Source organism: Narcine bancroftii (assembly GCF_036971445.1).
Source record: "Narcine bancroftii isolate sNarBan1 chromosome 12 unlocalized genomic scaffold, sNarBan1.hap1 SUPER_12_unloc_2, whole genome shotgun sequence".
NCBI lineage: Eukaryota > Metazoa > Chordata > Chondrichthyes > Torpediniformes > Narcinidae > Narcine > Narcine bancroftii.
Genome location: NW_027211808.1, coordinates 5,379,916 through 5,452,004, shown reverse-complemented (window position 1 = coordinate 5,452,004; position 72,089 = coordinate 5,379,916).

Here is a 72,089-nt window from a genome sequence, read left to right as displayed (position 1 = left end):
GCATTAGAAGAGAAGCACGAAATAATATTCAAACATCATGAAATTAACATTAGAAAAGAAGCGGGAAATAACATTCAAAAATCAGGAAAATAACATTAGAAGATAAGCGGAAAACAACATTCAAACATCAGGAAAATAACATTAGAAAAGAAGCGGGAAATAACATTCAAACATCAGGAAAATAACTTTAGAAAAGAAATGGGAGATAACATTCAAACATCAGGAAAATTACATTAGAAAAGAAGCAGGAAATAACATTCAAACATCTTTAAGAAAACATTAGAAAAGAAGCGGGAAATAACATTAAAACATGAGGAAATAACATTAGAAAGGAAGCGCGTAATAACATTCAAACATCATGAAAATATCATTAGAAAATAAGAGAGAAATAACATTCAAACATCAGTAAAATTACATTACAAAAGAAGCAGCAAATAACATTTAAACATCAGGAAAATTACAATAGAAAGAAAGTGGGAAGTAACATTCAAACATCAGGAAAATAACGTCAGAAATGAAGCGGGAAATAACATTCAAACATCAGGAAAATCATATTAGAAAAAAAAAGGGAAATAACATTCGAACATCAGGGAAATAACGTTAGTAAAGTGGCGGGAAATAACATTCAAACATAAAGAAAATAACATTAGAAAATAAGTGGGAAATAACATAGAAACATCAGGAAAATAACATTAGAAAAGAGGCGGGAAATTACATTCAATCCAGGAAAATAACATTAGAAAAGAAGCAGGAAATAATATTCAAACATAATGAAAATAACATTAGAAAAGAAGTGGGAAATACCATTTAAACATCAGAAAATTAACATTAGAAAAGAAGCGGGAATTAACATTTAAACATCAGGAAAATAATATTAGAAAAAAAGCGGGAAATAACATTTAAACATCAGGAAAATATCATTAGAAAAGAAGTGGGAAATTACATTTAAACATCACGAAATTAACATTAGAAACGAAGAGGGAAATAACTTTTAAACATCAGGAGAATAACATTGGAAAATAAGCGGTAAATATAATTCAAACATCAGGAAAATTAGAATAGAAAAGAAGTGGGAAATATCATTCAAACATCACTAAAATAACATTAGAAAAGGAGCAGGAAATCAAATTCAAACACAGGAAAATAACTTTAGAAAAGAAGCGAGAAATAACATTCAAATATAAGGAAAATAACATTAGAAAAGAAGCGGGAAATAACATTCAAACATCATGAAAATAACAATAGAAAGGAAGTTGGAAATAACAATGAAATATCAGAAAAATTGCATTAGAAAATAAATGGGAAATAACATTCAAACATCAAGTAAATAGCATTAGAAGAGAAGCAGGAAATAATATTGAAACATCATGAAATTAACATTAGAAAATAAGCGGGAAATAACATTCAAACATCAGGAAAATGACATTAGAAAAGAAGCGGGAAATAACATTCAAACATCAGGAAAATAATATTAGAAAGGAAGCGGGTAATAGCATTCAAACATCAGGAAAATAACATTTGAAAAGAAGCAGGAAAGAATATTAAAACATAAGGAAAATTATATTAGAAAAGAAGTGGGAAATAACATTTAAACATCAGGGAAATAACGTTAGTAAAGTGGCGGGAAATAACATTCAAACATAAAGAAAATCACATTAGAAAATAAGTGGGAAATAACATAGAAACATCAGGAAAATAACATTAGAAAAGAGGCGGGAAATTACATTCAATCCAGGAAAATAACATTATAAAAGAAGCAGGAAATAATATTCAAACATAAGGAAAATAATATTAGAAAAGAAGCGGGAAATAACATTTAAACATCAGGAAAAAAGCATTAGAAAAGAAGAGGGAAGTAACATTCAAACATCAGTAAAATAACATTACAAAACGTAGCAGGATATAACATTCAAACATAAGGAAAATAACATTAGAAAAGAAGAGGGAAATACCATTTAAAAATCAGGAAATTAACATTAGAAAAGAAGCGGGAATTAACATTTAAACATCAGGAAAATAATATTAGAAAAGAAGCGGGAAATAACATTTAAACATCAGGAAAATATCATTAGAAAAGAAGTGGGAAGTAACATTCAAACATCAGAAAAATAGCATTAGAAAAGAAGTGGGAAATAACATCCAAACATCAGGAAAATTACATTAGAAAAGAAGCGGGAAATAACATTCAAACATCAGGAAAATTATATTAGAAAAAAAGGGAAATAACATTCAAACATCAGGCAAATAACGTTAATAAAGTGGCGGGAAATAACATTCAAACATAAAGAAAATAACATTAGAAAAAGAGTGGGAAATAACATAGAAACATCAGGAAAATAACATTAGAAAAGAGGGGGGAAATTACATTCAATCCAGGAAAATAACATTAGAAAAGAAGCGGGAAGTAATATTCAAACATAAGGAAAATAACATTAGAAAAGAAGTGGGAAATACCATTTAAAAATCTGGAAATTAACATTAGAAAAGAAGCGGGAATTAACATTTAAACATCAGGAAAATAATATTAGAAAAGAAGCGGGAAATAACATTTAAACATCAGGAAAATATCATTAGAAAAGAAGTGGGAAGTAACATTCAAACATCAGTAAAATAACATTAAAAAACGTAGCAGGATATAACATTCAAACATAATGAAAATAACATTAGAAAAGAAGCGGGAAATAACATTTAAACATCATGAAATTAACATTAGAAAAGAAGTGGGAAATAACATATATACATCAGGAAATTAACATTAGAAAAGAAGCGGGAATTAACATTTAAACATCAGGAAAATAATATTAGAAAAGAAGCGGGAAATAACATTTAAACATCAGGAAAATATCATTAGAAAAGAAGAGGGAAGTAACATTCAAACATCAGTAAAATAACATTACAGAACGTAGCAGGATATAACATTCAAACATTAGGAAAATAACATTAGAAAAGAAGAGGGAAATACCATTTAAAAATCAGGAAATTAACATTAGAAAAGAAGCGGGAAATAACATTTAAACATCAGGAAAATATCATTAGAAAAGAAGTGGGAAGTAACATTCAAACATCAGAAAAATAGCATTAGAAAAGAAGCGGGAATTAACATTTAAACATCAGGAAATTAACATTAGAAATCAAGTGGGAAATAACATTCAAAGATCAGGAAAATAGCAGTAGAAAAGAAGTGGGAAGTAACATTCAAACATCAGGAAAATAACTTTAGAAACGAAGTGGGATATAACATTCAAACATCAGGAAAATAACATTAAAAAAATTGGAAATAACATTCAAACTTCAGGAAAATAGCATTAGAAAAGAAGTGCGAAGTAACATTCAAACATCTTGAAATTATCATTCGAAATCAATCGTGAAATAACATTCAAAAATCTGGAAATTAACATTAGAAAAGAAGTGGGAAATAACATTTAAACATCACGAAATTAACATTAGAAATGAAGAGGGAAATAAAATTTAAACATCCGGAAAATAACATTAGGAAATAAGCGGTAAATAACATTCAAACATCAGGATAATAACATTAGAAAATAAGCCGTAAATAAGATTCAAACATCAGGAAAATAACAATAGAAAAGAAGTGGGAAATATCATTCAAACATCACTAAAATAACATTTGAAAAGAAGCGGGAAATAATCAAACATTAGGATAATAACATTAGGAAATATGTGGGAAATAACATTCAAACATCAAATAAATTGCATTAGAAGAGAAGCACGAAATAATATTCAAACATCATGAAATTAACATTAGAAAAGAAGCGGGAAATAACATTCAAAAATCAGGAAAATAACATTAGAAGATAAGCGGAAAACAACATTCAAACATAAGGAAAATAACATTAGAAAAGAAGCGGGAAATAACATTCAAACATCAGGAAAATAACTTTAGAAAAGAAATGGGAGATAACATTCAAACATCAGGAAAATTACATTAGAAAAGAAGCAGGAAATAACATTCAAACATCATTAAGAAAACATTAGAAAAGAAGCGGGAAATAACATTAAAACATGAGGAAATAACATTAGAAAGGAAGCGCGTAATAACATTCAAACATCATGAAAATATCATTAGAAAATAAGAGAGAAATAACATTCAAACATCAGTAAAATTACATTACAAAAGAAGCAGCAAATAACATTTAAACATCAGGAAAATTACAATAGAAAGAAAGTGGGAAGTAACATTCAAACATCAGGAAAATAACGTCAGAAATGAAGCGGGAAATAACATTCAAACATCAGGAAAATCATATTAGAAAAAAAAAGGGAAATAACATTCGAACATCAGGGAAATAACGTTAGTAAAGTGGCGGGAAATAACATTCAAACATAAAGAAAATAACATTAGAAAATAAGTGGGAAATAACATAGAAACATCAGGAAAATAACATTAGAAAAGAGGCGGGAAATTACATTCAATCCAGGAAAATAACATTAGAAAAGAAGCAGGAAATAATATTCAAACATAATGAAAATAACATTAGAAAAGAAGTGGGAAATACCATTTAAACATCAGAAAATTAACATTAGAAAAGAAGCGGGAATTAACATTTAAACATCAGGAAAATATTATTAGAAAAAAAGCGGGAAATAACATTTAAACATCAGGAAAATATCATTAGAAAAGAAGTGGGAATTTACATTTAAACATCAGGAAATTAACATTAGAAACGAAGAGGGAAATAACTTTTAAACATCAGGAGAATAACATTGGAAAATAAGCGGTAAATATAATTCAAACATCAGGAAAATTAGAATAGAAAAGAAGTGGGAAATATCATTCAAACATCTCTAAAATAACATTAGAAAAGGAGCAGGAAATCAAATTCAAACACAGGAAAATAACTTTAGAAAAGAAGCGAGAAATAACATTCAAATATAAGGAAAATAACATTAGAAAAGAAGCGGGAAATAACATTCAAACATCATGAAAATAACAATAGAAAGGAAGTTGGAAATAACAATGAAATATCAGAAAAATTGCATTAGAAAATAAATGGGAAATAACATTCAAACATCAAGTAAATAGCATTAGAAGAGAAGCAGGAAATAATATTGAAACATCATGAAATTAACATTAGAAAATAAGCGGGAAATAACATTCAAACATCAGGAAAATGACATTAGAAAAGAAGCGGGAAATAACATTCAAACATCAGGAAAATAATATTAGAAAGGAAGCGGGTAATAGCATTCAAACATCAGGAAAATAACATTTGAAAAGAAGCAGGAAAGAATATTAAAACATAAGGAAAATTATATTAGAAAAGAAGTGGGAAATAACATTTAAACATCAGGGAAATAACGTTAGTAAAGTGGCGGGAAATAACATTCAAACATAAAAAAAATCACATTAGAAAATAAGTGGGAAATAACATAGAAACATCAGGAAAATAACATTAGAAAAGAGGCGGGAAATTACATTCAATCCAGGAAAATAACATTATAAAAGAAGCAGGAAATAATATTCAAACATAAGGAAAATAATATTAGAAAAGAAGCGGGAAATAACATTTAAACATCAGGAAAATATCATTAGAAAAGAAGAGGGAAGTAACATTCAAACATCAGTAAAATAACATTACAAAACGTAGCAGGATATAACATTCAAACATAAGGAAAATAACATTAGAAAAGAAGAGGGAAATACCATTTAAAAATCAGGAAATTAACATTAGAAAAGAAGCGGGAATTAACATTTAAACATCAGGAAAATAATATTAGAAAAGAAGCGGGAAATAACATTTAAACATCAGGAAAATATCATTAGAAAAGAAGTGGGAAGTAACATTCAAACATCAGAAAAATAGCATTAGAAAAGAAGTGGGAAATAACATCCAAACATCAGGAAAATTACATTAGAAAAGAAGCGGGAAATAACATTCAAACATCAGGCAAATAACGTTAATAAAGTGGCGGGAAATAACATTCAAACATAAAGAAAATAACATTAGAAAATAAGTGGGAAATAACATAGAAACATCAGGAAAATAACATTAGAAAAGAGGGGGGAAATTACATTCAATCCAGGAAAATAACATTAGAAAAGAAGCGGGAAGTAATATTCAAACATAAGGAAAATAACATTAGAAAAGAAGTGGGAAATACCATTTAAAAATCTGGAAATTAACATTAGAAAAGAAGCGGGAATTAACATTTAAACATCAGGAAAATAATATTAGAAAAGAAGCGGGAAATAACATTTAAACATCAGGAAAATATCATTAGAAAAGAAGTGGGAAGTAACATTCAAACATCAGTAAAATAACATTAAAAAACGTAGCAGGATATAACATTCAAACATAATGAAAATAACATTAGAAAAGAAGCGGGAAATAACATTTAAACATCATGAAATTAACATTAGAAAAGAAGTGGGAAATAACATTTATACATCAGGAAATTAACATTAGAAAAGAAGCGGGAATTAACATTTAAACATCAGGAAAATAATATTAGAAAAGAAGCGGGAAATAACATTTAAACATCAGGAAAATATCATTAGAAAAGAAGAGGGAAGTAACATTCAAACATCAGTAAAATAACATTACAAAACGTAGCAGGATATAACATTCAAAAATTTGGAAAATAACATTAGAAAAGAAGAGGGAAATACCATTTAAAAATCAGGAAATTAACATTAGAAAAGAAGCGGGAATTAACATTTAAACATCAGGAAAATAATATTAGAAAAGAAGCGGGAAATAACATTTAAACATCAGGAAAATATCATTAGAAAAGAAGTGGGAAGTAACATTCAAACATCAGAAAAATAGCATTAGAAAAGAAGTGGGAAATAACATCCAAACATCAGGAAAATTACATTAGAAAAGAAGCGGGAAATAACATTCAAACATCAGGAAAATTATATTAGAAAAAAAGGGAAATAACATTCAAACATCAGGCAAATAACGTTAATAAAGTGGCGGGAAATAACATTCAAACATAAAGAAAATAACATTAGAAAATAAGTGGGAAATAACATAGAAACATCAGGAAAATAACATTAGAAAAGAGGGGGGAAATTACATTCAATCCAGGAAAATAACATTAGAAAAGAAGCGGGAAATAATATTCAAACATAAGGAAAATAACATTAGAAAAGAAGTGGGAAATACCATTTAAAAATCTGGAAATTAACATTAGAAAAGAAGCGGGAATTAACATTTAAACATCAGGAAAATAATATTAGAAAAGAAGCGGGAAATAACATTCAAACATCAGTAAAATAACATTAGAAAGGAAGTGGGAAATAACATTCAAACATCAGGAAAATAATATTAGAAAGGAAGCGGGTAATAGCATTCAAACATGAGGAAAATAACATTTGAAAAGAAGCAGGAAATAATATTAAACCATAAGGAAAATTATATTAGAAAAGAAGTGGGAAATAACATTTAAACATCAGGAAAATAACATTTGAAATGAAGCAGGAAATAAAATTAAAACATAAGGAAAATTATATTAGGAAAGAAGTGGGAAATCACATTTAAACATCAGGAAATTAACATTAGAAATCAAGTGGGAAATAACATTTAAACATCAGGAAATTAACATTAGAAATCAAGTGGGAAATAACATTCAAAGATCAGGAAAATAGCAGTAGAAAAGAAGTGGGAAGTAACATTCAAACATCAGGAAAATAACTTTAGAAACGAAGTGGGATATAACATTCAAACATCAGGAAAATAACATTAAAAAAAATTGGAAATAACATTCAAACTTCAGGAAAATAGCATTAGAAAAGAAGTGCGAAGTAACATTCAAACATCTTGAAATTATCATTCGAAATCAATCGTGAAATAACATTCAAAAATCTGGAAATTAACATTAGAAAAGAAGTGGGAAATAACATTTAAACATCACGAAATTAACATTAGAAATGAAGAGGGAAATAAAATTTAAACATCCGGAAAATAACATTAGGAAATAAGCGGTAAATAACATTCAAACATCAGGATAATAACATTAGAAAATAAGCCGTAAATAAGATTCAAACATCAGGAAAATAACAATAGAAAAGAAGTGGGAAATATCATTCAAACATCACTAAAATAACATTTGAAAAGAAGCGGGAAATAATCAAACATTAGGATAATAACATTAGGAAATATGTGGGAAATAACATTCAAACATCAAATAAATTGCATTAGAAGAGAAGCACGAAATAATATTCAAACATCATGAAATTAACATTAGAAAAGAAGCGGGAAATAACATTCAAAAATCAGGAAAATAACATTAGAAGATAAGCGGAAAACAACATTCAAACATCAGGAAAATAACATTAGAAAAGAAGCGGGAAATAACATTCAAACATCAGGAAAATAACTTTAGAAAAGAAATGGGAGATAACATTCAAACATCAGGAAAATTACATTAGAAAAGAAGCAGGAAATAACATTCAAACATCATTAAGAAAACATTAGAAAAGAAGCGGGAAATAACATTAAAACATGAGGAAATAACATTAGAAAGGAAGCGCGTAATAACATTCAAACATCATGAAAATATCATTAGAAAATAAGAGAGAAATAACATTCAAACATCAGTAAAATTACATTACAAAAGAAGCAGCAAATAACATTTAAACATCAGGAAAATTACAATAGAAAGAAAGTGGGAAGTAACATTCAAACATCAGGAAAATAACGTCAGAAATGAAGCGGGAAATAACATTCAAACATCAGGAAAATCATATTAGAAAAAAAAAGGGAAATAACATTCGAACATCAGGGAAATAACGTTAGTAAAGTGGCGGGAAATAACATTCAAACATAAAGAAAATAACATTAGAAAATAAGTGGGAAATAACATAGAAACATCAGGAAAATAACATTAGAAAAGAGGCGGGAAATTACATTCAATCCAGGAAAATAACATTAGAAAAGAAGCAGGAAATAATATTCAAACATAATGAAAATAACATTAGAAAAGAAGTGGGAAATACCATTTAAACATCAGAAAATTAACATTAGAAAAGAAGCGGGAATTAACATTTAAACATCAGGAAAATAATATTAGAAAAAAAGCGGGAAATAACATTTAAACATCAGGAAAATATCATTAGAAAAGAAGTGGGAAATTACATTTAAACATCACGAAATTAACATTAGAAACGAAGAGGGAAATAACTTTTAAACATCAGGAGAATAACATTGGAAAATAAGCGGTAAATATAATTCAAACATCAGGAAAATTAGAATAGAAAAGAAGTGGGAAATATCATTCAAACATCACTAAAATAACATTAGAAAAGGAGCAGGAAATCAAATTCAAACACAGGAAAATAACTTTAGAAAAGAAGCGAGAAATAACATTCAAATATAAGGAAAATAACATTAGAAAAGAAGCGGGAAATAACATTCAAACATCATGAAAATAACAATAGAAAGGAAGTTGGAAATAACAATGAAATATCAGAAAAATTGCATTAGAAAATAAATGGGAAATAACATTCAAACATCAAGTAAATAGCATTAGAAGAGAAGCAGGAAATAATATTGAAACATCATGAAATTAACATTAGAAAATAAGCGGGAAATAACATTCAAACATCAGGAAAATGACATTAGAAAAGAAGCGGGAAATAACATTCAAACATCAGGAAAATAATATTAGAAAGGAAGCGGGTAATAGCATTCAAACATCAGGAAAATAACATTTGAAAAGAAGCAGGAAAGAATATTAAAACATAAGGAAAATTATATTAGAAAAGAAGTGGGAAATAACATTTAAACATCAGGGAAATAACGTTAGTAAAGTGGCGGGAAATAACATTCAAACATAAAGAAAATCACATTAGAAAATAAGTGGGAAATAACATAGAAACATCAGGAAAATAACATTAGAAAAGAGGCGGGAAATTACATTCAATCCAGGAAAATAACATTATAAAAGAAGCAGGAAATAATATTCAAACATAAGGAAAATAATATTAGAAAAGAAGCGGGAAATAACATTTAAACATCAGGAAAAAAGCATTAGAAAAGAAGAGGGAAGTAACATTCAAACATCAGTAAAATAACATTACAAAACGTAGCAGGATATAACATTCAAACATAAGGAAAATAACATTAGAAAAGAAGAGGGAAATACCATTTAAAAATCAGGAAATTAACATTAGAAAAGAAGCGGGAATTAACATTTAAACATCAGGAAAATAATATTAGAAAAGAAGCGGGAAATAACATTTAAACATCAGGAAAATATCATTAGAAAAGAAGTGGGAAGTAACATTCAAACATCAGAAAAATAGCATTAGAAAAGAAGTGGGAAATAACATCCAAACATCAGGAAAATTACATTAGAAAAGAAGCGGGAAATAACATTCAAACATCAGGAAAATTATATTAGAAAAAAAGGGAAATAACATTCAAACATCAGGCAAATAACGTTAATAAAGTGGCGGGAAATAACATTCAAACATAAAGAAAATAACATTAGAAAAAGAGTGGGAAATAACATAGAAACATCAGGAAAATAACATTAGAAAAGAGGGGGGAAATTACATTCAATCCAGGAAAATAACATTAGAAAAGAAGCGGGAAGTAATATTCAAACATAAGGAAAATAACATTAGAAAAGAAGTGGGAAATACCATTTAAAAATCTGGAAATTAACATTAGAAAAGAAGCGGGAATTAACATTTAAACATCAGGAAAATAATATTAGAAAAGAAGCGGGAAATAACATTTAAACATCAGGAAAATATCATTAGAAAAGAAGTGGGAAGTAACATTCAAACATCAGTAAAATAACATTAAAAAACGTAGCAGGATATAACATTCAAACATAATGAAAATAACATTAGAAAAGAAGCGGGAAATAACATTTAAACATCATGAAATTAACATTAGAAAAGAAGTGGGAAATAACATTTATACATCAGGAAATTAACATTAGAAAAGAAGCGGGAATTAACATTTAAACATCAGGAAAATAATATTAGAAAAGAAGCGGGAAATAACATTTAAACATCAGGAAAATATCATTAGAAAAGAAGAGGGAAGTAACATTCAAACATCAGTAAAATAACATTACAAAACGTAGCAGGATATAACATTCAAACATTAGGAAAATAACATTAGAAAAGAAGAGGGAAATACCATTTAAAAATCAGGAAATTAACATTAGAAAAGAAGCGGGAATTAACATTTAAACATCAGGAAAATAATATTAGAAAAGAAGCGGGAAATAACATTTAAACATCAGGAAAATATCATTAGAAAAGAAGTGGGAAGTAACATTCAAACATCAGAAAAATAGCATTAGAAAAGAAGTGGGAAATAACATCCAAACATCAGGAAAATTACATTAGAAAAGAAGCGGGAAATAACATTCAAACATCAGGAAAATTATATTAGAAAAAAAGGGAAATAACATTCAAACATCAGGCAAATAACGTTAATAAAGTGGCGGGAAATAACATTCAAACATAAAGAAAATAACATTAGAAAATAAGTGGGAAATAACATAGAAACATCAGGAAAATAACATTAGAAAAGAGGGGGGAAATTACATTCAATCCAGGAAAATAACATTAGAAAAGAAGCGGGAAATAATATTCAAACATAAGGAAAATAACATTAGAAAAGAAGTGGGAAATACCATTTAAAAATCTGGAAATTAACATTAGAAAAGAAGCGGGAATTAACATTTAAACATCAGGAAAATAATATTAGAAAAGAAGCGGGAAATAACATTCAAACATCAGTAAAATAACATAAGAAAGGAAGTGGGAAATAACATTCAAACATCAGGAAAATAATATTAGAAAGGAAGCGGGTAATAGCATTCAAACATGAGGAAAATAACATTTGAAAAGAAGCAGGAAATAATATTAAAACATAAGGAAAATTATATTAGAAAAGAAGTGGGAAATAACATTTAAACATCAGGAAAATAACATTTGAAATGAAGCAGGAAATAAAAATAAAACATAAGGAAAATTATATTAGGAAAGAAGTGGGAAATCACATTTAAACATCAGGAAATTAACATTAGAAATCAAGTGGGAAATAACATTTAAACATCAGGAAATTAACATTAGAAATCAAGTGGGAAATAACATTCAAAGATCAGGAAAATAGCAGTAGAAAAGAAGTGGGAAGTAACATTCAAACATCAGGAAAATAACTTTAGAAACGAAGTGGGATATAACATTCAAACATCAGGAAAATAACATTAAAAAAAATTGGAAATAACATTCAAACTTCAGGAAAATAGCATTAGAAAAGAAGTGCGAAGTAACATTCAAACATCTTGAAATTATCATTCGAAATCAATCGTGAAATAACATTCAAAAATCTGGAAATTAACATTAGAAAAGAAGTGGGAAATAACATTTAAACATCACGAAATTAACATTAGAAATGAAGAGGGAAATAAAATTTAAACATCCGGAAAATAACATTAGGAAATAAGCGGTAAATAACATTCAAACATCAGGATAATAACATTAGAAAATAAGCCGTAAATAACATTCAAACATCAGGAAAATAACAATAGAAAAGAAGTGGGAAATATCATTCAAACATCACTAAAATAACATTTGAAAAGAAGCGGGAAATAATCAAACATTAGGATAATAACATTAGGAAATATGTGGGAAATAACATTCAAACATCAAATAAATTGCATTAGAAGAGAAGCACGAAATAATATTCAAACATCATGAAATTAACATTAGAAAAGAAGCGGGAAATAACATTCAAAAATCAGGAAAATAACATTAGACGATAAGCGGAAAACAACATTCAAACATCAGGAAAATAACATTAGAAAAGAAGCAGGAAATAACATTCAAACATCAGGAAAATAACTTTAGAAAAGAAATGGGAGATAACATTCAAACATCAGGAAAATTACATTAGAAAAGAAGCAGGAAATAACATTCAAACATCATTAAGAAAACATTAGAAAAGAAGCGGGAAATAACATTAAAACATGAGGAAATAACATTAGAAAGGAAGCGCGTAATAACATTCAAACATCATGAAAATATCATTAGAAAATAAGAGAGAAATAACATTCAAACATCAGTAAAATTACATTACAAAAGAAGCAGCAAATAACATTTAAACATCAGGAAAATTACAATAGAAAGGAAGTGGGAAGTAACATTCAAACATCAGGAAAATAACGTCAGAAATGAAGCGGGAAATAACATTCAAACATCAGGAAAATCATATTAGAAAAAAAAAGGGAAATAACATTCGAACATCAGGGAAATAACGTTAGTAAAGTGGCGGGAAATAACATTCAAACATAAAGAAAATAACATTAGAAAATAAGTGGGAAATAACATAGAAACATCAGGAAAATAACATTAGAAAAGAGGCGGGAAATTACATTCAATCCAGGAAAATAACATTAGAAAAGAAGCAGGAAATAATATTCAAACATAATGAAAATAACATTAGAAAAGAAGTGGGAAATACCATTTAAACATCAGAAAATTAACATTAGAAAAGAAGCGGGAATTAACATTTAAACATCAGGAAAATAATATTAGAAAAAAAGCGGGAAATAACATTTAAACATCAGGAAAATATCATTAGAAAAGAAGTGGGAAATTACATTTAAACATCACGAAATTAACATTAGAAACGAAGAGGGAAATAACTTTTAAACATCAGGAGAATAACATTGGAAAATAAGCGGTAAATATAATTCAAACATCAGGAAAATTAGAATAGAAAAGAAGTGGGAAATATCATTCAAACATCACTAAAATAACATTAGAAAAGGAGCAGGAAATCAAATTCAAACACAGGAAAATAACTTTAGAAAAGAAGCGAGAAATAACATTCAAATATAAGGAAAATAACATTAGAAAAGAAGCGGGAAATAACATTCAAACATCATGAAAATAACAATAGAAAGGAAGTTGGAAATAACAATGAAATATCAGAAAAATTGCATTAGAAAATAAATGGGAAATAACATTCAAACATCAAGTAAATAGCATTAGAAGAGAAGCAGGAAATAATATTGAAACATCATGAAATTAACATTAGAAAATAAGCGGGAAATAACATTCAAACATCAGGAAAATGACATTAGAAAAGAAGCGGGAAATAACATTCAAACATCAGGAAAATAATATTAGAAAGGAAGCGGGTAATAGCATTCAAACATCAGGAAAATAACATTTGAAAAGAAGCAGGAAAGAATATTAAAACATAAGGAAAATTATATTAGAAAAGAAGTGGGAAATAACATTTAAACATCAGGGAAATAACGTTAGTAAAGTGGCGGGAAATAACATTCAAACATAAAGAAAATCACATTAGAAAATAAGTGGGAAATAACATAGAAACATCAGGAAAATAACATTAGAAAAGAGGCGAGAAATTACATTCAATCCAGGAAAATAACATTATAAAAGAAGCAGGAAATAATATTCAAACATAAGGAAAATAATATTAGAAAAGAAGCGGGAAATAACATTTAAACATCAGGAAAATATCATTAGAAAAGAAGAGGGAAGTAACATTCAAACATCAGTAAAATAACATTACAAAACGTAGCAGGATATAACATTCAAACATAAGGAAAATAACATTAGAAAAGAAGAGGGAAATACCATTTAAAAATCAGGAAATTAACATTAGAAAAGAAGCGGGAATTAACATTTAAACATCAGGAAAATAATATTAAAAAAGAAGCGGGAAATAACATTTAAACATCAGGAAAATATCATTAGAAAAGAAGTGGGAAGTAACATTCAAACATCAGAAAAATAGCATTAGAAAAGAAGTGGGAAATAACATCCAAACATCAGGAAAATTACATTAGAAAAGAAGCGGGAAATAACATTCAAACATCAGGAAAATTATATTAGAAAAAAAGGGAAATAACATTCAAACATCAGGCAAATAACGTTAATAAAGTGGCGGGAAATAACATTCAAACATAAAGAAAATAACATTAGAAAATAAGTGGGAAATAACATAGAAACATCAGGAAAATAACATTAGAAAAGAGGGGGGAAATTACATTCAATCCAGGAAAATAACATTAGAAAAGAAGCGGGAAGTAATATTCAAACATAAGGAAAATAACATTAGAAAAGAAGTGGGAAATACCATTTAAAAATCTGGAAATTAACATTAGAAAAGAAGCGGGAATTAACATTTAAACATCAGGAAAATAATATTAGAAAAGAAGCGGGAAATAACATTTAAACATCAGGAAAATATCATTAGAAAAGAAGTGGGAAGTAACATTCAAACATCAGTAAAATAACATTAAAAAACGTAGCAGGATATAACATTCAAACATAATGAAAATAACATTAGAAAAGAAGCGGGAAATAACATTTAAACATCATGAAATTAACATTAGAAAAGAAGTGGGAAATAACATATATACATCAGGAAATTAACATTAGAAAAGAAGCGGGAATTAACATTTAAACATCAGGAAAATAATATTAGAAAAGAAGCGGGAAATAACATTTAAACATCAGGAAAATATCATTAGAAAAGAAGAGGGAAGTAACATTCAAACATCAGTAAAATAACATTACAAAACGTAGCAGGATATAACATTCAAACATTAGGAAAATAACATTAGAAAAGAAGAGGGAAATACCATTTAAAAATCAGGAAATTAACATTAGAAAAGAAGCGGGAATTAACATTTAAACATCAGGAAAATAATATTAGAAAAGAAGCGGGAAATAACATTTAAACATCAGGAAAATATCATTAGAAAAGAAGTGGGAAGTAACATTCAAACATCAGAAAAATAGCATTAGAAAAGAAGTGGGAAATAACATCCAAACATCAGGAAAATTACATTAGAAAAGAAGCGGGAAATAACATTCAAACATCAGGAAAATTATATTAGAAAAAAAGGGAAATAACATTCAAACATCAGGCAAATAACGTTAATAAAGTGGCGGGAAATAACATTCAAACATAAAGAAAATAACATTAGAAAATAAGTGGGAAATAACATAGAAACATCAGGAAAATAACATTAGAAAAGAGGGGGGAAATTACATTCAATCCAGGAAAATAACATTAGAAAAGAAGCGGGAAATAATATTCAAACATAAGGAAAATAACATTAGAAAAGAAGTGGGAAATACCATTTAAAAATCTGGAAATTAACATTAGAAAAGAAGCGGGAATTAACATTTAAACATCAGGAAAATAATATTAGAAAAGAAGCGGGAAATAACATTCAAACATCAGTAAAATAACATTAGAAAGGAAGTGGGAAATAACATTCAAACATCAGGAAAATAATATTAGAAAGGAAGCGGGTAATAGCATTCAAACATGAGGAAAATAACATTTGAAAAGAAGCAGGAAATAATATTAAAACATAAGGAAAATTATATTAGAAAAGAAGTGGGAAATAACATTTAAACATCAGGAAAATAACATTTGAAATGAAGCAGGAAATAAAATTAAAACATAAGGTAAATTATATTAGGAAAGAAGTGGGAAATCACATTTAAACATCAGGAAATTAACATTAGAAATCAAGTGGGAAATAACATTTAAACATCAGGAAATTAACATTAGAAATCAAGTGGGAAATAACATTCAAAGATCAGGAAAATAGCAGTAGAAAAGAAGTGGGAAGTAACATTCAAACATCAGGAAAATAACTTTAGAAACGAAGTGGGATATAACATTCAAACATCAGGAAAATAACATTAAAAAAAATTGGAAATAACATTCAAACTTCAGGAAAATAGCATTAGAAAAGAAGTGCGAAGTAACATTCAAACATCTTGAAATTATCATTCGAAATCAATCGTGAAATAACATTCAAAAATCTGGAAATTAACATTAGAAAAGAAGTGGGAAATAACATTTAAACATCACGAAATTAACATTAGAAATGAAGAGGGAAATAAAATTTAAACATCCGGAAAATAACATTAGGAAATAAGCGGTAAATAACATTCAAACATCAGGATAATAACATTAGAAAATAAGCCGTAAATAACATTCAAACATCAGGAAAATAACAATAGAAAAGAAGTGGGAAATATCATTCAAACATCACTAAAATAACATTTGAAAAGAAGCGGGAAATAATCAAACATTAGGATAATAACATTAGGAAATATGTGGGAAATAACATTCAAACATCAAATAAATTGCATTAGAAGAGAAGCACGAAATAATATTCAAACATCATGAAATTAACATTAGAAAAGAAGCGGGAAATAACATTCAAAAATCAGGAAAATAACATTAGAAGATAAGCGGATAACAACATTCAAACATCAGGAAAATAACATTAGAAAAGAAGCGGGAAATAACATTCAAACATCAGGAAAATAACTTTAGAAAAGAAATGGGAGATAACATTCAAACATCAGGAAAATTACATTAGAAAAGAAGCAGGAAATAACATTCAAACATCATTAAGAAAACATTAGAAAAGAAGCGGGAAATAACATTAAAACATGAGGAAATAACATTAGAAAGGAAGCGCGTAATAACATTCAAACATCATGAAAATATCATTAGAAAATAAGAGAGAAATAACATTCAAACATCAGTAAAATTACATTACAAAAGAAGCAGCAAATAACATTTAAACATCAGGAAAATTACAATAGAAAGGAAGTGGGAAGTAACATTCAAACATCAGGAAAATAACGTCAGAAATGAAGCGGGAAATAACATTCAAACATCAGGAAAATCATATTAGAAAAAAAAAGGGAAATAACATTCGAACATCAGGGAAATAACGTTAGTAAAGTGGCGGGAAATAACATTCAAACATAAAGAAAATAACATTAGAAAATAAGTGGGAAATAACATAGAAACATCAGGAAAATAACATTAGAAAAGAGGCGGGAAATTACATTCAATCCAGGAAAATAACATTAGAAAAGAAGCAGGAAATAATATTCAAACATAATGAAAATAACATTAGAAAAGAAGTGGGAAATACCATTTAAACATCAGAAAATTAACATTAGAAAAGAAGCGGGAATTAACATTTAAACATCAGGAAAATAATATTAGAAAAAAAGCGGGAAATAACATTTAAACATCAGGAAAATATCATTAGAAAAGAAGTGGGAAATTACATTTAAACATCACGAAATTAACATTAGAAACGAAGAGGGAAATAACTTTTAAACATCAGGAGAATAACATTGGAAAATAAGCGGTAAATATAATTCAAACATCAGGAAAATTAGAATAGAAAAGAAGTGGGAAATATCATTCAAACATCACTAAAATAACATTAGAAAAGGAGCAGGAAATCAAATTCAAACACAGGAAAATAACTTTAGAAAAGAAGCGAGAAATAACATTCAAATATAAGGAAAATAACATTAGAAAAGAAGCGGGAAATAACATTCAAACATCATGAAAATAACAATAGAAAGGAAGTTGGAAATAACAATGAAATATCAGAAAAATTGCATTAGAAAATAAATGGGAAATAACATTCAAACATCAAGTAAATAGCATTAGAAGAGAAGCAGGAAATAATATTGAAACATCATGAAATTAACATTAGAAAATAAGCGGGAAATAACATTCAAACATCAGGAAAATGACATTAGAAAAGAAGCGGGAAATAACATTCAAACATCAGGAAAATAATATTAGAAAGGAAGCGGGTAATAGCATTCAAACATCAGGAAAATAACATTTGAAAAGAAGCAGGAAAGAATATTAAAACATAAGGAAAATTATATTAGAAAAGAAGTGGGAAATAACATTTAAACATCAGGGAAATAACGTTAGTAAAGTGGCGGGAAATAACATTCAAACATAAAGAAAATCACATTAGAAAATAAGTGGGAAATAACATAGAAACATCAGGAAAATAACATTAGAAAAGAGGCGGGAAATTACATTCAATCCAGGAAAATAACATTATAAAAGAAGCAGGAAATAATATTCAAACATAAGGAAAATAATATTAGAAAAGAAGCGGGAAATAACATTTAAACATCAGGAAAATATCATTAGAAAAGAAGAGGGAAGTAACATTCAAACATCAGTAAAATAACATTACAAAACGTAGCAGGATATAACATTCAAACATAAGGAAAATAACATTAGAAAAGAAGAGGGAAATACCATTTAAAAATCAGGAAATTAACATTAGAAAAGAAGCGGGAATTAACATTTAAACATCAGGAAAATAATATTAGAAAAGAAGCGGGAAATAACATTTAAACATCAGGAAAATATCATTAGAAAAGAAGTGGGAAGTAACATTCAAACATCAGAAAAATAGCATTAGAAAAGAAGTGGGAAATAACATCCAAACATCAGGAAAATTACATTAGAAAAGAAGCGGGAAATAACATTCAAACATCAGGAAAATTATATTAGAAAAAAAGGGAAATAACATTCAAACATCAGGCAAATAACGTTAATATAGTGGCGGGAAATAACATTCAAACATAAAGAAAATAACATTAGAAAATAAGTGGGAAATAACATAGAAACATCAGGAAAATAACATTAGAAAAGAGGGGGGAAATTACATTCAATCCAGGAAAATAACATTAGAAAAGAAGCGGGAAGTAATATTCAAACATAAGGAAAATAACATTAGAAAAGAAGTGGGAAATACCATTTAAAAATCTGGAAATTAACATTAGAAAAGAAGCGGGAATTAACATTTAAACATCAGGAAAATAATATTAGAAAAGAAGCGGGAAATAACATTTAAACATCAGGAAAATATCATTAGAAAAGAAGTGGGAAGTAACATTCAAACATCAGTAAAATAACATTAAAAAACGTAGCAGGATATAACATTCAAACATAATGAAAATAACATTAGAAAAGAAGCGGGAAATAACATTTAAACATCATGAAATTAACATTAGAAAAGAAGTGGGAAATAACATTTATACATCAGGAAATTAACATTAGAAAAGAAGCGGGAATTAACATTTAAACATCAGGAAAATAATATTAGAAAAGAAGCGGGAAATAACATTTAAACATCAGGAAAATATCATTAGAAAAGAAGAGGGAAGTAACATTCAAACATCAGTAAAATAACATTACAAAACGTAGCAGGATATAACATTCAAACATTAGGAAAATAACATTAGAAAAGAAGAGGGAAATACCATTTAAAAATCAGGAAATTAACATTAGAAAAGAAGCGGGAATTAACATTTAAACATCAGGAAAATAATATTAGAAAAGAAGCGGGAAATAACATTTAAACATCAGGAAAATATCATTAGAAAAGAAGTGGGAAGTAACATTCAAACATCAGAAAAATAGCATTAGAAAAGAAGTGGGAAATAACATCCAAACATCAGGAAAATTACATTAGAAAAGAAGCGGGAAATAACATTCAAACATCAGGAAAATTATATTAGAAAAAAAGGGAAATAACATTCAAACATCAGGCAAATAACGTTAATAAAGTGGCGGGAAATAACATTCAAACATAAAGAAAATAACATTAGAAAATAAGTGGGAAATAACATAGAAACATCAGGAAAATAACATTAGAAAAGAGGGGGGAAATTACATTCAATCCAGGAAAATAACATTAGAAAAGAAGCGGGAAATAATATTCAAACATAAGGAAAATAACATTAGAAAAGAAGTGGGAAATACCATTTAAAAATCTGGAAATTAACATTAGAAAAGAAGCGGGAATTAACATATAAACATCAGGAAAATAATATTAGAAAAGAAGCGGGAAATAACATTTAAACATCAGGAAAATATCATTAGAAAAGAAGTGGGAAGTAACATTCAAACATCAGTAAAATAACATTAAAAAACGTAGCAGGATATAACATTCAAACATAATGAAAATAACATTAGAAAAGAAGCGGGAAATAACATTTAAACATCATGAAATTAACATTAGAAAAGAAGTGGGAAATAACATTTATACATCAGGAAATTAACATTAGAAAAGAAGCGGGAATTAACATTTAAACATCAGGAAAATAATATTAGAAAAGAAGCGGGAAATAACATTTAAACATCAGGAAAATATCATTAGAAAAGAAGTGGGAAGTAACATTCAAACATCAGTAAAATAACATTACAAAACGTAGCAGGATATAACATTCAAACATAATGAAAATAACAGAAGAAAGGAAGTTGGAAATAACATTGAAACGTCAGAAAAATAGCATTAGAAATGAAGTGGGACATAACATCCAAACATCAGGAAAATTACATTAGAAAAGAAGCGGGAAATAACATTCAAATATCAGGAAAATTATATTAGAACAGAAGCGGGAAATAACATTCAAACATCAGATAAATAACATTAGAAAAGAAGTGGGAATTAACATTTAAACATTATGAAATTAACATTAGAAAAGAAGCGGGAAATAACATTTAAACATCAGGAAATTAACATTAGAAAAGAAGTGGGAAATAACATTTAAACATCAGGAAATTAACATTAAAAAAGAAGCGGGAATTAACATTTAAACATCAGGAAAATAATATTAGAAAAGAAGCGGGAAATAACATTTAAACATCAGGAAAATATCATTAGAAAAGAAGTGGGAAGTAACATTCAAACATCAGTAAAATAACATTACAAAACGTAGCAGGATATAACATTCAAACATAATGAAAATAACAGTAGAAAGGAAGTTGGAAATAACATTGAAACGTCAGAAAAATAGCATTAGAAATGAAGTGGGAAATAACATCCAAACATCAGGAAAAATACATTAGAAAAGAAGCGGGAAATAACATTCAAACAACAGGAAAATAATATTAGAACAGAAGCGGGAAATAACATTCAAACATCAGATAAATAACATTAGAAAAGAAGTGGGAATTAACATTTAAACATTATGAAATTAACATTAGAAAAGAAGCGGGAAATAACATTTAAACATCAGGAAATTAACAATAGAAAAGAAGTGGGAAATAACATTTAAACATCAGGAAATTAACATTAGAAAAGAAGTGGGTAATAATATTTAATCATCAGGAAAATAACATTAGAAAAGAAGTGGGAAATAAGATGCAAACATCAGAGAAATAACATTAGAAAAGAAGCGGGAAATAATCAAACATCCGTATAATAACATTGGAAAAAGGCGGGAAATAACATTCAAACATCAGGAAAATAACATTAGAAAAGAAGTGGGAAATAACATTCAAACATCAGGAAAATAGCATTAGAAAAGAAGTGGGAAGTAACATTCAAACATCAGTAAAATAACATTAAAAAATAAGTTGGAAATAACATTCAAACATCAGGAAAATAGCATTAGAAAAGAAGTGTGAAGTAACATACAAACATCATGAAATTAACATTCGAAATCAATCGTGAAATAACATTCAAACATCAGGAAAATAATATTAGAAAGGAAGCGGGTAATAGCATTCAAACATCAGGAAAATAACATTTGAAAAGAAGCAGGAAAGAATATTAAAACATAAGGAAAATTATATTAGAAAAGAAGTGGGAAATAACATTTAAACATCAGGGAAATAACGTTAGTAAAGTGGCGGGAAATAACATTCAAACATAAAGAAAATCACATTAGAAAATAAGTGGGAAATAACATAGAAACATCAGGAAAATAACATTAGAAAAGAGGCGGGAAATTACATTCAATCCAGGAAAATAACATTATAAAAGAAGCAGGAAATAATATTCAAACATAAGGAAAATAATATTAGAAAAGAAGCGGGAAATAACATTTAAACATCAGGAAAATATCATTAGAAAAGAAGAGGGAAGTAACATTCAAACATCAGTAAAATAACATTACAAAACGTAGCAGGATATAACATTCAAACATAAGGAAAATAACATTAGAAAAGAAGAGGGAAATACCATTTAAAAATCAGGAAATTAACATTAGAAAAGAAGCGGGAATTAACATTTAAACATCAGGAAAATAATATTAAAAAAGAAGCGGGAAATAACATTTAAACATCAGGAAAATATCATTAGAAAAGAAGTGGGAAGTAACATTCAAACATCAGAAAAATAGCATTAGAAAAGAAGTGGGAAATAACATCCAAACATCAGGAAAATTACATTAGAAAAGAAGCGGGAAATAACATTCAAACATCAGGAAAATTATATTAGAAAAAAAGGGAAATAACATTCAAACATCAGGCAAATAACGTTAATAAAGTGGCGGGAAATAACATTCAAACATAAAGAAAATAACATTAGAAAATAAGTGGGAAATAACATAGAAACATCAGGAAAATAACATTAGAAAAGAGGGGGGAAATTACATTCAATCCAGGAAAATAACATTAGAAAAGAAGCGGGAAGTAATATTCAAACATAAGGAAAATAACATTAGAAAAGAAGTGGGAAATACCATTTAAAAATCTGGAAATTAACATTAGAAAAGAAGCGGGAATTAACATTTAAACATCAGGAAAATAATATTAGAAAAGAAGCGGGAAATAACATTTAAACATCAGGAAAATATCATTAGAAAAGAAGTGGGAAGTAACATTCAAACATCAGTAAAATAACATTAAAAAACGTAGCAGGATATAACATTCAAAAATAATGAAAATAACATTAGAAAAGAAGCGGGAAATAACATTTAAACATCATGAAATTAACATTAGAAAAGAAGTGGGAAATAACATATATACATCAGGAAATTAACATTAGAAAAGAAGCGGGAATTAACATTTAAACATCAGGAAAATAATATTAGAAAAGAAGCGGGAAATAACATTTAAACATCAGGAAAATATCATTAGAAAAGAAGAGGGAAGTAACATTCAAACATCAGTAAAATAACATTACAAAACGTAGCAGGATATAACATTCAAACATTAGGAAAATAACATTAGAAAAGAAGAGGGAAATACCATTTAAAAATCAGGAAATTAACATTAGAAAAGAAGCGGGAATTAACATTTAAACATCAGGAAAATAATATTAGAAAAGAAGCGGGAAATAACATTTAAACATCAGGAAAATATCATTAGAAAAGAAGTGGGAAGTAACATTCAAACATCAGAAAAATAGCATTAGAAAAGAAGTGGGAAATAACATCCAAACATCAGGAAAATTACATTAGAAAAGAAGCGGGAAATAACATTCAAACATCAGGAAAATTATATTAGAAAAAAAGGGAAATAACATTCAAACATCAGGCAAATAACGTTAATAAAGTGGCGGGAAATAACATTCAAACATAAAGAAAATAACATTAGAAAATAAGTGGGAAATAACATAGAAACATCAGGAAAATAACATTAGAAAAGAGGGGGGAAATTACATTCAATCCAGGAAAATAACATTAGAAAAGAAGCGGGAAATAATTTTCAAACATAAGGAAAATAACATTAGAAAAGAAGTGGGAAATACCATTTAAAAATCTGGAAATTAACATTAGAAAAGAAGCGGGAATTAACATTTAAACATCAGGAAAATAATATTAGAAAAGAAGCGGGAAATAACATTCAAACATCAGTAAAATAACATTAGAAAGGAAGTGGGAAATAACATTCAAACATCAGGAAAATAATATTAGAAAGGAAGCGGGTAATAGCATTCAAACATGAGGAAAATAACATTTGAAAAGAAGCAGGAAATAATATTAAAACATAAGGAAAATTATATTAGAAAAGAAGTGGGAAATAACATTTAAACATCAGGAAAATAACATTTGAAATGAAGCAGGAAATAAAATTAAAACATAAGGAAAATTATATTAGGAAAGAAGTGGGAAATCACATTTAAACATCAGGAAATTAACATTAGAAATCAAGTGGGAAATAACATTTAAACATCAGGAAATTAACATTAGAAATCAAGTGGGAAATAACATTCAAAGATCAGGAAAATAGCAGTAGAAAAGAAGTGGGAAGTAACATTCAAACATCAGGAAAATAACTTTAGAAACGAAGTGGGATATAACATTCAAACATCAGGAAAATAACATTAAAAAAAATTGGAAATAACATTCAAACTTCAGGAAAATAGCATTAGAAAAGAAGTGCGAAGTAACATTCAAACATCTTGAAATTATCATTCGAAATCAATCGTGAAATAACATTCAAAAATCTGGAAATTAACATTAGAAAAGAAGTGGGAAATAACATTTAAACATCACGAAATTAACATTAGAAATGAAGAGGGAAATAAAATTTAAACATCCGGAAAATAACATTAGGAAATAAGCTGTAAATAACATTCAAACATCAGGATAATAACATTAGAAAATAAGCCGTAAATAACATTCAAACATCAGGAAAATAACAATAGAAAAGAAGTGGGAAATATCATTCAAACATCACTAAAATAACATTTGAAAAGAAGCGGGAAATAATCAAACATTAGGATAATAACATTAGGAAATATGTGGGAAATAACATTCAAACATCAAATAAATTGCATTAGAAGAGAAGCACGAAATAATATTCAAACATCATGAAATTAACATTAGAAAAGAAGCGGGAAATAACATTCAAAAATCAGGAAAATAACATTAGAAGATAAGCGGATAACAACATTCAAACATCAGGAAAATAACATTAGAAAAGAAGCGGGAAATAACATTCAAACATCAGGAAAATAACTTTAGAAAAGAAATGGGAGATAACATTCAAACATCAGGAAAATTACATTAGAAAAGAAGCAGGAAATAACATTCAAACATCATTAAGAAAACATTAGAAAAGAAGCGGGAAATAACATTAAAACATGAGGAAATAACATTAGAAAGGAAGCGCGTAATAACATTCAAACATCATGAAAATATCATTAGAAAATAAGAGAGAAATAACATTCAAACATCAGTAAAATTACATTACAAAAGAAGCAGCAAATAACATTTAAACATCAGGAAAATTACAATAGAAAGAAGTGGGAAGTAACATTCAAACATCAGGAAAATAACGTCAGAAATGAAGCGGGAAATAACATTCAAACATCAGGAAAATCATATTAGAAAAAAAAAGGGAAATAACATTCGAACATCAGGGAAATAACGTTAGTAAAGTGGCGGGAAATAACATTCAAACATAAAGAAAATAACATTAGAAAATAAGTGGGAAATAACATAGAAACATCAGGAAAATAACATTAGAAAAGAGGCGGGAAATTACATTCAATCCAGGAAAATAACATTAGAAAAGAAGCAGGAAATAATATTCAAACATAATGAAAATAACATTAGAAAAGAAGTGGGAAATACCATTTAAACATCAGAAAATTAACATTAGAAAAGAAGCGGGAATTAACATTTAAACATCAGGAAAATAATATTAGAAAAAAAGCGGGAAATAACATTTAAACATCAGGAAAATATCATTAGAAAAGAAGTGGGAAATTACATTTAAACATCACGAAATTAACATTAGAAACGAAGAGGGAAATAACTTTTAAACATCAGGAGAATAACATTGGAAAATAAGCGGTAAATATAATTCAAACATCAGGAAAATTAGAATAGAAAAGAAGTGGGAAATATCATTCAAACATCACTAAAATAACATTAGAAAAGGAGCAGGAAATCAAATTCAAACACAGGAAAATAACTTTAGAAAAGAAGCGAGAAATAACATTCAAATATAAGGAAAATAACATTAGAAAAGAAGCGGGAAATAACATTCAAACATCATGAAAATAACAATAGAAAGGAAGTTGGAAATAACAATGAAATATCAGAAAAATTGCATTAGAAAATAAATGGGAAATAACATTCAAACATCAAGTAAATAGCATTAGAAGAGAAGCAGGAAATAATATTGAAACATCATGAAATTAACATTAGAAAATAAGCGGGAAATAACATTCAAACATCAGGAAAATGACATTAGAAAAGAAGCGGGAAATAACATTCAAACATCAGGAAAATAATATTAGAAAGGAAGCGGGTAATAGCATTCAAACATCAGGAAAATAACATTTGAAAAGAAGCAGGAAAGAATATTAAAACATAAGGAAAATTATATTAGAAAAGAAGTGGGAAATAACATTTAAACATCAGGGAAATAACGTTAGTAAAGTGGCGGGAAATAACATTCAAACATAAAGAAAATCACATTAGAAAATAAGTGGGAAATAACATAGAAACATCAGGAAAATAACATTAGAAAAGAGGCGGGAAATTACATTCAATCCAGGAAAATAACATTATAAAAGAAGCAGGAAATAATATTCAAACATAAGGAAAATAATATTAGAAAAGAAGCGGGAAATAACATTTAAACATCAGGAAAATATCATTAGAAAAGAAGAGGGAAGTAACATTCAAACATCAGTAAAATAACATTACAAAACGTAGCAGGATATAACATTCAAACATAAGGAAAATAACATTAGAAAAGAAGAGGGAAATACCATTTAAAAATCAGGAAATTAACATTAGAAAAGAAGCGGGAATTAACATTTAAACATCAGGAAAATATCATTAGAAAAGAAGTGGGAAGTAACATTCAAACATCAGAAAAATAGCATTAGAAAAGAAGTGGGAAATAACATCCAAACATCAGGAAAATTACATTAGAAAAGAAGCGGGAAATAACATTCAAACATCAGGAAAATTATATTAGAAAAAAAGGGAAATAACATTCAAACATCAGGCAAATAACGTTAATAAAGTGGCGGGAAATAACATTCAAACATAAAGAAAATAACATTAGAAAATAAGTGGGAAATAACATAGAAACATCAGGAAAATAACATTAGAAAAGAGGGGGGAAATTACATTCAATCCAGGAAAATAACATTAGAAAAGAAGCGGGAAGTAATATTCAAACATAAGGAAAATAACATTAGAAAAGAAGTGGGAAATACCATTTAAAAATCTGGAAATTAACATTAGAAAAGAAGCGGGAATTAACATTTAAACATCAGGAAAATAATATTAGAAAAGAAGCGGGAAATAACATTTAAACATCAGGAAAATATCATTAGAAAAGAAGTGGGAAGTAACATTCAAACATCAGTAAAATAACATTAAAAAACGTAGCAGGATATAACATTCAAACATAATGAAAATAACATTAGAAAAGAAGCGGGAAATAACATTTAAACATCATGAAATTAACATTAGAAAAGAAGTGGGAAATAACATTTATACATCAGGAAATTAACATTAGAAAAGAAGCGGGAATTAACATTTAAACATCAGGAAAATAATATTAGAAAAGAAGCGGGAAATAACATTTAAACATCAGGAAAATATCATTAGAAAAGAAGAGGGAAGTAACATTCAAACATCAGTAAAATAACATTACAAAACGTAGCAGGATATAACATTCAAACATTAGGAAAATAACATTAGAAAAGAAGAGGGAAATACCATTTAAAAATCAGGAAATTAACATTAGAAAAGAAGCGGGAATTAACATTTAAACATCAGGAAAATAATATTAGAAAAGAAGCGGGAAATAACATTTAAACATCAGGAAAATATCATTAGAAAAGAAGTGGGAAGTAACATTCAAACATCAGAAAAATAGCATTAGAAAAGAAGTGGGAAATAACATCCAAACATCAGGAAAATTACATTAGAAAAGAAGCGGGAAATAACATTCAAACATCAGGAAAATTATATTAGAAAAAAAGGGAAATAACATTCAAACATCAGGCAAATAACGTTAATAAAGTGGCGGGAAATAACATTCAAACATAAAGAAAATAACATTAGAAAATAAGTGGGAAATAACATAGAAACATCAGGAAAATAACATTAGAAAAGAGGGGGGAAATTACATTCAATCCAGGAAAATAACATTAGAAAAGAAGCGGGAAATAATATTCAAACATAAGGAAAATAACATTAGAAAAGAAGTGGGAAATACCATTTAAAAATCTGGAAATTAACATTAGAAAAGAAGCGGGAATTAACATATAAACATCAGGAAAATAATATTAGAAAAGAAGCGGGAAATAACATTTAAACATCAGGAAAATATCATTAGAAAAGAAGTGGGAAGTAACATTCAAACATCAGTAAAATAACATTAAAAAACGTAGCAGGATATAACATTCAAACATAATGAAAATAACATTAGAAAAGAAGCGGGAAATAACATTTAAACATCATGAAATTAACATTAGAAAAGAAGTGGGAAATAACATTTATACATCAGGAAATTAACATTAGAAAAGAAGCGGGAATTAACATTTAAACATCAGGAAAATAATATTAGAAAAGAAGCGGGAAATAACATTTAAACATCAGGAAAATATCATTAGAAAAGAAGTGGGAAGTAACATTCAAACATCAGGAAAATAACATTACAAAACGTAGCAGGATATAACATTCAAACATAATGAAAATAACAGAAGAAAGGAAGTTGGAAATAACATTGAAACGTCAGAAAAATAGCATTAGAAATGAAGTGGGACATAACATCCAAACATCAGGAAAATTACATTAGAAAAGAAGCGTGAAATAACATTCAAATATCAGGAAAATTATATTAGAACAGAAGCGGGAAATAACATTCAAACATCAGATAAATAACATTAGAAAAGAAGTGGGAATTAACATTTAAACATTATGAAATTAACATTAGAAAAGAAGCGGGAAATAACATTTAAACATCAGGAAATTAACATTAGAAAAGAAGTGGGAAATAACATTTAAACATCAGGAAATTAACATTAAAAAAGAAGCGGGAATTAACATTTAAACATCAGGAAAATAATATTAGAAAAGAAGCGGGAAATAACATTTAAACATCAGGAAAATATCATTAGAAAAGAAGTGGGAAGTAACATTCAAACATCAGTAAAATAACATTACAAAACGTAGCAGGATATAACATTCAAACATAATGAAAATAACAGTAGAAAGGAAGTTGGAAATAACATTGAAACGTCAGAAAAATAGCATTAGAAATGAAGTGGGAAATAACATCCAAACATCAGGAAAAATACATTAGAAAAGAAGCGGGAAATAACATTCAAACAACAGGAAAATAATATTAGAACAGAAGCGGGAAATAACATTCAAACATCAGATAAATAACATTAGAAAAGAAGTGGGAATTAACATTTAAACATTATGAAATTAACATTAGAAAAGAAGCGGGAAATAACATTTAAACATCAGGAAATTAACAATAGAAAAGAAGTGGGAAATAACATTTAAACATCAGGAAATTAACATTAGAAAAGAAGTGGGTAATAATATTTAATCATCAGGAAAATAACATTAGAAAAGAAGTGGGAAATAAGATGCAAACATCAGAGAAATAACATTAGAAAAGAAGCGGGAAATAATCAAACATCAGTATAATAACATTGGAAAAAGGCGGGAAATAACATTCAAACATCAGGAAAATAACATTAGAAAAGAAGTGGGAAATAACATTCAAACATCAGGAAAATAGCATTAGAAAAGAAGTGGGAAGTAACATTCAAACATCAGTAAAATAACATTAAAAAATAAGTTGGAAATAACATTCAAACATCAGGAAAATAGCATTAGAAAAGAAGTGTGAAGTAACATACAAACATCATGAAATTAACATTCGAAATCAATCGTGAAATAACATTCAAACATCAGGAAAATAACATTAGAAAAGAAGTGGGAAATAACATTTAAACATCACGAAATTAACATTAGAAACGAAGAGGGAAATAACATTTAAACATCAGGAGAATAACATTGGAAAATAAGCGGTAAATATAATTCAAACATCAGGAAAATTAGAATAGAAAAGAAGTGGGAAATATCATTCAAACATCACTAAAATAACAATAGAACAGGAGCAGGAAATCATATTCAAACATCAGGAAAATAACATTAGAAAAGAAGCGAGAAATAACATTCAATTATAAGGAAAATAACATTAGAAAAGAAGCGGGAAATAACATTCAAACATAATGAAAATAACAATAGAAAGGAAGTTGGAAATAACAATGAAATATCAGAAAAATAGCATTAGAAAATAAATGGGAAATAACATTCAAACATCAAGTAAATAGCATTAGAAGAGAAGCAGGAAATAATATTGAAACATCATGAAATTAACATTAGAAAATAAGCAGAAAATAACATTCAAACACCAGGAAAATAACATCAGAACAGAAGCGGGAAATAACATTCAAACTTCAGGAAAATGACATTAGAAAAGAAGTGGGAATTAACATTTAAACATCACGAAATTAACGTTAGAAAAGAAGCAGGAAATAACATTCAAACATCAGGAAAATAACATTAGAACAGAAGCGGGAAATAACATTCAAACATCAGTAAAATAACATTAGAAAGGAAGCGGGAAATAACATTCAAACATCAGGAAAATAATATTACAAAGGAAGCGGGTAATAGCATTCAAACATCAGGAAAATAACATTTGAAATAATATTAAAACATAAGGAAAATTATATTAGAAAAGAAGTGGGAAATAACATATAAACATCAGGAAATAAACATTAGAAATCAAGTGGGAAATAACATGTAAACATCATGAAAATAACATTAGAAAAGAAGTGGGAAATAAGATAAAAACATCAGAGAAATAACATTAGAAAAGAAGCGGGTAATAATCAAACATCAGGAAAATAACATTAGAAAAGAAGTGGGAAATAACATTCAAACTTCAGGAAAATAGCATTAGAAAAGAAGTGGGAAGTAACATTCAAACATCAGAAAAATAGCATTAGAAAAGAAGTGGGAAATAACATCCAAACATCAGGAAAATTACATTAGAAAAGAAGCGGGAAATAACATTCAAACATCAGGAAAATTACATTACAAAAGAAGCAGCAAATAACATTTAAACATCAGGAAAATTACAATAGAAAGGAAGTGGGAAGTAACATTCAAACATCAGGAAAATAACGTCAGAAATGAAGCGGGAAATAACATTCAAACATCAGGAAAATCATATTAGAAAAAAAAAGGGAAATAACATTCGAACATCAGGGAAATAACGTTAGTAAAGTGGCGGGAAATAACATTCAAACATAAAGAAAATAACATTAGAAAATAAGTGGGAAATAACATAGAAACATCAGGAAAATAACATTAGAAAAGAGGCGGGAAATTACATTCAATCCAGGAAAATAACATTAGAAAAGAAGCAGGAAATAATATTCAAACATAATGAAAATAACATTAGAAAAGAAGTGGGAAATACCATTTAAACATCAGAAAATTAACATTAGAAAAGAAGCGGGAATTAACATTTAAACATCAGGAAAATAATATTAGAAAAAAAGCGGGAAATAACATTTAAACATCAGGAAAATATCATTAGAAAAGAAGTGGGAAATTACATTTAAACATCACGAAATTAACATTAGAAACGAAGAGGGAAATAACTTTTAAACATCAGGAGAATAACATTGGAAAATAAGCGGTAAATATAATTCAAACATCAGGAAAATTAGAATAGAAAAGAAGTGGGAAATATCATTCAAACATCACTAAAATAACATTAGAAAAGGAGCAGGAAATCAAATTCAAACACAGGAAAATAACTTTAGAAAAGAAGCGAGAAATAACATTCAAATATAAGGAAAATAACATTAGAAAAGAAGCGGGAAATAACATTCAAACATCATGAAAATAACAATAGAAAGGAAGTTGGAAATAACAATGAAATATCAGAAAAATTGCATTAGAAAATAAATGGGAAATAACATTCAAACATCAAGTAAATAGCATTAGAAGAGAAGCAGGAAATAATATTGAAACATCATGAAATTAACATTAGAAAATAAGCGGGAAATAACATTCAAACATCAGGAAAATGACATTAGAAAAGAAGCGGGAAATAACATTCAAACATCAGGAAAATAATATTAGAAAGGAAGCGGGTAATAGCATTCAAACATCAGGAAAATAACATTTGAAAAGAAGCAGGAAAGAATATTAAAACATAAGGAAAATTATATTAGAAAAGAAGTGGGAAATAACATTTAAACATCAGGGAAATAACGTTAGTAAAGTGGCGGGAAATAACATTCAAACATAAAGAAAATCACATTAGAAAATAAGTGGGAAATAACATAGAAACATCAGGAAAATAACATTAGAAAAGAGGCGGGAAATTACATTCAATCCAGGAAAATAACATTATAAAAGAAGCAGGAAATAATATTCAAACATAAGGAAAATAATATTAGAAAAGAAGCGGGAAATAACATTTAAACATCAGGAAAATATCATTAGAAAAGAAGAGGGAAGTAACATTCAAACATCAGTAAAATAACATTACAAAACGTAGCAGGATATAACATTCAAACATAAGGAAAATAACATTAGAAAAGAAGAGGGAAATACCATTTAAAAATCAGGAAATTAACATTAGAAAAGAAGCGGGAATTAACATTTAAACATCAGGAAAATAATATTAAAAAAGAAGCGGGAAATAACATTTAAACATCAGGAAAATATCATTAGAAAAGAAGTGGGAAGTAACATTCAAACATCAGAAAAATAGCATTAGAAAAGAAGTGGGAAATAACATCCAAACATCAGGAAAATTACATTAGAAAAGAAGCGGGAAATAACATTCAAACATCAGGAAAATTATATTAGAAAAAAAGGGAAATAACATTCAAACATCAGGCAAATAACGTTAATAAAGTGGCGGGAAATAACATTCAAACATAAAGAAAATAACATTAGAAAATAAGTGGGAAATAACATAGAAACATCAGGAAAATAACATTAGAAAAGAGGGGGGAAATTACATTCAATCCAGGAAAATAACATTAGAAAAGAAGCGGGAAGTAATATTCAAACATAAGGAAAATAACATTAGAAAAGAAGTGGGAAATACCATTTAAAAATCTGGAAATTAACATTAGAAAAGAAGCGGGAATTAACATTTAAACATCAGGAAAATAATATTAGAAAAGAAGCGGGAAATAACATTTAAACATCAGGAAAATATCATTAGAAAAGAAGTGGGAAGTAACATTCAAACATCAGTAAAATAACATTAAAAAACGTAGCAGGATATAACATTCAAAAATAATGAAAATAACATTAGAAAAGAAGCGGGAAATAACATTTAAACATCATGAAATTAACATTAGAAAAGAAGTGGGAAATAACATATATACATCAGGAAATTAACATTAGAAAAGAAGCGGGAATTAACATTTAAACATCAGGAAAATAATATTAGAAAAGAAGCGGGAAATAACATTTAAACATCAGGAAAATATCATTAGAAAAGAAGAGGGAAGTAACATTCAAACATCAGTAAAATAACATTACAAAACGTAGCAGGATATAACATTCAAACATTAGGAAAATAACATTAGAAAAGAAGAGGGAAATACCATTTAAAAATCAGGAAATTAACATTAGAAAAGAAGCGGGAATTAACATTTAAACATCAGGAAAATAATATTAGAAAAGAAGCGGGAAATAACATTTAAACATCAGGAAAATATCATTAGAAAAGAAGTGGGAAGTAACATTCAAACATCAGAAAAATAGCATTAGAAAAGAAGTGGGAAATAACATCCAAACATCAGGAAAATTACATTAGAAAAGAAGCGGGAAATAACATTCAAACATCAGGAAAATTATATTAGAAAAAAAGGGAAATAACATTCAAACATCAGGCAAATAACGTTAATAAAGTGGCGGGAAATAACATTCAAACATAAAGAAAATAACATTAGAAAATAAGTGGGAAATAACATAGAAACATCAGGAAAATAACATTAGAAAAGAGGGGGGAAATTACATTCAATCCAGGAAAATAACATTAGAAAAGAAGCGGGAAATAATTTTCAAACATAAGGAAAATAACATTAGAAAAGAAGTGGGAAATACCATTTAAAAATCTGGAAATTAACATTAGAAAAGAAGCGGGAATTAACATTTAAACATCAGGAAAATAATATTAGAAAAGAAGCGGGAAATAACATTCAAACATCAGTAAAATAACATTAGAAAGGAAGTGGGAAATAACATTCAAACATCAGGAAAATAATATTAGAAAGGAAGCGGGTAATAGCATTCAAACATGAGGAAAATAACATTCGAAAAGAAGCAGGAAATAATATTAAAACATAAGGAAAATTATATTAGAAAAGAAGTGGGAAATAACATTTAAACATCAGGAAAATAACATTTGAAATGAAGCAGGAAATAAAATTAAAACATAAGGAAAATTATATTAGGAAAGAAGTGGGAAATCACATTTAAACATCAGGAAATTAACATTAGAAATCAAGTGGGAAATAACATTTAAACATCAGGAAATTAACATTAGAAATCAAGTGGGAAATAACATTCAAAGATCAGGAAAATAGCAGTAGAAAAGAAGTGGGAAGTAACATTCAAACATCAGGAAAATAACTTTAGAAACGAAGTGGGATATAACATTCAAACATCAGGAAAATAACATTAAAAAAAATTGGAAATAACATTCAAACTTCAGGAAAATAGCATTAGAAAAGAAGTGCGAAGTAACATTCAAACATCTTGAAATTATCATTCGAAATCAATCGTGAAATAACATTCAAAAATCTGGAAATTAACATTAGAAAAGAAGTGGGAAATAACATTTAAACATCACGAAATTAACATTAGAAATGAAGAGGGAAATAAAATTTAAACATCCGGAAAATAACATTAGGAAATAAGCGGTAAATAACATTCAAACATCAGGATAATAACATTAGAAAATAAGCCGTAAATAACATTCAAACATCAGGAAAATAACAATAGAAAAGAAGTGGGAAATATCATTCAAACATCACTAAAATAACATTTGAAAAGAAGCGGGAAATAATCAAACATTAGGATAATAACATTAGGAAATATGTGGGAAATAACATTCAAACATCAAATAAATTGCATTAGAAGAGAAGCACGAAATAATATTCAAACATCATGAAATTAACATTAGAAAAGAAGCGGGAAATAACATTCAAAAATCAGGAAAATAACATTAGAAGATAAGCGGAAAACAACATTCAAACATCAGGAAAATAACATTAGAAAAGAAGCAGGAAATAACATTCAAACATCAGGAAAATAACTTTAGAAAAGAAATGGGAGATAACATTCAAACATCAGGAAAATTACATTAGAAAAGAAGCAGGAAATAACATTCAAACATCATTAAGAAAACATTAGAAAAGAAGCGGGAAATAACATTAAAACATGAGGAAATAACATTAGAAAGGAAGCGCGTAATAACATTCAAACATCATGAAAATATCATTAGAAAATAAGAGAGAAATAACATTCAAACATCAGTAAAATTACATTACAAAAGAAGCAGCAAATAACATTTAAACATCAGGAAAATTACAATAGAAAGGAAGTGGGAAGTAACATTCAAACATCAGGAAAATAACGTCAGAAATGAAGCGGGAAATAACATTCAAACATCAGGAAAATCATATTAGAAAAAAAAAGGGAAATAACATTCGAACATCAGGGAAATAACGTTAGTAAAGTGGCGGGAAATAACATTCAAACATAAAGAAAATAACATTAGAAAATAAGTGGGAAATAACATAGAAACATCAGGAAAATAACATTAGAAAAGAGGCGGGAAATTACATTCAATCCAGGAAAATAACATTAGAAAAGAAGCAGGAAATAATATTCAAACATAATGAAAATAACATTAGAAAAGAAGTGGGAAATACCATTTAAACATCAGAAAATTAACATTAGAAAAGAAGCGGGAATTAACATTTAAACATCAGGAAAATAATATTAGAAAAAAAGCGGGAAATAACATTTAAACATCAGGAAAATATCATTAGAAAAGAAGTGGGAAATTACATTTAAACATCACGAAATTAACATTAGAAACGAAGAGGGAAATAACTTTTAAACATCAGGAGAATAACATTGGAAAATAAGCGGTAAATATAATTCAAACATCAGGAAAATTAGAATAGAAAAGAAGTGGGAAATATCATTCAAACATCACTAAAATAACATTAGAAAAGGAGCAGGAAATCAAATTCAAACACAGGAAAATAACTTTAGAAAAGAAGCGAGAAATAACATTCAAATATAAGGAAAATAACATTAGAAAAGAAGCGGGAAATAACATTCAAACATCATGAAAATAACAATAGAAAGGAAGTTGGAAATAACAATGAAATATCAGAAAAATTGCATTAGAAAATAAATGGGAAATAACATTCAAACATCAAGTAAATAGCATTAGAAGAGAAGCAGGAAATAATATTGAAACATCATGAAATTAACATTAGAAAATAAGCGGGAAATAACATTCAAACATCAGGAAAATGACATTAGAAAAGAAGCGGGAAATAACATTCAAACATCAGGAAAATAATATTAGAAAGGAAGCGGGTAATAGCATTCAAACATCAGGAAAATAACATTTGAAAAGAAGCAGGAAAGAATATTAAAACATAAGGAAAATTATATTAGAAAAGAAGTGGGAAATAACATTTAAACATCAGGGAAATAACGTTAGTAAAGTGGCGGGAAATAACATTCAAACATAAAGAAAATCACATTAGAAAATAAGTGGGAAATAACATAGAAACATCAGGAAAATAACATTAGAAAAGAGGCGGGAAATTACATTCAATCCAGGAAAATAACATTATAAAAGAAGCAGGAAATAATATTCAAACATAAGGAAAATAATATTAGAAAAGAAGCGGGAAATAACATTTAAACATCAGGAAAATATCATTAGAAAAGAAGAGGGAAGTAACATTCAAACATCAGTAAAATAACATTACAAAACGTAGCAGGATATAACATTCAAACATAAGGAAAATAACATTAGAAAAGAAGAGGGAAATACCATTTAAAAATCAGGAAATTAACATTAGAAAAGAAGCGGGAATTAACATTTAAACATCAGGAAAATAATATTAAAAAAGAAGCGGGAAATAACATTTAAACATCAGGAAAATATCATTAGAAAAGAAGTGGGAAGTAACATTCAAACATCAGAAAAATAGCATTAGAAAAGAAGTGGGAAATAACATCCAAACATCAGGAAAATTACATTAGAAAAGAAGCGGGAAATAACATTCAAACATCAGGAAAATTATATTAGAAAAAAAGGGAAATAACATTCAAACATCAGGCAAATAACGTTAATAAAGTGGCGGGAAATAACATTCAAACATAAAGAAAATAACATTAGAAAATAAGTGGGAAATAACATAGAAACATCAGGAAAATAACATTAGAAAAGAGGGGGGAAATTACATTCAATCCAGGAAAATAACATTAGAAAAGAAGCGGGAAGTAATATTCAAACATAAGGAAAATAACATTAGAAAAGAAGTGGGAAATACCATTTAAAAATCTGGAAATTAACATTAGAAAAGAAGCGGGAATTAACATTTAAACATCAGGAAAATAATATTAGAAAAGAAGCGGGAAATAACATTTAAACATCAGGAAAATATCATTAGAAAAGAAGTGGGAAGTAACATTCAAACATCAGTAAAATAACATTAAAAAACGTAGCAGGATATAACATTCAAAAATAATGAAAATAACATTAGAAAAGAAGCGGGAAATAACATTTAAACATCATGAAATTAACATTAGAAAAGAAGTGGGAAATAACATATATACATCAGGAAATTAACATTAGAAAAGAAGCGGGAATTAACATTTAAACATCAGGAAAATAATATTAGAAAAGAAGCGGGAAATAACATTTAAACATCAGGAAAATATCATTAGAAAAGAAGAGGGAAGTAACATTCAAACATCAGTAAAATAACATTACAAAACGTAGCAGGATATAACATTCAAACATTAGGAAAATAACATTAGAAAAGAAGAGGGAAATACCATTTAAAAATCAGGAAATTAACATTAGAAAAGAAGCGGGAATTAACATTTAAACATCAGGAAAATAATATTAGAAAAGAAGCGGGAAATAACATTTAAACATCAGGAAAATATCATTAGAAAAGAAGTGGGAAGTAACATTCAAACATCAGAAAAATAGCATTAGAAAAGAAGTGGGAAATAACATCCAAACATCAGGAAAATTACATTAGAAAAGAAGCGGGAAATAACATTCAAACATCAGGAAAATTATATTAGAAAAAAAGGGAAATAACATTCAAACATCAGGCAAATAACGTTAATAAAGTGGCGGGAAATAACATTCAAACATAAAGAAAATAACATTAGAAAATAAGTGGGAAATAACATAGAAACATCAGGAAAATAACATTAGAAAAGAGGGGGGAAATTACATTCAATCCAGGAAAATAACATTAGAAAAGAAGCGGGAAATAATTTTCAAACATAAGGAAAATAACATTAGAAAAGAAGTGGGAAATACCATTTAAAAATCTGGAAATTAACATTAGAAAAGAAGCGGGAATTAACATTTAAACATCAGGAAAATAATATTAGAAAAGAAGCGGGAAATAACATTCAAACATCAGTAAAATAACATTAGAAAGGAAGTGGGAAATAACATTCAAGCATCAGGAAAATAATATTAGAAAGGAAGCGGGTAATAGCATTCAAACATGAGGAAAATAACATTTGAAAAGAAGCAGGAAATAATATTAAAACATAAGGAAAATTATATTAGAAAAGAAGTGGGAAATAACATTTAAACATCAGGAAAATAACATTTGAAATGAAGCAGGAAATAAAATTAAAACATAAGGAAAATTATATTAGGAAAGAAGTGGGAAATCACATTTAAACATCAGGAAATTAACATTAGAAATCAAGTGGGAAATAACATTTAAACATCAGGAAATTAACATTAGAAATCAAGTGGGAAATAACATTCAAAGATCAGGAAAATAGCAGTAGAAAAGAAGTGGGAAGTAACATTCAAACATCAGGAAAATAACTTTAGAAACGAAGTGGGATATAACATTCAAACATCAGGAAAATAACATTAAAAAAAATTGGAAATAACATTCAAACTTCAGGAAAATAGCATTAGAAAAGAAGTGCGAAGTAACATTCAAACATCTTGAAATTATCATTCGAAATCAATCGTGAAATAACATTCAAAAATCTGGAAATTAACATTAGAAAAGAAGTGGGAAATAACATTTAAACATCACGAAATTAACATTAGAAATGAAGAGGGAAATAAAATTTAAACATCCGGAAAATAACATTAGGAAATAAGCGGTAAATAACATTCAAACATCAGGATAATAACATTAGAAAATAAGCCGTAAATAACATTCAAACATCAGGAAAATAACAATAGAAAAGAAGTGGGAAATATCATTCAAACATCACTAAAATAACATTTGAAAAGAAGCGGGAAATAATCAAACATTAGGATAATAACATTAGGAAATATGTGGGAAATAACATTCAAACATCAAATAAATTGCATTAGAAGAGAAGCACGAAATAATATTCAAACATCATGAAATTAACATTAGAAAAGAAGCGGGAAATAACATTCAAAAATCAGGAAAATAACATTAGAAGATAAGCGGATAACAACATTCAAACATCAGGAAAATAACATTAGAAAAGAAGCGGGAAATAACATTCAAACATCAGGAAAATAACTTTAGAAAAGAAATGGGAGATAACATTCAAACATCAGGAAAATTACATTAGAAAAGAAGCAGGAAATAACATTCAAACATCATTAAGAAAACATTAGAAAAGAAGCGGGAAATAACATTAAAACATGAGGAAATAACATTAGAAAGGAAGCGCGTAATAACATTCAAACATCATGAAAATATCATTAGAAAATAAGAGAGAAATAACATTCAAACATCAGTAAAATTACATTACAAAAGAAGCAGCAAATAACATTTAAACATCAGGAAAATTACAATAGAAAGGAAGTGGGAAGTAACATTCAAACATCAGGAAAATAACGTCAGAAATGAAGCGGGAAATAACATTCAAACATCAGGAAAATCATATTAGAAAAAAAAAGGGAAATAACATTCGAACATCAGGGAAATAACGTTAGTAAAGTGGCGGGAAATAACATTCAAACATAAAGAAAATAACATTAGAAAATAAGTGGGAAATAACATAGAAACATCAGGAAAATAACATTAGAAAAGAGGCGGGAAATTACATTCAATCCAGGAAAATAACATTAGAAAAGAAGCAGGAAATAATATTCAAACATAATGAAAATAACATTAGAAAAGAAGTGGGAAATACCATTTAAACATCAGAAAATTAACATTAGAAAAGAAGCGGGAATTAACATTTAAACATCAGGAAAATAATATTAGAAAAAAAGCGGGAAATAACATTTAAACATCAGGAAAATATCATTAGAAAAGAAGTGGGAAATTACATTTAAACATCACGAAATTAACATTAGAAACGAAGAGGGAAATAACTTTTAAACATCAGGAGAATAACATTGGAAAATAAGCGGTAAATATAATTCAAACATCAGGAAAATTAGAATAGAAAAGAAGTGGGAAATATCATTCAAACATCACTAAAATAACATTAGAAAAGGAGCAGGAAATCAAATTCAAACACAGGAAAATAACTTTAGAAAAGAAGCGAGAAATAACATTCAAATATAAGGAAAATAACATTAGAAAAGAAGCGGGAAATAACATTCAAACATCATGAAAATAACAATAGAAAGGAAGTTGGAAATAACAATGAAATATCAGAAAAATTGCATTAGAAAATAAATGGGAAATAACATTCAAACATCAAGTAAATAGCATTAGAAGAGAAGCAGGAAATAATATTGAAACATCATGAAATTAACATTAGAAAATAAGCGGGAAATAACATTCAAACATCAGGAAAATGACATTAGAAAAGAAGCGGGAAATAACATTCAAACATCAGGAAAATAATATTAGAAAGGAAGCGGGTAATAGCATTCAAACATCAGGAAAATAACATTTGAAAAGAAGCAGGAAAGAATATTAAAACATAAGGAAAATTATATTAGAAAAGAAGTGGGAAATAACATTTAAACATCAGGGAAATAACGTTAGTAAAGTGGCGGGAAATAACATTCAAACATAAAGAAAATCACATTAGAAAATAAGTGGGAAATAACATAGAAACATCAGGAAAATAACATTAGAAAAGAGGCGGGAAATTACATTCAATCCAGGAAAATAACATTATAAAAGAAGCAGGAAATAATATTCAAACATAAGGAAAATAATATTAGAAAAGAAGCGGGAAATAACATTTAAACATCAGGAAAATATCATTAGAAAAGAAGAGGGAAGTAACATTCAAACATCAGTAAAATAACATTACAAAACGTAGCAGGATATAACATTCAAACATAAGGAAAATAACATTAGAAAAGAAGAGGGAAATACCATTTAAAAATCAGGAAATTAACATTAGAAAAGAAGCGGGAATTAACATTTAAACATCAGGAAAATAATATTAGAAAAGAAGCGGGAAATAACATTTAAACATCAGGAAAATATCATTAGAAAAGAAGTGGGAAGTAACATTCAAACATCAGAAAAATAGCATTAGAAAAGAAGTGGGAAATAACATCCAAACATCAGGAAAATTACATTAGAAAAGAAGCGGGAAATAACATTCAAACATCAGGAAAATTATATTAGAAAAAAAGGGAAATAACATTCAAACATCAGGCAAATAACGTTAATAAAGTGGCGGGAAATAACATTCAAACATAAAGAAAATAACATTAGAAAATAAGTGGGAAATAACATAGAAACATCAGGAAAATAACATTAGAAAAGAGGGGGGAAATTACATTCAATCCAGGAAAATAACATTAGAAAAGAAGCGGGAAGTAATATTCAAACATAAGGAAAATAACATTAGAAAAGAAGTGGGAAATACCATTTAAAAATCTGGAAATTAACATTAGAAAAGAAGCGGGAATTAACATTTAAACATCAGGAAAATAATATTAGAAAAGAAGCGGGAAATAACATTTAAACATCAGGAAAATATCATTAGAAAAGAAGTGGGAAGTAACATTCAAACATCAGTAAAATAACATTAAAAAACGTAGCAGGATATAACATTCAAACATAATGAAAATAACATTAGAAAAGAAGCGGGAAATAACATTTAAACATCATGAAATTAACATTAGAAAAGAAGTGGGAAATAACATTTATACATCAGGAAATTAACATTAGAAAAGAAGCGGGAATTAACATTTAAACATCAGGAAAATAATATTAGAAAAGAAGCGGGAAATAACATTTAAACATCAGGAAAATATCATTAGAAAAGAAGAGGGAAGTAACATTCAAACATCAGTAAAATAACATTACAAAACGTAGCAGGATATAACATTCAAACATTAGGAAAATAACATTAGAAAAGAAGAGGGAAATACCATTTAAAAATCAGGAAATTAACATTAGAAAAGAAGCGGGAATTAACATTTAAACATCAGGAAAATAATATTAGAAAAGAAGCGGGAAATAACATTTAAACATCAGGAAAATATCATTAGAAAAGAAGTGGGAAGTAACATTCAAACATCAGAAAAATAGCATTAGAAAAGAAGTGGGAAATAACATCCAAACATCAGGAAAATTACATTAGAAAAGAAGCGGGAAATAACATTCAAACATCAGGAAAATTATATTAGAAAAAAAGGGAAATAACATTCAAACATCAGGCAAATAACGTTAATAAAGTGGCGGGAAATAACATTCAAACATAAAGAAAATAACATTAGAAAATAAGTGGGAAATAACATAGAAACATCAGGAAAATAACATTAGAAAAGAGGGGGGAAATTACATTCAATCCAGGAAAATAACATTAGAAAAGAAGCGGGAAATAATATTCAAACATAAGGAAAATAACATTAGAAAAGAAGTGGGAAATACCATTTAAAAATCTGGAAATTAACATTAGAAAAGAAGCGGGAATTAACATATAAACATCAGGAAAATAATATTAGAAAAGAAGCGGGAAATAACATTTAAACATCAGGAAAATATCATTAGAAAAGAAGTGGGAAGTAACATTCAAACATCAGTAAAATAACATTAAAAAACGTAGCAGGATATAACATTCAAACATAATGAAAATAACATTAGAAAAGAAGCGGGAAATAACATTTAAACATCATGAAATTAACATTAGAAAAGAAGTGGGAAATAACATTTATACATCAGGAAATTAACATTAGAAAAGAAGCGGGAATTAACATTTAAACATCAGGAAAATAATATTAGAAAAGAAGCGGGAAATAACATTTAAACATCAGGAAAATATCATTAGAAAAGAAGTGGGAAGTAACATTCAAACATCAGTAAAATAACATTACAAAACGTAGCAGGATATAACATTCAAACATAATGAAAATAACAGAAGAAAGGAAGTTGGAAATAACATTGAAACGTCAGAAAAATAGCATTAGAAATGAAGTGGGACATAACATCCAAACATCAGGAAAATTACATTAGAAAAGAAGCGTGAAATAACATTCAAATATCAGGAAAATTATATTAGAACAGAAGCGGGAAATAACATTCAAACATCAGATAAATAACATTAGAAAAGAAGTGGGAATTAACATTTAAACATTATGAAATTAACATTAGAAAAGAAGCGGGAAATAACATTTAAACAACAGGAAATTAACATTAGAAAAGAAGTGGGAAATAACATTTAAACATCAGGAAATTAACATTAAAAAAGAAGCGGGAATTAACATTTAAACATCAGGAAAATAATATTAGAAAAGAAGCGGGAAATAACATTTAAACATCAGGAAAATATCATTAGAAAAGAAGTGGGAAGTAACATTCAAACATCAGTAAAATAACATTACAAAACGTAGCAGGATATAACATTCAAACATAATGAAAATAACAGTAGAAAGGAAGTTGGAAATAACATTGAAACGTCAGAAAAATAGCATTAGAAATGAAGTGGGAAATAACATCCAAACATCAGGAAAAATACATTAGAAAAGAAGCGGGAAATAACATTCAAACAACAGGAAAATAATATTAGAACAGAAGCGGGAAATAACATTCAAACATCAGATAAATAACATTAGAAAAGAAGTGGGAATTAACATTTAAACATTATGAAATTAACATTAGAAAAGAAGCGGGAAATAACATTTAAACATCAGGAAATTAACAATAGAAAAGAAGTGGGAAATAACATTTAAACATCAGGAAATTAACATTAGAAAAGAAGTGGGTAATAATATTTAATCATCAGGAAAATAACATTAGAAAAGAAGTGGGAAATAAGATGCAAACATCAGAGAAATAACATTAGAAAAGAAGCGGGAAATAATCAAACATCAGTATAATAACATTGGAAAAAGGCGGGAAATAACATTCAAACATCAGGAAAATAACATTAGAAAAGAAGTGGGAAATAACATTCAAACATCAGGAAAATAGCATTAGAAAAGAAGTGGGAAGTAACATTCAAACATCAGTAAAATAACATTAAAAAATAAGTTGGAAATAACATTCAAACATCAGGAAAATAGCATTAGAAAAGAAGTGTGAAGTAACATACAAACATCATGAAATTAACATTCGAAATCAATCGTGAAATAACATTCAAACATCAGGAAAATAACATTAGAAAAGAAGTGGGAAATAACATTTAAACATCACGAAATTAACATTAGAAACGAAGAGGGAAATAACATTTAAACATCAGGAGAATAACATTGGAAAATAAGCGGTAAATATAATTCAAACATCAGGAAAATTAGAATAGAAAAGAAGTGGGAAATATCATTCAAACATCACTAAAATAACAATAGAACAGGAGCAGGAAATCATATTCAAACATCAGGAAAATAACATTAGAAAAGAAGCGAGAAATAACATTCAATTATAAGGAAAATAACATTAGAAAAGAAGCGGGAAATAACATTCAAACATAATGAAAATAACAATAGAAAGGAAGTTGGAAATAACAATGAAATATCAGAAAAATAGCATTAGAAAATAAATGGGAAATAACATTCAAACATCAAGTAAATAGCATTAGAAGAGAAGCAGGAAATAATATTGAAACATCATGAAATTAACATTAGAAAATAAGCAGAAAATAACATTCAAACACCAGGAAAATAACATCAGAACAGAAGCGGGAAATAACATTCAAACTTCAGGAAAATGACATTAGAAAAGAAGTGGGAATTAACATTTAAACATCACGAAATTAACGTTAGAAAAGAAGCAGGAAATAACATTCAAACATCAGGAAAATAACATTAGAACAGAAGCGGGAAATAACATTCAAACATCAGTAAAATAACATTAGAAAGGAAGCGGGAAATAACATTCAAACATCAGGAAAATAATATTACAAAGGAAGCGGGTAATAGCATTCAAACATCAGGAAAATAACATTTGAAATAATATTAAAACATAAGGAAAATTATATTAGAAAAGAAGTGGGAAATAACATATAAACATCAGGAAATAAACATTAGAAATCAAGTGGGAAATAACATGTAAACATCATGAAAATAACATTAGAAAAGAAGTGGGAAATAACATTCAAACTTCAGGAAAATAGCATTAGAAAAGAAGTGGGAAGTAACATTCAAACATCAGAAAAATAGCATTAGAAAAGAAGTGGGAAATAACATCCAAACATCAGGAAAATTACATTAGAAAAGAAGCGGGAAATAACATTCAAACATCAGGAAAATTACATTAGAAAAGAAGCGGGAAATAACATTCAAACATCAGGAAAATTATATTAGAAAAAAAGGGAAATAACATTCAAACATCAGGCAAATAACGTTAATAAAGTGGCGGGAAATAACATTCAAACATAAAGAAAATAACATTAGAAAATAAGTGGGAAATAACATAGAAACATCAGGAAAATAACATTAGAAAAGAGGGGGGAAATTACATTCAATCCAGGAAAATAACATTAGAAAAGAAGCGGGAAATAATATTCAAACATAAGGAAAATAACATTAGAAAAGAAGTGGGAAATACCATTTAAAAATCTGGAAATTAACATTAGAAAAGAAGCGGGAATTAACATATAAACATCAGGAAAATAATATTAGAAAAGAAGCGGGAAATAACATTTAAACATCAGGAAAATATCATTAGAAAAGAAGTGGGAAGTAACATTCAAACATCAGTAAAATAACATTAAAAAACGTAGCAGGATATAACATTCAAACATAATGAAAATAACATTAGAAAAGAAGCGGGAAATAACATTTAAACATCATGAAATTAACATTAGAAAAGAAGTGGGAAATAACATTTATACATCAGGAAATTAACATTAGAAAAGAAGCGGGAATTAACATTTAAACATCAGGAAAATAATATTAGAAAAGAAGCGGGAAATAACATTTAAACATCAGGAAAATATCATTAGAAAAGAAGTGGGAAGTAACATTCAAACATCAGTAAAATAACATTACAAAACGTAGCAGGATATAACATTCAAACATAATGAAAATAACAGAAGAAAGGAAGTTGGAAATAACATTGAAACGTCAGAAAAATAGCATTAGAAATGAAGTGGGACATAACATCCAAACATCAGGAAAATTACATTAGAAAAGAAGCGTGAAATAACATTCAAATATCAGGAAAATTATATTAGAACAGAAGCGGGAAATAACATTCAAACATCAGATAAATAACATTAGAAAAGAAGTGGGAATTAACATTTAAACATTATGAAATTAACATTAGAAAAGAAGCGGGAAATAACATTTAAACATCAGGAAATTAACATTAGAAAAGAAGTGGGAAATAACATTTAAACATCAGGAAATTAACATTAAAAAAGAAGCGGGAATTAACATTTAAACATCAGGAAAATAATATTAGAAAAGAAGCGGGAAATAACATTTAAACATCAGGAAAATATCATTAGAAAAGAAGTGGGAAGTAACATTCAAACATCAGTAAAATAACATTACAAAACGTAGCAGGATATAACATTCAAACATAATGAAAATAACAGTAGAAAGGAAGTTGGAAATAACATTGAAACGTCAGAAAAATAGCATTAGAAATGAAGTGGGAAATAACATCCAAACATCAGGAAAAATACATTAGAAAAGAAGCGGGAAATAACATTCAAACAACAGGAAAATAATATTAGAACAGAAGCGGGAAATAACATTCAAACATCAGATAAATAACATTAGAAAAGAAGTGGGAATTAACATTTAAACATTATGAAATTAACATTAGAAAAGAAGCGGGAAATAACATTTAAACATCAGGAAATTAACAATAGAAAAGAAGTGGGAAATAACATTTAAACATCAGGAAATTAACATTAGAAAAGAAGTGGGTAATAATATTTAATCATCAGGAAAATAACATTAGAAAAGAAGTGGGAAATAAGATGCAAACATCAGAGAAATAACATTAGAAAAGAAGCGGGAAATAATCAAACATCAGTATAATAACATTGGAAAAAGGCGGGAAATAACATTCAAACATCAGGAAAATAACATTAGAAAAGAAGTGGGAAATAACATTCAAACATCAGGAAAATAGCATTAGAAAAGAAGTGGGAAGTAACATTCAAACATCAGTAAAATAACATTAAAAAATAAGTTGGAAATAACATTCAAACATCAGGAAAATAGCATTAGAAAAGAAGTGTGAAGTAACATACAAACATCATGAAATTAACATTCGAAATCAATCGTGAAATAACATTCAAACATCAGGAAAATAACATTAGAAAAGAAGTGGGAAATAACATTTAAACATCACGAAATTAACATTAGAAACGAAGAGGGAAATAACATTTAAACATCAGGAGAATAACATTGGAAAATAAGCGGTAAATATAATTCAAACATCAGGAAAATTAGAATAGAAAAGAAGTGGGAAATATCATTCAAACATCACTAAAATAACAATAGAACAGGAGCAGGAAATCATATTCAAACATCAGGAAAATAACATTAGAAAAGAAGCGAGAAATAACATTCAATTATAAGAAAATAACATTAGAAAAGAAGCGGGAAATAACATTCAAACATAATGAAAATAACAATAGAAAGGAAGTTGGAAATAACAATGAAATATCAGAAAAATAGCATTAGAAAATAAATGGGAAATAACATTCAAACATCAAGTAAATAGCATTAGAAGAGAAGCAGGAAATAATATTGAAACATCATGAAATTAACATTAGAAAATAAGCAGAAAATAACATTCAAACACCAGGAAAATAACATCAGAACAGAAGCGGGAAATAACATTCAAACTTCAGGAAAATGACATTAGAAAAGAAGTGGGAATTAACATTTAAACATCACGAAATTAACGTTAGAAAAGAAGCAGGAAATAACATTCAAACATCAGGAAAATAACATTAGAACAGAAGCGGGAAATAACATTCAAACATCAGTAAAATAACATTAGAAAGGAAGCGGGAAATAACATTCAAACATCAGGAAAATAATATTACAAAGGAAGCGGGTAATAGCATTCAAACATCAGGAAAATAACATTTGAAATAATATTAAAACATAAGGAAAATTATATTAGAAAAGAAGTGGGAAATAACATATAAACATCAGGAAATAAACATTAGAAATCAAGTGGGAAATAACATGTAAACATCATGAAAATAACATTAGAAAAGAAGTGGGAAATAAGATAAAAACATCAGAGAAATAACATTAGAAAAGAAGCGGGTAATAATCAAACATCAGGAAAATAACATTAGAAAAGAAGTGGGAAATAACATTCAAACTTCAGGAAAATAGCATTAGAAAAGAAGTGCGAAGTAACATTCAAACATCTTGAAATTAACATTCGAAATCAATCGTGAAATAACATTCAAAAATCTGGAAATTAACATTAGAAAAGAAGTGGGAAATAACATTTAAACATCACGAAATTAACATTAGAAATGAAGAGGGAAATAAAATTTAAACATCGGGAAAATAACAGTAGGAAATAAGCGGTACATAACATTCAAACATCAGGAAAATAACAATAGAAAAGAAGTGGGAAATATCATTCAAACATCACTAAAATAACATTAGAAATGGAGCGGGAAATCAAATTCAAACATCAGGAAAATAACATTAGAAAAGAAGCGGGAAATAATCAAACATCAGGATAATAACATTAGAAAATAAGCCGTAAATAACATTCAAACATCAGGAAAATAACAATAGAAAAGAAGTGGGAAATATCATTCAAACATCATTAAAATAACATTTGAAAAGAAGCGGGAAATAATCAAACATTAGGATAATAACATTAGAAAATATGTGGGAAATAACATTCAAACATCAAATAAATTGCTTTAGAAGAGAAGCACGAAATAATATTCAAACATCATGAAATTAACATTAGAAAAGAAGCGGGAAATAACATTCAAAAATCAGGAAAATAACATTAGAAGATAAGCGGAAAACAATATTCAAACATCTGGAAAATAACATTAGAAAAGAAGCGGGAAATAACATTCAAACATCTGGAAAATAACATTAGAAAAGAAATGGGAGATAACATTCAAACATCAGGAAAATTACATTAGAAAAGAAGCAGGAAATAACATTCAAACATCATTAAAAAACATTAGAAAAGAAGCGGGAAATAACATTAAAACATGAGGAAATAACATTAGAAAGGAAGCGCGTAATAACATTCAAACATCATGAAAATATCATTAGAAAATAAGAGAGAAATAACATTCAAACATCAGTAAAATTACATTACAAAAGAAGCAGCAAATAACATTTAAACATCAGGAAAATTACAATAGAAAGGAAGTGCGAGTAACATTCAAACATCAGGAAAATAACGTCAGAAAAGAAGCGGGAAATAACATTCAAAAATCAGGAAAATTACATTAGAAAAGAAGCGGGAAATTACATTCAAACATCAGGAAAATCATATTAGAAAAAAAAGGGAAATAACATTCAAACATCAGGGAAATAACGTTAGTAAAGTGGCGGGAAATAACATTCAAACATAAAGAAAATAACATTAGAAAATAAGTGGGAAATAACATAGAAACATCAGGAAAATAACATTAGAAAAGAGGCGGGAAATTACATTCAATCCAGGAAACTAACATTAGAAAAGAAGCAGGAAATAATATTCAAACATAAGGAAAATAACATTAGAAAAGAAGTGGGAAATACCATTTAAACATCAGGAAATTAACATTAGAACAGAAGCGGGAATTAACATTTAAACATCAGGAAAATAATATTAGAAAAGAAGCGGGAAATAACATTTAAACATCAGGAAAATATCATTAGAAAAGAAGTGGGAAGTAACATTCAAACATCAGTAAAATAACATTACAAAACGTAGCAGGATATAACATTCAAACATAATGAAAATAACAGTAGAAAGGAAGTTGGAAATTACATTGAAACGTCAGAAAAATGGCATTAGAAAAAGAAGTGGGAAATAACATCCAAACATCAGGAAAATTACATTACAAAAGAAGCGGGAAATAACATTCAAACATCAGGAAAATTATATTAGAAAAAAAGGGAAATAACTTTCAAACATCAGGCAAATAACGTTAGTAAAGTGGCGGGAAATAACATTCAAACATAAAGAAAATAACATTAGAAAATAAGTGGGAAATAACATAGAAACATCAGGAAAATAACATTAGAAAAGAGGCGGGAAATTACATTCAATCCAGGAAAATAACATTGGAAAAGAAGCGGGAAATAATCAAACATCAGTATAATAACGTTGGAAAAAGGCGGGAAATAACATTCAAACATCAGGAAAATAACATTAGAAAAGAAGTGGGAAATAACATTCAAACATCAGGAAAATAGCATTAGAAAAGAAGTGGGAAGTAACATTCAAACATCAGTAAAATAACATTAAAAAATAAGTTGGAAATAACATTCAAACATCAGGAAAATAGCATTAGAAAAGAAGTGTGAAGTAACATACAAACATCATGAAATTAACATTCGAAATCAATCGTGAAATAACATTCAAACATCAGGAAAATAACATTAGAAAAGAAGTGGGAAATAACATTTAAACATCACGAAATTAACATTAGAAACGAAGAGGGAAATAACATTTAAACATCAGGAGAATAACATTGGAAAATAAGCGGTAAATATAATTCAAACATCAGGAAAATTAGAATAGAAAAGAAGTGGGAAATATCATTCAAACATCACTAAAATAACAATAGAACAGGAGCAGGAAACCATATTCAAACATCAGGAAAATAACATTAGAAAAGAAGCGAGAAATATCATTCAATTATAAGGAAAATAACATTAGAAAAGAAGCAGGAAATAACATTCAAACATAATGAAAATAACAATAGAAAGGAAGTTGGAAATAACAATGAAATATCAGAAAAATAGCATTAGAAAATAAATGGGAAATAACATTCAAACATCAAGTAAATAGCATTAGAAGAGAAGCAGGAAATAATATTGAAACATCATGAAATTAACATTAGAAAATAAGCAGAAAATAACACTCAAACATCAGGAAAATAACATCAGAACAGAAGCGGGAAATAACATTCAAACATCAGTAAAATAACATTAGAAAGGAAGCGGGAAATAACATTCAAACATCAGGAAAATAATATTAGAAAGGAAGCGGGTAATAGCATTCAAACATCAGGAAAATAACATTTGAAATAATATTAAAACATAAGGAAAATTATATTAGAAAAGAAGTGGGAAATAACATTTAAACATCAGGAAATAAACATTAGAAATCAAGTGGGAAATAACATGTAAACATCATGAAAATAACATTAGAAAAGAAGTGGGAAATAAGATAAAAACATCAGAGAAATAACATTAGAAAAGAAGCGGGTAATAATCAAACATCAGGAAAATAACATTAGAAAAGAAGTGGGAAATAACATTCAAACTTCAGGAAAATAGCATTAGAAAAGAAGTGCGAATTAACATTCAAACATCTTGAAATTAACATTCGAAATCAATCGTGAAATAACATTCAAAAATCTGGAAATTAACATTAGAAAAGAAGTGGGAAATAACATTTAAACATCACGAAATTAACATTAGAAATGAAGAGGGAAATAAAATTTAAACATCGGGAAAATAACAGTAGGAAATAAGCGGTAAATAACATTCAAACATCAGGAAAATAACAATAGAAAAGAAGTGGGAAATATCATTCAAACATCACAAAAATAACATTAGAAATGGAGCGGGAAATCAAATTCAAACATCAGGAAAATAACATTAGAAAAGAAGCGGGAAATAATCAAACATCAGGATAATAACATTAGAAAATAAGTCGTAAATAACATTCAAACATCAGGAAAATAACAATAGAAAAGAAGTGGGAAATATCATTCAAACATCATTAAAATAACATTTGAAAAGAAGCGGGAAATAATCAAACATTAGGATAATAACATTAGAAAATATGTGGGAAATAACATTCAAACATCAAATAAATTGCATTAGAAGAGAAGCACGAAATAATATTCAAACATCATGAAATTAACATTAGAAAAGAAGCGGGAAATAACATTCAAAAATCAGGAAAATAACATTAGAAGATAAGCGGAAAACAATATTCAAACATCAGGAAAATAACATTAGAAAAGAAGCGGGAAATAACATTCAAAAATCAGGAAAATAACATTAGAAGATAAGCGGAAAACAGTATTCAAACATCAGGAAAATAACATTAGAAAAGAAGCGGGAAATAACATTCAAACATCTGGAAAATAACATTAGAAAAGAAATGGGAGATAACATTCAAACATCAGGAAAATTACATTAGAAAAGAAGCAGGAAATAACATTCAAACATCATTAAAAAACATTAGAAAAGAAGCGGGAAATAACATTAAAACATGAGGAAATAACATTAGAAAGGAAGCGCGTAATAACATTCAAACATCATGAAAATATCATTAGAAAATAAGAGAGAAATAACATTCAAACATCAGTAAAATTACATTACAAAAGAAGCAGCAAATAACATTTAAACATCAGGAAAATTACAATAGAAAGGAAGTGCGAGTAACATTCAAACATCAGGAAAATAACGTCAGAAAAGAAGCGGGAAATAACATTCAAAAATCAGGAAAATTACATTAGAAAAGAAGCGGGAAATTACATTCAAACATCAGGAAAATCATATTAGAAAAAAAAGGGAAATAACATTCAAACATCAGGGAAATAACGTTAGTAAAGTGGCGGGAAATAACATTCAAACATAAAGAAAATAACATTAGAAAATAAGTGGGAAATAACATAGAAACATCAGGAAAATAACATTAGAAAAGAGGCGGGAAATTACATTCAATCCAGGAAAATAACATTAGAAAAGAAGCAGGAAATAATATTCAAACATAAGGAAAATAACATTAGAAAAGAAGTGAGAAATACCATTTAAACATCAGGAAATTAACATTAGAACAGAAGCGGGAATTAACATTTAAACATCAGGAAAATAATATTAGAAAAGAAGCGGGAAATAACATTTAAACATCAGGAAAATATCATTAGAAAAGAAGTGGGAAGTAACATACAAACATCAGTAAAATAACATTACAAAACGTAGCAGGATATAACATTCAAACATAATGAAAATAACAGTAGAAAGGAAGTTGGAAATAACATTGAAAAGTCAGAAAAATAGCATTAGAAATGAAGTGGGAAATAACATCCAAACATCAGGAAAATTATATTAGAGAAAAATGGAAATAACTTTCAAACATCAGGCAAATAACGTTAGTAAAGTGGCGGGAAATAACATTCAAACATAAAGAAAATAACATTAGAAAATAAGTGGGAAATAACATAGAAACATCAGGAAAATAACATTAGAAAAGAGGCGGGAAATTACATTCAATCCAGGAAAATAACATTGGAAAAGAAGCGGGAATTAATATTCAAACATAAGGAAAATAACATTAGAAAAGAAGTGGGAAATACCATTTAAACATCAGGAAATTAACATTAGAAAAGAAGCGGGAATTAACATTTAAACATCAGGAAAATAATATTAGAAAAGAAGCGGGAAATAACATCCAAACATCAGGAAAATTACATTAGTAAAGAAGCGGGAAATAACATTCAAACATCAGGAAAATTATATTAGAACAGAAGCGGGAAAAAACATTCAAACATCAGATAAATAACATTAGAAAAGAAGTGGGAATTAACATTTAAACATTATGAAATTAACATTAGAAAAGAAGCGGGAAATAACATTTAAACATCAGGAAATTAACATTAGAAAAGAAGTGGGAAATAACATTTAAACATCAGGAAATTAACATTAGAAAAGAAGCGGGAAATAACATTTAAACATCAGGAAAATATCATTAGAAAAGAAGTGGGAAGTAACATTCAAACATCAGGAAAATAACATTACAAAACGTAGCAGGATATAACATTCAAACATAATGAAAATAACAATAGAAAGGAAGTTGGAAATAACATTGAAACGTCAGAAAAATAGCATTAGAAATGAAGTGGGAAATAACATCCAAACATCAGGAAAATTACATTAGAAAAGAAGCGGGAAATAACATTCAAACATCAGATAAATAACATTAGAAAAGAAGTGGGAATTAACATTTAAACATTATGAAATTAACATTAGAAAAGAAGCGGGAAATAACATTTAAACATCAGGATATTAACATTAGAAAAGAAGTGGGAAATAACATTTAAACATCAGGAAATTAACATTAGAAAAGAAGCAGGAATTAACATTTAAACATCAGGAAAATAATATTAGAAAAGAAGCGGGAAATAACATTTAAACATCAGGAAAATATCATTAGAAAAGAAGTGGGAAGTAACATTCAAACATCAGTAAAATAACATTACAAAACGTAGCATGGATATAACATTCAAACATAATGAAAATAACAGTAGAAAGGAAGTTGGAAATAACATTGAAATGTCAGAAAAATAGCATTAGAAATGAAGTGGGAAATAACATCCAAACATCAGGAAAATTACATTAGAAAAGAAGCGGGAAATAACATTCAAACATCAGGAAAATTATATTAGAACAGAAGCGGGAAATAACATTCAAACATCAGATAAATAACATTAGAAAAGAAGTGGGAATTAACATTTAAACATTATGAAATTAACATTAGAAAAGAAGCGGGAAATAACATTTAAACATCAGGAAATTAACATTAGAAAAGAAGTGGGAAATAACATTTAAACATCAGGAAATTAACATTAAGAAAAGAAGCGGGAATTAACATTTAAACATCAGGAAAATAATATTAGAAAAGAAGCGGGAAATAACATTTAAACATCAGGAAAATATCATTAGAAAAGAAGTGGGAAGTAACATTCAAACATCAGTAAAATAACATTACAAAACGTAGCAGGATATAACATTCAAACATAATGAAAATAACAGTAGAAAGGAAGTTGGAAATAACATTGAAACGTCAGAAAAATAGCATTAGAAATGAAGTGGGAAATAACATCCAAATATCAGGAAAATTACATTAGAAAAGAAGCGGGAAATAACATTCAAACATCAGGAAAATAATATTAGAACAGAAGCGGGAAATAACATTCAAACATCAGATAAATAACATTAGAAAAGAAGTGGGAATTAACATTTAAACATTATGAAATTAGCATTAGAAAAGAAGCGGGAAATAACATTTAAACATCAGGAAATTAACATTAGAAAAGAAGTGGGAAATAACATTTAAACATCAGGAAATTAACATTAGAAAAGAAGTGGGAAATAATATTTAATCATCAGGAAAATAACATTAGAAAAGAAGTGGGAAATAAGATACAAACATCAGAGAAATAACATTAGAAAAGAAGCGGGAAATAATCAAACATCAGTATAATAACATTGGAAAAAGGCGGGAAATAACAATCAAACATCAGGAAAATAACATTAGAAAAGAAGAGGGAAATAACATTCAAACATCAGGAAAATAGCATTAGAAAAGAAGTGGGAAGTAACATTCAAACATCAGTAAAATAACATTAAAAAATAAGTTGGAAATAACTTTCAAACATCAGGAAAATAGCATTAGAAAAGAAGTGTGAAGTAACATTCAAACATCATGAAATTAACATTCGAAATCAATCGTGAAATAACATTCAAACATCAGGAAAATAACATTAGAAAAGAAGTGGGAAATAACATTTAAACATCACGAAATTAACATTAGAAACGAAGAGGGAAATAACATTTAAACATCAGGAGAATAACATTGGAAAATAAGCGGTAAATATAATTCAAACATCAGGAAAATTAGAATAGAAAAGAAGTGGGAAATATCATTCAAAATCACTAAAATAACATTAGAAAAGGAGCAGGAAATCAAATTCAAACATCAGGAAAATAACATTAGAAAAGAAGCGAGAAATAACATTCAAATATAAGGAAAATAACATTAGAAATGAAGCGGGAAATAACATTCAAACATAATGAAAACAACAATAGAAAGGAAGTTGGAAATAACAATGAAATATCAGAAAAATAGCATTAGAAAATAAATGGGAAATAACATTCAAACATCAAGTAAATAGCATTAGAAGAGAAGCAGGAAATAATTTTGAAACATCATGAAATTAACATTAGAAAATAAGCAGAAAATAACATTCAAACATCAGGAAAATAACATCAGAACAGAAGCGGGAAATAACATTCAAACATCAGGAAAATGACATTAGAAAATAAGTGGGAATTAACATTTAAACATCACGAAATTAACGTTAGAAAAGAAGCAGGAAATAACATTCAAACATCAGGAAAATAGCATTAGAAAAGAAGTGCGAATTAACATTCAAACATCTTGAAATTAACATTCGAAATCAATCGTGAAATAACATTCAAAAATCTGGAAATTAACATTAGAAAAGAAGTGGGAAATAACATTTAAACATCACGAAATTAACATTAGAAATGAAGAGGGATATAAAATTTAAACATCGGGAAAATAACAGTAGGAAATAAGCGGTAAATAACATTCAAACATCAGGAAAATAACAATAGAAAAGAAGTGGGAAATATCATTCAAACATCACTAAAATAACATTAGAAATGGAGCGGGAAATCAAATTCAAACATCAGGAAAATAACATTAGAAAAGAAGCGGGAAATAATCAAACATCAGGATAATAACATTAGAAAATAAGTCGTAAATAACATTCAAACATCAGGAAAATAACAATAGAAAAGAAGTGGGAAATATCATTCAAACATCATTAAAATAACATTTGAAAAGAAGCGGGAAATAATCAAACATTAGGATAATAACATTAGAAAATATGTGGGAAATAACATTCAAACATCAAATAAATTGCATTAGAAGAGAAGCACGAAATAATATTCAAACATCATGAAATTAACATTAGAAAAGAAGCGGGAAATAACATTCAAAAATCAGGAAAATAAAATTAGAAGATAAGCGGAAAACAATATTCAAACATCAGGAAAATAACATTAGAAAAGAAGCGGGAAATAACATTCAAAAATCAGGAAAATAACATTAGAAGATAAGCGGAAAACAATATTCAAACATCAGGAAAATAACATTAGAAAAGAAGCGGGAAATAACATTCAAACATCTGGAAAATAACATTAGAAAAGAAATGGGAGATAACATTCAAACATCAGGAAAATTACATTAGAAAAGAAGCAGGAAATAACATTCAAACATCATTAAAAAACATTAGAAAAGAAGCGGGAAATAACATTAAAACATGAGGAAATAACATTAGAAAGGAAGCGCGTAATAACATTCAAACATCATGAAAATATCATTAGAAAATAAGAGAGAAATAACATTCAAACATCAGTAAAATTACATTACAAAAGAAGCAGCAAATAACATTTAAACATCAGGAAAATTACAATAGAAAGGAAGTGCGAGTAACATTCAAACATCAGGAAAATAACGTCAGAAAAGAAGCGGGAAATAACATTCAAAAATCAGGAAAATTACATTAGAAAAGAAGCGGGAAATTACATTCAAACATCAGGAAAATCATATTAGAAAAAAAAGGGAAATAACATTCAAACATCAGGGAAATAACGTTAGTAAAGTGGCGGGAAATAACATTCAAACATAAAGAAAATAACATTAGAAAATAAGTGGGAAATAACATAGAAACATCAGGAAAATAACATTAGAAAAGAGGCGGGAAATTACATTCAATCCAGGAAAATAACATTAGAAAAGAAGCAGGAAATAATATTCAAACATAAGGAAAATAACATTAGAAAAGAAGTGGGAAATACCATTTAAACATCAGGAAATTAACATTAGAACAGAAGCGGGAATTAACATTTAAACATCAGGAAAATAATATTAGAAAAGAAGCGGGAAATAACATTTAAACATCAGGAAAATATCATTAGAAAAGAAGTGGGAAGTAACATTCAAACATCAGTAAAATAACATTACAAAACGTAGCAGGATATAACATTCAAACATAATGAAAATAACAGTAGAAAGGAAGTTGGAAATAACATTGAAAAGTCAGAAAAATAGCATTAGAAATGAAGTGGGAAATAACATCCAAACATCAGGAAAATTATATTAGAGAAAAATGGAAATAACTTTCAAACATCAGGCAAATAACGTTAGTAAAGTGGCGGGAAATAACATTCAAACATAAAGAAAATAACATTAGAAAATAAGTGGGAAATAACATAGAAACATCAGGAAAATAACATTAGAAAAGAGGCGGGAAATTACATTCAATCCAGGAAAATAACATTGGAAAAGAAGCGGGATTTAATATTCAAACATAAGGAAAATAACATTAGAAAAGAAGTGGGAAATACCATTTAAACATCAGGAAATTAACATTAGAAAAGAAGCGGGAATTAACATTTAAACATCAGGAAAATAATATTAGAAAAGAAGCGGGAAATAACATCCAAACATCAGGAAAATTACATTAGTAAAGAAGCGGGAAATAACATTCAAACATCAGGAAAATTATATTAGAACAGAAGCGGGAAAAAACATTCAAACATCAGATAAATAACATTAGAAAAGAAGTGGGAATTAACATTTAAACATTATGAAATTAACATTAGAAAAGAAGCGGGAAATAACATTTGAACATCAGGAAATTAACATTAGAAAAGAAGTGGGAAATAACATTTAAACATCAGGAAATTAACATTAGAAAAGAAGCGGGAAATAACATTTAAACATCAGGAAAATATCATTAGAAAAGAAGTGGGAAGTAACATTCAAACATCAGGAAAATAACATTACAAAACGTAGCAGGATATAACATTCAAACATAATGAAAATAACAATAGAAAGGAAGTTGGAAATAACATTGAAACGTCAGAAAAATAGCATTAGAAATGAAGTGGGAAATAACATCCAAACATCAGGAAAATTACATTAGAAAAGAAGCGGGAAATAACATTCAAACATCAGATAAATAACATTAGAAAAGAAGTGGGAATTAACATTTAAACATTATGAAATTAACATTAGAAAAGAAGCGGGAAATAACATTTAAACATCAGGATATTAACATTAGAAAAGAAGTGGGAAATAACATTTAAACATCAGGAAATTAACATTAGAAAATAAGCAGGAATTAACATTTAAACATCAGGAAAATAATATTAGAAAAGAAGCGGGAAATAACATTTAAACATCAGGAAAATATCATTAGAAAAGAAGTGGGAAGTAACATTCAAACATCAGTAAAATAACATTACAAAACGTAGCATGGATATAACATTCAAACATAATGAAAATAACAGTAGAAAGGAAGTTGGAAATAACATTGAAACGTCAGAAAAATAGCATTAGAAATGAAGTGGGAAATAACATCCAAACATCAGGAAAATTACATTAGAAAAGAAGCGGGAAATAACATTCAAACATCAGGAAAATTATATTAGAACAGAAGCGGGAAATAACATTCAAACATCAGATAAATAACATTAGAAAAGAAGTGGGAATTAACATTTAAACATTATGAAATTAACATTAGAAAAGAAGCGGGAAATAACATTTAAACATCAGGAAATTAACATTAGAAAAGAAGTGGGAAATAACATTTAAACATCAGGAAATTAACATTAAGAAAAGAAGCGGGAATTAACATTTAAACATCAGGAAAATAATATTAGAAAAGAAGCGGGAAATAACATTTAAACATCAGGAAAATATCATTAGAAAAGAAGTGGGAAGTAACATTCAAACATCAGTAAAATAACATTACAAAACGTAGCAGGATATAACATTCAAACATAATGAAAACAACAGTAGAAAGGAAGTTGGAAATAACATTGAAACGTCAGAAAAATAGCATTAGAAATGAAGTGGGAAATAACATCCAAATATCAGGAAAATTACATTAGAAAAGAAGCGGGAAATAACATTCAAACATCAGGAAAATAATATTAGAACAGAAGCGGGAAATAACATTCAAACATCAGATAAATAACATTAGAAAAGAAGTGGGAATTAACATTTAAACATCAGGAAATTAACATTAGAAAAGAAGTGGGAAATAACATTTAAACATCAGGAAATTAACATTAGAAAAGAAGTGGGAAATAATATTTAATCATCAGGAAAATAACATTAGAAAAGAAGTGGGAAATAAGATACAAACATCAGAGAAATAACATTAGAAAAGAAGCGGGAAATAATCAAACATCAGTATAATAACATTGGAAAAAGGCGGGAAATAACATTCAAACATCAGGAAAATAACATTAGAAAAGAAGAGGGAAATAACATTCAAACATCAGGAAAATAGCATTAGAAAAGAAGTGGGAAGTAACATTCAAACATCAGTAAAATAACATTAAAAAATAAGTTGGAAATAACTTTCAAACATCAGGAAAATAGCATTAGAAAAGAAGTGTGAAGTAACATTCAAACATCATGAAATTAACATTCGAAATCAATCGTGAAATAACATTCAAACATCAGGAAAATAACATTAGAAAAGAAGTGGGAAATAACATTTAAACATCACGAAATTAACATTAGAAACGAAGAGGGAAATAACATTTAAACATCAGGAGAATAACATTGGAAAATAAGCGGTAAATATAATTCAAACATCAGGAAAATTAGAATAGAAAAGAAGTGGGAAATATCATTCAAACATCACTAAAATAACATTAGAAAAGGAGCAGGAAATCAAATTCAAACATCAGGAAAATAACATTAGAAAAGAAGCGAGAAATAACATTCAAATATAAGGAAAATAACATTAGAAATGAAGCGGGAAATAACATTCAAACATAATGAAAACAACAATAGAAAGGAAGTTGGAAATAACAATGAAATATCAGAAAAATAGCATTAGAAAATAAATGGGAAATAACATTCAAACATCAAGTAAATAGCATTAGAAGAGAAGCAGGAAATAATATTGAAACATCATGAAATTAACATTAGAAAATAAGCAGAAAATAACATTCAAACATCAGGAAAATAACATCAGAACAGAAGCGGGAAATAACATTCAAACATCAGGAAAATGACATTAGAAAATAAGTGGGAATTAACATTTAAACATCACGAAATTAACGTTAGAAAAGAAGCAGGAAATAACATTCAAACATCAGGAAAATAGCATTAGAAAAGAAGTGCGAATTAACATTCAAACATCTTGAAATTAACATTCGAAATCAATCGTGAAATAACATTCAAAAATCTGGAAATTAACATTAGAAAAGAAGTGGGAAATAACATTTAAACATCACGAAATTAACATTAGAAATGAAGAGGGATATAAAATTTAAACATCGGGAAAATAACAGTAGGAAATAAGCGGTAAATAACATTCAAACATCAGGAAAATAACAATAGAAAAGAAGTGGGAAATATCATTCAAACATCACTAAAATAACATTAGAAATGGAGCGGGAAATCAAATTCAAACATCAGGAAAATAACATTAGAAAAGAAGCGGGAAATAATCAAACATCAGGATAATAACATTAGAAAATAAGTCGTAAATAACATTCAAACATCAGGAAAATAACAATAGAAAAGAAGTGGGAAATATCATTCAAACATCATTAAAATAACATTTGAAAAGAAGCGGGAAATAATCAAACATTAGGATAATAACATTAGAAAATATGTGGGAAATAACATTCAAACATCAAATAAATTGCATTAGAAGAGAAGCACGAAATAATATTCAAACATCATGAAATTAACATTAGAAAAGAAGCGGGAAATAACATTCAAAAATCAGGAAAATAAAATTAGAAGATAAGCGGAAAACAATATTCAAACATCAGGAAAATAACATTAGAAAAGAAGCGGGAAATAACATTCAAAAATCAGGAAAATAACATTAGAAGATAAGCGGAAAACAATATTCAAACATCAGGAAAATAACATTAGAAAAGAAGCGGGAAATAACATTCAAACATCTGGAAAATAACATTAGAAAAGAAATGGGAGATAACATTCAAACATCAGGAAAATTACATTAGAAAAGAAGCAGGAAATAACATTCAAACATCATTAAAAAACATTAGAAAAGAAGCGGGAAATAACATTAAAACATGAGGAAATAACTTTAGAAAGGAAGCGCGTAATAACATTCAAACATCATGAAAATATCATTAGAAAATAAGAGAGAAATAACATTCAAACATCAGTAAAATTACATTACAAAAGAAGCAGCAAATAACATTTAAACATCAGGAAAATTACAATAGAAAGGAAGTGCGAGTAACATTCAAACATCAGGAAAATAACGTCAGAAAAGAAGCGGGAAATAACATTCAAAAATCAGGAAAATTACATTAGAAAAGAAGCGGGAAATTACATTCAAACATCAGGAAAATCATATTAGAAAAAAAAGGGAAATAACATTCAAACATCAGGGAAATAACGTTAGTAAAGTGGCGGGAAATAACATTCAAACATAAAGAAAATAACATTAGAAAATAAGTGGGAAATAACATACAAACATCAGGAAAATAACATTAGAAAAGAGGCGGGAAATTACATTCAATCCAGGAAAATAACATTAGAAAAGAAGCAGGAAATAATATTCAAACATAAGGAAAATAACATTAGAAAAGAAGTGGGAAATACCATTTAAACATCAGGAAATTAACATTAGAACAGAAGCGGGAATTAACATTTAAACATCAGGAAAATAATATTAGAAAAGAAGCGGGAAATAACATTTAAACATCAGGAAAATATCATTAGAAAAGAAGTGGGAAGTAACATTCAAACATCAGTAAAATAACATTACAAAACGTAGCAGGATATAACATTCAAACATAATGAAAATAACAGTAGAAAGGAAGTTGGAAATTACATTGAAACGTCAGAAAAATGGCATTAGAAAAAGAAGTGGGAAATAACATCCAAACATCAGGAAAATTACATTAGAAAAGAAGCGGGAAATAACATTCAAACATCAGGAAAATTATATTAGAACAGAAGCGGGAAATAACATTCAAACATCAGATAAATAACATTAGAAAAGAAGTGGGAATTAACATTTAAACATTATGAAATTAACATTAGAAAAGAAGCGGGAAATAACATTTAAACATCAGGAAATTAACATTAGAAAAGAAGTGGGAAATAACATTTAAACATCAGGAAATTAACATTAAGAAAAGAAGCGGGAATTAACATTTAAACATCAGGAAAATAATATTAGAAAAGAAGCGGGAAATAACATTTAAACATCAGGAAAATATCATTAGAAAAGAAGTGGGAAGTAACATTCAAACATCAGTAAAATAACATTACAAAACGTAGCAGGATATAACATTCAAACATAATGAAAATAACAGTAGAAAGGAAGTTGGAAATAACATTGAAACGTCAGAAAAATAGCATTAGAAATGAAGTGGGAAATAACATCCAAATATCAGGAAAATTACATTAGAAAAGAAGCGGGAAATAACATTCAAACATCAGGAAAATAATATTAGAACAGAAGCGGGAAATAACATTCAAACATCAGATAAATAACATTAGAAAAGAAGTGGGAATTAACATTTAAACATTATGAAATTAGCATTAGAAAAGAAGCGGGAAATAACATTTAAACATCAGGAAATTAACATTAGAAAAGAAGTGGGAAATAACATTTAAACATCAGGAAATTAACATTAGAAAAGAAGTGGGAAATAATATTTAATCATCAGGAAAATAACATTAGAAAACAAGTGGGAAATAAGATACAAACATCAGAGAAATAACATTAGAAAAGAAGCGGGAAATAATCAAACATCAGTATAATAACATTGGAAAAAGGCGGGAAATAACATTCAAACATCAGGAAAATAACATTAGAAAAGAAGAGGGAAATAACATTCAAACATCAGGAAAATAGCATTAGAAAAGAAGTGGGAAGTAACATTCAAACATCAGTAAAATAACATTAAAAAATAAGTTGGAAATAACTTTCAAACATCAGGAAAATAGCATTAGAAAAGAAGTGTGAAGTAACATTCAAACATCATGAAATTAACATTCGAAATCAATCGTGAAATAACATTCAAACATCAGGAAAATAACATTAGAAAAGAAGTGGGAAATAACATTTAAACATCACGAAATTAACATTAGAAACGAAGAGGGAAATAACATTTAAACATCAGGAGAATAACATTGGAAAATAAGCGGTAAATATAATTCAAACATCAGGAAAATTAGAATAGAAAAGAAGTGGGAAATATCATTCAAACATCACTAAAATAACATTAGAAAAGGAGCAGGAAATCAAATTCAAACATCAGGAAAATAACATTAGAAAAGAAGCGAGAAATAACATTCAAATATAAGGAAAATAACATTAGAAATGAAGCGGGAAATAACATTCAAACATAATGAAAACAACAATAGAAAGGAAGTTGGAAATAACAATGAAATATCAGAAAAATAGCATTAGAAAATAAATGGGAAATAACATTCAAACATCAAGTAAATAGCATTAGAAGAGAAGCAGGAAATAATATTGAAACATCATGAAATTAACATTAGAAAATAAGCAGAAAATAACATTCAAACATCAGGAAAATAACATCAGAACAGAAGCGGGAAATAACATTCAAACATCAGGAAAATGACATTAGAAAATAAGTGGGAATTAACATTTAAACATCACGAAATTAACGTTAGAAAAGAAGCAGGAAATAACATTCAAACATCAGGAAAATAGCATTAGAAAAGAAGTGCGAATTAACATTCAAACATCTTGAAATTAACATTCGAAATCAATCGTGAAATAACATTCAAAAATCTGGAAATTAACATTAGAAAAGAAGTGGGAAATAACATTTAAACATCACGAAATTAACATTAGAAATGAAGAGGGATATAAAATTTAAACATCGGGAAAATAACAGTAGGAAATAAGCGGTAAATAACATTCAAACATCAGGAAAATAACAATAGAAAAGAAGTGGGAAATATCATTCAAACATCACTAAAATAACATTAGAAATGGAGCGGGAAATCAAATTCAAACATCAGGAAAATAACATTAGAAAAGAAGCGGGAAATAATCAAACATCAGGATAATAACATTAGAAAATAAGTCGTAAATAACATTCAAACATCAGGAAAATAACAATAGAAAAGAAGTGGGAAATATCATTCAAACATCATTAAAATAACATTTGAAAAGAAGCGGGAAATAATCAAACATTAGGATAATAACATTAGAAAATATGTGGGAAATAACATTCAAACATCAAATAAATTGCATTAGAAGAGAAGCACGAAATAATATTCAAACATCATGAAATTAACATTAGAAAAGAAGCGGGAAATAACATTCAAAAATCAGGAAAATAAAATTAGAAGATAAGCGGAAAACAATATTCAAACATCAGGAAAATAACATTAGAAAAGAAGCGGGAAATAACATTCAAAAATCAGGAAAATAACATTAGAAGATAAGCGGAAAACAATATTCAAACATCAGGAAAATAACATTAGAAAAGAAGCGGGAAATAACATTCAAACATCTGGAAAATAACATTAGAAAAGAAATGGGAGATAACATTCAAACATCAGGAAAATTACATTAGAAAAGAAGCAGGAAATAACATTCAAACATCATTAAAAAACATTAGAAAAGAAGCGGGAAATAACATTAAAACATGAGGAAATAACTTTAGAAAGGAAGCGCGTAATAACATTCAAACATCATGAAAATATCATTAGAAAATAAGAGAGAAATAACATTCAAACATCAGTAAAATTACATTACAAAAGAAGCAGCAAATAACATTTAAACATCAGGAAAATTACAATAGAAAGGAAGTGCGAGTAACATTCAAACATCAGGAAAATAACGTCAGAAAAGAAGCGGGAAATAACATTCAAAAATCAGGAAAATTACATTAGAAAAGAAGCGGGAAATTACATTCAAACATCAGGAAAATCATATTAGAAAAAAAAGGGAAATAACATTCAAACATCAGGGAAATAACGTTAGTAAAGTGGCGGGAAATAACATTCAAACATAAAGAAAATAACATTAGAAAATAAGTGGGAAATAACATACAAACATCAGGAAAATAACATTAGAAAAGAGGCGGGAAATTACATTCAATCCAGGAAAATAACATTAGAAAAGAAGCAGGAAATAATATTCAAACATAAGGAAAATAACATTAGAAAAGAAGTGGGAAATACCATTTAAACATCAGGAAATTAACATTAGAACAGAAGCGGGAATTAACATTTAAACATCAGGAAAATAATATTAGAAAAGAAGCGGGAAATAACATTTAAACATCAGGAAAATATCATTAGAAAAGAAGTGGGAAGTAACATTCAAACATCAGTAAAATAACATTACAAAACGTAGCAGGATATAACATTCAAACATAATGAAAATAACAGTAGAAAGGAAGTTGGAAATAACATTGAAAAGTCAGAAAAATAGCATTAGAAATGAAGTGGGAAATAACATCCAAACATCAGGAAAATTATATTAGAAAAAAATGGAAATAACTTTCAAACATCAGGCAAATAATGTTAGTAAAGTGGCGGGAAATAACATTCAAACATAAAGAAAATAACATTAGAAAATAAGTGGGAAATAACATACAAACATCAGGAAAATAACATTAGAAAAGAGGCGGGAAATTACATTCAATCCAGGAAAATAACATTAGAAAAGAAGCAGGAAATAATATTCAAACATAAGGAAAATAACATTAGAAAAGAAGTGGGAAATACCATTTAAACATCAGGAAATTAACATTAGAACAGAAGCGGGAATTAACATTTAAACATCAGGAAAATAATATTAGAAAAGAAGCGGGAAATAACATTTAAACATCAGGAAAATATCATTAGAAAAGAAGTGGGAAGTAACATTCAAACATCAGTAAAATAACATTACAAAACGTAGCAGGATATAACATTCAAACATAATGAAAATAACAGTAGAAAGGAAGTTGGAAATTACATTGAAACGTCAGAAAAATGGCATTAGAAAAAGAAGTGGGAAATAACATCCAAACATCAGGAAAATTACATTAGAAAAGAAGCGGGAAATAACATTCAAACATCAGGAAAATTATATTAGAACAGAAGCGGGAAATAACATTCAAACATCAGATAAATAACATTAGAAAAGAAGTGGGAATTAACATTTAAACATTATGAAATTAACATTAGAAAAGAAGCGGGAAATAACATTTAAACATCAGGAAATTAACATTAGAAAAGAAGTGGGAAATAACATTTAAACATCAGGAAATTAACATTAAGAAAAGAAGCGGGAATTAACATTTAAACATCAGGAAAATAATATTAGAAAAGAAGCGGGAAATAACATTTAAACATCAGGAAAATATCATTAGAAAAGAAGTGGGAAGTAACATTCAAACATCAGTAAAATAACATTACAAAACGTAGCAGGATATAACATTCAAACATAATGAAAATAACAGTAGAAAGGAAGTTGGAAATAACATTGAAACGTCAGAAAAATAGCATTAGAAATGAAGTGGGAAATAACATCCAAATATCAGGAAAATTACATTAGAAAAGAAGCGGGAAATAACATTCAAACATCAGGAAAATAATATTAGAACAGAAGCGGGAAATAACATTCAAACATCAGATAAATAACATTAGAAAAGAAGTGGGAATTAACATTTAAACATTATGAAATTAGCATTAGAAAAGAAGCGGGAAATAACATTTAAACATCAGGAAATTAACATTAGAAAAGAAGTGGGAAATAACATTTAAACATCAGGAAATTAACATTAGAAAAGAAGTGGGAAATAATATTTAATCATCAGGAAAATAACATTAGAAAAGAAGTGGGAAATAAGATACAAACATCAGAGAAATAACATTAGAAAAGAAGCGGGAAATAATCAAACATCAGTATAATAACATTGGAAAAAGGCGGGAAATAACATTCAAACATCAGGAAAATAACATTAGAAAAGAAGAGGGAAATAACATTCAAACGTCAGGAAAATAGCATTAGAAAAGAAGTGGGAAGTAACATTCAAACATCAGTAAAATAACATTAAAAAATAAGTTGGAAATAACTTTCAAACATCAGGAAAATAGCATTAGAAAAGAAGTGTGAAGTAACATTCAAACATCATGAAATTAACATTCGAAATCAATCGTGAAATAACATTCAAACATCAGGAAAATAACATTAGAAAAGAAGTGGGAAATAACATTTAAACATCACGAAATTAACATTAGAAACGAAGAGGGAAATAACATTTAAACATCAGGAGAATAACATTGGAAAATAAGCGGTAAATATAATTCAAACATCAGGAAAATTAGAATAGAAAAGAAGTGGGAAATATCATTCAAACATCACTAAAATAACATTAGAAAAGGAGCAGGAAATCAAATTCAAACATCAGGAAAATAACATTAGAAAAGAAGCGAGAAATAACATTCAAATATAAGGAAAATAACATTAGAAATGAAGCGGGAAATAACATTCAAACATAATGAAAACAACAATAGAAAGGAAGTTGGAAATAACAATGAAATATCAGAAAAATAGCATTAGAAAATAAATGGGAAATAACATTCAAACATCAAGTAAATAGCATTAGAAGAGAAGCAGGAAATAATATTGAAACATCATGAAATTAACATTAGAAAATAAGCAGAAAATAACATTCAAACATCAGGAAAATAACATCAGAACAGAAGCGGGAAATAACATTCAAACATCAGGAAAATGACATTAGAAAATAAGTGGGAATTAACATTTAAACATCACGAAATTAACGTTAGAAAAGAAGCAGGAAATAACATTCAAACATCAGGAAAATAGCATTAGAAAAGAAGTGCGAATTAACATTCAAACATCTTGAAATTAACATTCGAAATCAATCGTGAAATAACATTCAAAAATCTGGAAATTAACATTAGAAAAGAAGTGGGAAATAACATTTAAACATCACGAAATTAACATTAGAAATGAAGAGGGATATAAAATTTAAACATCGGGAAAATAACAGTAGGAAATAAGCGGTAAATAACATTCAAACATCAGGAAAATAACAATAGAAAAGAAGTGGGAAATATCATTCAAACATCACTAAAATAACATTAGAAATGGAGCGGGAAATCAAATTCAAACATCAGGAAAATAACATTAGAAAAGAAGCGGGAAATAATCAAACATCAGGATAATAACATTAGAAAATAAGTCGTAAATAACATTCAAACATCAGGAAAATAACAATAGAAAAGAAGTGGGAAATATCATTCAAACATCATTAAAATAACATTTGAAAAGAAGCGGGAAATAATCAAACATTAGGATAATAACATTAGAAAATATGTGGGAAATAACATTCAAACATCAAATAAATTGCATTAGAAGAGAAGCACGAAATAATATTCAAACATCATGAAATTAACATTAGAAAAGAAGCGGGAAATAACATTCAAAAATCAGGAAAATAAAATTAGAAGATAAGCGGAAAACAATATTCAAACATCAGGAAAATAACATTAGAAAAGAAGCGGGAAATAACATTCAAAAATCAGGAAAATAACATTAGAAGATAAGCGGAAAACAATATTCAAACATCAGGAAAATAACATTAGAAAAGAAGCGGGAAATAACATTCAAACATCTGGAAAATAACATTAGAAAAGAAATGGGAGATAACATTCAAACATCAGGAAAATTACATTAGAAAAGAAGCAGGAAATAACATTCAAACATCATTAAAAAACATTAGAAAAGAAGCGGGAAATAACATTAAAACATGAGGAAATAACTTTAGAAAGGAAGCGCGTAATAACATTCAAACATCATGAAAATATCATTAGAAAATAAGAGAGAAATAACATTCAAACATCAGTAAAATTACATTACAAAAGAAGCAGCAAATAACATTTAAACATCAGGAAAATTACAATAGAAAGGAAGTGCGAGTAACATTCAAACATCAGGAAAATAACGTCAGAAAAGAAGCGGGAAATAACATTCAAAAATCAGGAAAATTACATTAGAAAAGAAGCGGGAAATTACATTCAAACATCAGGAAAATCATATTAGAAAAAAAAGGGAAATAACATTCAAACATCAGGGAAATAACGTTAGTAAAGTGGCGGGAAATAACATTCAAACATAAAGAAAATAACATTAGAAAATAAGTGGGAAATAACATACAAACATCAGGAAAATAACATTAGAAAAGAGGCGGGAAATTACATTCAATCCAGGAAAATAACATTAGAAAAGAAGCAGGAAATAATATTCAAACATAAGGAAAATAACATTAGAAAAGAAGTGGGAAATACCATTTAAACATCAGGAAATTAACATTAGAACAGAAGCGGGAATTAACATTTAAACATCAGGAAAATAATATTAGAAAAGAAGCGGGAAATAACATTTAAACATCAGGAAAATATCATTAGAAAAGAAGTGGGAAGTAACATTCAAACATCAGTAAAATAACATTACAAAACGTAGCAGGATATAACATTCAAACATAATGAAAATAACAGTAGAAAGGAAGTTGGAAATAACATTGAAAAGTCAGAAAAATAGCATTAGAAATGAAGTGGGAAATAACATCCAAACATCAGGAAAATTATATTAGAAAAAAATGGAAATAACTTTCAAACATCAGGCAAATAATGTTAGTAAAGTGGCGGGAAATAACATTCAAACATAAAGAAAATAACATTAGAAAATAAGTGGGAAATAACATAGAAACATCAGGAAAATAACATTAGAAAAGAGGCGGGAAATTACATTCAATCCAGGAAAATAACATTGGAAAAGAAGCGGGAAT